The sequence below is a fragment of the Saimiri boliviensis genome, chromosome 10 (assembly GCF_048565385.1).
Source record: "Saimiri boliviensis isolate mSaiBol1 chromosome 10, mSaiBol1.pri, whole genome shotgun sequence".
Classification (NCBI taxonomy): Eukaryota; Metazoa; Chordata; class Mammalia; order Primates; family Cebidae; genus Saimiri; species Saimiri boliviensis.
The window spans coordinates 9,025,492-9,097,580 of record NC_133458.1 but is presented as its reverse complement, the minus strand read 5'-3'; the positions used below and the strand labels follow the sequence as shown (position 1 = coordinate 9,097,580).

Sequence of the window (72,089 nt, the reverse complement as noted above, 5' to 3'; positions counted from 1 at the left end):
CCAGTCTGGTAGTAACAAATTCTGTTAGCAATTGCTTGTCTGAGAAAGACTTTATTTCTCTTTCATTTATGAAGCTTACTTTGGTGGGATATAAAATTCTTGGCTGGCATTACTTTTCTTTAAGAATGCTAAAAATGGGCCCCCAGTCTCTTCTGGCTTGTAAGACTTTTGCTGAGAAGGCCACCATTAGTATGATGGGTTTTCCTTTAGAAATAATATAATCCTCTTTTCTAGTTGCCTTTAAGATTTTTTTTTCTTTTACTTTGACCTTGGATAGTCTTGTGACTGTGTGCCTTAGGGATGATTACCTTGTGTAGTATCTTACAGGAGTTCTCTAGATTTCTTGTATCTGCCTGTCAATCTCTATAGCAAGATTGGGGGAGTTTTCCTGAATTATATCCTCAAATATACTTTCCATGTTGCTTACTTTTTCTTCTTTTCTCTCAGGAATGCCAGTAAGTAATAGATTTGGTTACTTTATACAATCCCGTATTTCTTGAAGGCTTTGTTCATTTAAAAAGAATACTTAAAAAATTTGTGTGGGTTGAGGCAAAAGAGTGGTCTTTGAGCTCTAAATTTCCTTATTCTGCTTGGTCTAGTCTGTTGTTAAGGCTTCCAACTGTATTTTGAAATTCCTGTAGGGAGTCTTTCAATCCAGAAGTTTTGTTGGTTCTTTCTTAATATAGCTATGTCTTCTTTCAAATCTTGGATGGTTTTTCTGGCTTCTTTGTATTGGATTCCAACTTTCTCTTGGATTTCATTGAATTTCCTTGCCATCCATATTTTGAATTCTGTATCTGTCATTTCAGACATTTAATTCTGGTTAGGATCCATTGCTTAGGAGTTGGTGCGATCTTTGGAGGTGATGAAACACCCTGGCTTTTTGTATTGCCAGAGTTCTTGTGCTGGCTTCTTTTCATCTGAGAGAGCTGATGCTTTTTTTTTTTTTTTTTTTTTTTTCCGAATTTGTTCTTTATCATTTGGGGGGTTTCTTGATATTTTATTCTTCTATCCCTTGGGGGTATGACTCTGATGTATATTATGTGTGACTGGTTTGCTATATTTCTGGGTGCTTTCAGGGTACCAAGGCTCTGTATTGTTCCTTGAATGCAGATAGGTAACTTTCTCGGATGTTGTTTGTAGTAGTGATGTAATTTTGCTTGGTGATACAAGTTAGGCTGCAGTCTAGTAGGTGCGCTTAAGAATAAGAGCCAACAAGTAGGGTTGGGAGTACGGGCAATGGAGAAATGAAAAGAGTGCCCTCTCAGGCATGCGGTTCTGAAGAATGCATCTTCAGTGGGGTGGAGCTGCTGGAGAAGCTCTCTCTTTTCCACCCCAACAGGAGGAACCACTGCTGAGTATGCCACAGTGCACCAAGGAGGGGCACCATGAGCAAGAGGTGACTCCCCTCCACGTCTATTCTGAGTTTGGTGTGACCCCCGCGGATGCTAGCATGATGCTTGCATTTCCTTTGACCTAGGGGTGGCTTTGACATTCTGTGCTCTCCATCTTCTTAGAGGGGACCATGCCATGAGTTAGATTTCCATGGAAGTGGAGTGCACTGCCCTCCAGCTTCTCAAATGTGCTGGGGCAGTGTCTCCCAACTGACCAAGAGAGTAGGCTGGAGCACCCAGCAATGACACACGCAGACTGGTTCCGGGTCACAAAACTGTCCCTGGCTGCAAGCCTTGCTTCCCAGGAGAAACCCTGGCTTCTGCAGCTCTCCTCCGGCCGTAGCCCTGCACCAGGAGAGAGCCTAATTCCTGCGCCTACTGCTGGGCACCTCCACCTTTGCTGCTCAGTTCTGGCTGTGGAGGGCTTTTCCCTGTTCCAAAGCAAGTGCTCCATCTCTAGCCTGAGACTAAAATGCCTGTTATGGCCACTGCTGCCCCATTGCCAAATAGTGTCTCTAAACTCTCAACATGGTGCCAGCTGTGAGCTTGTGACTGGGAGAGGGTAGAGCCTCTCTCAGGAAAGCATATAGAAAGCTGCAGGGAGTGTGGTTTGCTTGACTCAGTCTCACAGCGGCCTGTAGCGGGGTGCTGGATGTTGTTCTAGGTATGCATAGGAGCGTCTGGCTTCCTTGTCTCTCAGCTGGACAGTGGCCATGGCTACATAAGTTTAAACTCAGGCTGGGGGGTGGGGACCAACCCAGTGTTAAACCCTCAAAATGGCATCTTGGGCCTAGGACCAGAGAGAATGGGGCACCACCCAGACAAGCAGTGTGAGCAGGAAGCTGTGGGGAGTGCAGTGCGCTCCCCTCCCAGTCTCAACGGCAGCTCATAGCAGCGTGGCCAGTGCCCTCCCGATGCATGGACGTGCCCATTCTCCCTCCTCATCCTGGGAACAGTGCGCCAGCTGCAGCCATGTCTGTAGATCCCAGGAATCTGAGTCCACACATGGCTCCCAACCGAGCTATTCCAGCCTTGAATACCTGTGGGGTTCTTTGTGGGTTCCCTTTGGAGAACAACGTCTCTGGGCAATCTTTAGGCAGCTCTGTACATCAGGCATGAGGGTTTAGTGTGCCGAGGGTTTCTCCCGTAGCCAAGACTGTTTTGTTTCAGCGCTCTGAGGATTTCTCTCTTACTGTTTTCCCTTGTCCAGTAGTCTCTCCTGGCTCTCAGTTGGTCCCCGGATGGGACAAGCTGCCTTGAACTCTCTTCTTATTTCTTCTGGTGCTCCTCCTTACTTCTCTGTGAATCCATTTTCTCCTAGATGACCTGTTGAAAATGTGAATATCGACTTATTATTCCGGCTGTCCTCCAAGGAGGAGACACACACTCCTGTGTCTAAGCTGTCTGGCTATGACCTCTCTTCATCCCATTCTCTTCTCCTTGTGTGACTTCCGTAGTCATTTGCACATTTTCTCCCTTCTCACTAAGGCCCCCACCCACCTCTTCTCCAGGTCCAGTTCCAAGAGGCAGTTCAGGGAAGAACCTGGGCACATGGGGTTTGAGTAGTCTAGTTTATCAGCACCAGTCTCTGGGGAATAAAAGCTTGTAGTAAAACACTGAACTTTTAAGGCAATGCCTGGAATTTTAAATTTGCAGTTCAGCTGCCTGGCCTGAGTGCTGTCCTTTGCTCTGCCCTAAACTCAGGTGAATTTTTTCATTTCTCACTTTGAGGAGTTAGGACACTTAGCACAACTGCTCATATAGGATGTATTTCCCATTCATTCATTCATTCAACAGATATCTATAGAACATTAAGTACCAGAATTGGGATCAGGGCTGGGCATCGATAGAAAAGTAAGTCAGGATCCCTATTCTCAGGGTCCCCTAGACCCTTGAGGTGGTAGGTGGTCCTAAGCTAAGCACTGTGGAATATAAAGTCAGAATCTGAGATGCGCACCTGTGATCATCACTAACGTTGCCACCTTTGAGATCTTCATATAAATATAGTAGCTCACCTTCCACCCTCTCACTTTGTGAAGTTCCCTTTCTGTTGTACATGTCATTTTTCATCACACGTGTCCCATTTCATGATCATTCCTCCTTGCCTGCATGGCTTGGATTCTCCGGCCCAGTGCAGCAACCACTCTCTTACAAATAGTCTTACCTGGTTGGCCCTCTCTTCCTGTACTGGACTCACTTGGCAAAATTACAATCCAGGTATTCACTTATTCCATGCCCATAGCTGAGCATCAGGTCATTGCTGGGGAAAAGCCACCCAACTGTGTTGAGACTCAGCTGTGACGACTACTTGGAATTTAACATTGCCAGGCAAGCCTGTTAGTTTATGTAATATACTTGCCTTATCACTTCCTGAGATGGCTATTTTATCTCTTCTTTCTCTTCTCTTCTCAAATCCTCAACATATCTTTCTCATCTTCTATTGTAGTTGAATATGCAAAAGTTGTCAGAATCAAAATGGAATCACTTGTGTTAAAAAACCCTTACAAATAGAGTTGGTAAAGGCCACGAAGGGAGGGTTCTCTGCACCATTGCCTGATAACCAGGACTATCACAGAAGACTGCAAAACCCACAAGGTTGCACAAAGGTCATCGTAACCTTACACACACAAGAAATACTTTTGTGAGAACATTTGTCCAGAAACTGCTAAGCTTGGACTGGCACCCTCTTATTATTGATCCTTAGTGCCAAGGATAATTGTCTCAAAGCAATTATATAATTCTCCTGACTTTTTTCATTAAACACCTTTGTCTTTTTTTTTACCTCCCTGGATGCACATATAGTTACGGTAACACACATATTCCCACTGCAACGCTCTATTTCCAAATAAGCACAATTTTTAAAGAATCTCTGTCTCTATTTCTTAGTTTGACAAAATGGTGTCGCAGAAATGGGACTGAGGAGAGCTCAGCTGGAATGGGTTGATGGAATCGAGTTGGTAGTACCTCAGCTCTTTGCATTCAGCTTCTATCAGTTACCTTTTCTGCCCTGGTGAATCTACTCTTGGATTTTTGGACTTTCTTTCTTTGGTCTCTTTTATTTTATTCATGTTCTGATTTGGTTATAAGGCCACCTCAATAAAGAAATGTGCATCCCTCCTGGGATGACAGAGACTTTGCTTTTCTGGCAAACCATTTCTAGTATAAGGACAATGCCCATCTAGTTTCAGTACTCTGGTTTCTACAGAATTTACATTCTGTCTGGTTCTCTATGCCTGGTTTAATATTTGGTTTGGTCTGTGTATTAGTCTATTCTTCACTGCTATAAAGAAATACTTGTGACTGGATAATTGATAAAGAAAAGAGGTTCAATTGGCTCACAGTTCTGCAAGCTGTACAGGAAGCATGATACTAGCATCTGCTTGGCTTCTGGGGAGGCCTCAGGGAACTTTCAATCATGGTGGAAGGTGAAGGGGAAGCAGGCACTTCTTATGTGGCTGAAGCAGGAGCAAGAGGAGGCGGAGGTGCTACACACTTTTAAATAACCAGATCTCAAGAGAACCCACTCACTCACTGTCATGAGAACAGCACCCAGGGGATGGTGGTAAACCATTCATGAGAAACCACCCCCATGGTCCAATTGCCTCCCACTAGGCCCCCCTCCAACATTGGAGATTACAATTTGACAAGAGATTTGAGTGGGGACGCAGGTCCAAACTGTAACGGTCTGCATATCTGGCTTAAACTTTTTATGAACACTCTTACTTTCGGTTTCATTTTGGTTGGGTCACGTGTAGCTGTACATGATTTGGCTCTTTTCTCCCTTGCTTGTTTCTAAACATGTTCTAAGAGAGAAAAAAAATCATTCTAAATGGTGGGCACAAGATGGCCAATTAAAAGCTACTAGATGGTCATTACCATCTATCATGCCAGTTCAAATTAATGACATTCTTTGACAGGATTTATTGGACTTTTTTTGCCCTTGAGAGATTAAAAAGAAATGTAATGCAATTATCAAATTCTAAAGGCATACCACAACAACCTTCCTCTGGGATTCCAATGAGAATTGCTTTAACCCATGAGGCAGAGGTTACAGTGAGCTGAGATCATGCCACTGCACTTCAGCCTGAGTGAAAGAACAAAACCCTGCCTCAAAAAAAGAAAAAAAACTAAGAAGTTCAATGAATTCCAAGTAAGATGAACTAAAGAGACCCACACTGAGGAAAACAGACACCCTATTCAACAAATAGCGTGAAAAATTGGCAAGCCACATGTAGAAGAATGAAACTGGATCTTCAGCTCTCACCTTATACAAAAATTCACTCAAGATGGATGAAAGACTTAAATATAAGACCTGAAATCACAAAAATTCTGGAAGGTAACATTGGAAAATCCTTCTAGACATTGGCTTAGGCAAAGACTTCATGACCACGAGCCCAAAAGGAAGCACAACAAAAACACAAAAACAAAGATAAATAGATGGGACTTAATGAAACGAAAAAGCTTCTGCCCAGCAAAAGCAATAATCAGCAGAGTAAACAGGCAGCTCACAGAGTGGAGAAAATCTGACAAACGACTAATATTCAGAATCTCCAAGGAACTCAAACAATCATACAGACAATAAGTAAGGAAATAGAAAACTTAAACAGTACAATAAACTAATTATACGTAGCACACATTTACAGAACACTGCCCAACAAAAACAGCAAACACATTTTTCTCAAGAGCACATGGAATATTTTCCAGGATAGATCATATGCTGGGCCACATATTTAGTCTCAATAGATTTAAAAAGATAGATATCATACAAAATATCTTCTTGAACCACAACAGAATAAATATAATAACAGAAGTAAAACTGGAAAATCCACAAAAATGTGGAAATTAAACAACACACTCTTAACCAATCAATTGAAAAACAAATCACAAAGAAAATCAGAAATTAATTAGAGACAGTGAAAGTCAAAACAAAACATACCAAAACTTATGGAACACAGTGAAAGCAATGCTAAGGGAAAAATTTATAGTTATAAACACTCACATTAAAAAACATGAAAAAATTCAAATCAATAACCTACCTTTCCAACTTAAGGAACTAGAAATTGAAGAACATGTTAACACCCAAACTAGCAGAAGAAAATAATAAAGATTAAAGAAGAAATAAATATAATAGAGAATAAAAAATATGAAACAAAATAGAGAATAGAAAATTAACAAAACCAAAAGTTGGTTCTTTGAAAAGATCAACAAAATGAACAAAATCAACCGTTAGCAGGGTGAACTAACAACAACAACAACAACAAAGGCTCAAATTACTAAAAGAAGAAATGAAAGTGGGGATGTTACTACTAGTTTTACAGAAATAAAAAGGATTGTATCTTACAATCCTATGCATTATGAACAATTGTTTGCCAAGACACTGAATAACCAAGATGAAATGTACAAATTTCTAAAAACACAAAACTTGTTAAGACTAAATCATAAAAAATCAGAAAATTTTTGTAGACCTATGACTAGTAAGGAGATTTAACCAGTGATCAAAAATCTCCCGTAAAAGAAAAGCCTTAAACCTGATGGCTTCACTGATGAATTCTACTAGACATTTGAAGATGAATTAACACCAACCCTTCTCAAACCTTTCCACAAAAATTGAAGATGAGGTCATACTTTCTAAATTATTTTATGATCACAGCATTAGTGCAATATCAAAGCGAAACAAAAATACTACAAGGAAAGAAAGCTACAGGCCAATATATCTTATGCACATTTGTATAACTTTGTTTTCATGCTGCTGATAAAGACATACCTGAGACTAGGTTATTTATAAGGAAAAAGAGGTTTAATGGGCTCACAGTTCCAAATGGCTGGGGAGGGCTCACAATCATGGCAGAAGGCAGAAGTCACATCTTACATGGTGGCAGGTGAGAGAGAATCAGAGCCAAGTGAAAGGGATTTTCCCTTGTAAAACTGCATCAGATCTTGTGAGACTTATTCACTACCACAAGAACATATCAACATTTATGGAAAAATCCTTGACAAAATAGTAACAAAATTAAGTAGCATATTAAAAGGTTTATACACCAAAACCAAATGGAATTTATTCGTGGAGTGCTACAGTGGTTCAACATATGAAAGTTGATCAATATAATACACTGCACTAACAGAATGAAGGGAAGAAAACTACGTGATCATCTAAATTGATGCAGAAAAATATTTGACAAAATTCAAAACACTTTTATGATAAAAACACTTGAAAAACTAGTAGAAAGAAACTACCTCAACATTATAAAAGGCATATGTGAAAAGCCAGATGTGAAGAACCACAGCAAATACCATACTCAATGGTGAAAGACTAAACTATTTTTGTATAAGATTATAAACAAGGCAAGGAGGTTCACTTTTACCACTTCTATTCAACATATTACTGGAAGTTCTAGCCAGAGAAATGAGGCAAGGAAAGAAACAGACATTCAAATTGGAATAGAAGAAGTAAAATGATTTCTGTGCACAGGTGATATAATCTTACACATAGAACACCCGAATTATCCCACAAAACTGTTAAAATAAATGAGTTCAGCAAAGTAGCAGCATACAAAGTCAACAAACAATAATTAGATGCATTTCTAACAGTGAACCATCTGAAAAGGAAATTATGAAAATAATTTACAATAATATCAAAAAGATAAAATAGGAGTTAACTTAGAAAGCAAAAGACCTGTACAATGAAAACAACATTGCTGAAATAAAAAAGAAAAATAAATGAAATCTCATCCCATGTTCATGGATTGGAAGACTTGATATTGTAAAGATGACAATACTACCTGTATTAGCCTGTTCTCACACTGCTATGAAGAAATATACAAGAGTGGGCAATTTATAAAGGAAAAAGGTTTAATTGACTCACAGTTCTGCATGACTGGGGAGGGGTGAGGAAACTTACAATCATGACAGAAGGGAAAGCAAACATATTGTTCTTCACATGGTGGCAGGAGAGAGAAGTATGAGAGCTGAGTGAAAAAGAAAGCTCCTTATAAAACCATCAGATCTCATGAGAACTTGCTCATTATCCTGAGAGCGCAGGAGAAACCACCTCCTTGATTCCAACACAGGATTATAATTTGGATTACAATTTAAGATGAGATTTAGGTGGGGACACAGAGCTAGGATCATATCATTCTGCCCTTGGCCCCTCCCAAATTTCATCTTCATTACATTTCAAAACACAGTTATGCTTTCCCAACAGTTTCTCAAAGTCTTAGCTCATTTCACCATTAAACCAAAAGTCCAAGTCTAGTCTTACCTGAGACAAGGCAAGTTCCTTCTGTCTATGAGCCTGTAGAATCAAAAACAAGTTAATTACGTCATAGAAACAATGGAGGTACAAGCATTAGGTAAATACACCTGTTTCAAATGGGAGAAATCGGTCAAAACAAAGGGGCTACAGGGATGCTGATGAAAGAATTGGGCTCCCATGGCCTTTAGTAGCTCTGCCTTTCTGGCTTTGCAGGGTGCATGGCGCAAGCTGTCAGCAGATCTACCATTCTGGGTTCTGGAGGACAGTGGCCCTCTTCTCGGAGCTCCACTGGACAGTGCCCCACTGGGGACTCTATGTGGGGCCTCTGACCCCCCATTTCCCTTTTGCACTGTTCTAGCAGAGGTTCTCCAAGAGGGCTCCACTCCGGGAGCAAACTTCTGCCTGGACATACAGGAGTTTCCATACATCCTCTGAAATCTAAGTGGAGGTTCTAAAACCTTAATTCTTGACTTCTGTGTACCTGCAGGCCCAACAGCCATATGTCAGCCACCAAGCCTTGAGGCTTGCACCCTCTGAAGCAATGGCCTGAACTGTACATTGGCCCCTTTTAGCCATGGGTAGAGCTGAAGCAGCTGGGACTCAGGGTACCATGTCCTGAGGCTGCATAAAGCAGGGAAACCCTGGGTCTGGCCCATGAAACCATTTTTTCCCTCCTGTGCCACTAAGCCTGTGATGGGAGGGGCTGTTGTGAAGCTTTCTGACATGCCCTGAAGAAATTTTCCCCATTGTTTTGGTGATTGACATTTGGCTTCTCATTACTTCTGCAAATTTCTGCAGCCAGCTTGAATTTCTCCCCAGAAAATGGAGTTTTCTTTTTTATTGCATCATCAGGCTACAAATTTTCCAAACTTTTATGCTCTGCTTCCTCTTGAATGCTTTGCTGCCTAGAAATTTCTCCTGCCAGATACCCTAAATCATCTCTCTCAAGTTCAAACTTCCACACATCTTTGGGGCAGGGTCAAAATGCCACCAGGGTCTTTGCTAAAACATAGCAAAGACTTCAGTTTCCAAAAAGTTTCTCATCTCCGTCTGAGACCATCTCAGCCTGGCCTTCATTATCCATATTATTATGAGCATGTTAGTCAAAGCCATTTGACAAGTCTCTAGGAAGTTTCTGGAAAAGGAAGGAACCGGAAGACATTTTCCTGCCTTCTGAACCCTCAAACTGTTCCAATCTCTGTCTGTTATCCAAAATCACTTCCACATTTTTGGGTATTTTTATAGCAGTACCCCACTCTCTGTGGTACCAATTTACTGTATTTTGTTCTCATGCTGCTATGAAGACTGGACAATAAAGGAAATAGGTTTAATTGACTCACAGTTCCACATGACTGGGGAGGCCTTAGGAAATTTACAGCTATGGTGGAAGGGGAGGCAAACATGTCCTTCTTCACATGGCAGCAGGAGAGAAGTATGAGAGCTGGATGAAGGAGGAAGCCCCTTTATAAAATTATCAGATCTCATGAGAACTTACTCACTGTCACCAGAATAAAATGGGGAAAACTGTCCCCATGATTCAATTACCTCCCATGAGGTCCTTCTCCCAACACATGGGGATTACAATTTGGATTACAATTCAAGATGAGATTTGGGTGGGGACACAGAGCCAGACCATATCACTATCCAAAGCAATCTAGGCTTTTGCTCAATTTAGGAGTTCCAGGCTGCAGAGAGCTAAGAATAGGGATTGCATTGATAGGGATTTAATGCAATCCCTATCAGTAGCCAATAATATTTTTTGACAGAAATGAAAAAAATAAAATTCCTAAAATTCATATGGAGTCTCAAGGGACCCTAAATTGTCAAAACAAATCTTGAAAAAGAACAAAGCTGAAAGACTTATGTTTCCTGATTTCAAAGTTTACTACAACAAAAACAGTGTTTTATTGACATAAAGATAGACATAAATCAATGGAATAGAATAGAGTGCCCCAAAGTAAATCTTTGTGTATACGATCAAGTGATTTTTGACAAGGGTGCCAAGACCATTTAGTGGGGGATAAAACAGTCTTTTCAACAAATGTTGCTGGGAATTAGCTATCCACATGCAAAAGAATAAAGTTGCACTCTGACTTAACACAATATACAAAAATCAACTCAACAAAAACCTAAATTTAAGACCTAAAGTAAAAAGAATTTTATTTATTTATTTTGAGACAGAGTCTCGCTCTGTTGCCCAGGCTGGGGTGCAGTGCTGTGATCTCAGCTCACTACAGCCTCCACCTCCCAGGTTGAAGCAATTCTCCTGCCTACAGGCATGTTGCATCGTGCCCAGCTAATTTTTGTATTTTTAGTAGAGACAGGGTTTCCCCACGTTGGCCAGGCTGGTCTAAACTCCTGACCTCATGTGATCCACCCACCTTTGCCTCCCAAAGTGCAGGGATTACAGGCATGAGCTACTACACCTGGCCAGTAAACTATAAAACTTTTAGGAGAAAATATAAGGGAAAATCTTCACAGCATTAGATTTGACAGTCCTTTCTTGGATATGACATGAAAGTCAAGTGCAGCAAAAGACAAAGTAGACAAATTGAATTTCATTAAAATTAAAAAACTTTGTGCCTCAAAAGATAATATCAACAGAGTGAAAAGGAAACCCAGATAATGGGAGAAAATACTTGCAAATAATATACAGTTAGGCTTCCATATTTGTGGATTCCACATCTATGGATTCAACCAATCACAGGTGGAGAATATTTGGAAAAAAAATTCACAGAGTTTCAAAAAGTGAAACTTGAATTTGTCACTTGCTGAGTACTACATTGAACCCATGCAAATGAAGTGATGTGTAGACATTGTATTAGGTTTTATAAGTAATCTAGAGATGATTTAAAATATGCAGGAGGGCGGCCAGTACCGTGGCTCACACATGTAAATCCCAACACTTTGGGAGGCCAAAGCGGGTGGATTACTTGAGGTCAGGAGTTTGAGACCACCCTGGCCAACATGGTGAAATCCCATTTTCAGTAAAAATATAAAAATTAGCAGGGTGTGGTGGCATGTGCCTGTAATCCTGGCTACTCGGGAGGCTGAGGGAGGGGAATTGCTTGAACCTGGGAGGTGGAGGTTGCAATGAGTTGAGATCGTGCCACTACACTCCAGCCTGGGTGAGAGAGTGAGACTCCATCCCCTGCTCCCCTTAAAATATACAGGAGGATGTGTATAGGTTATATCCAAATACTATGTCATTTTATCTAAGAGACATGAGCAGCCACAGATTTTGGGATTCATGGGAGTTCCTGGAACAAATGCCCTACAGATACAAAGGGACAACTGTATCTGATGATGGATTAATATCCAGAATATACAGAGAACCCTTAAAACTCAACAACGGCAAAAACAAACAACTTGAAAAAATGGGCAAAGGACTTGAAAAATTCTCCAAGGAAGGTATACAAATGGCCAAAAATCATATGAAAAGATGCTCAACATCACTATTCATTAGGGAAATGCAAGTCAAAACTACAATGAGATACCACCTTTTACCCAGTAGGACTGCCACTATCACAAAAACAGAAAATAACAAGTATTGATGAGGATGTGGAGAACTTGGAACACTTGTGCCCTGTTGGTGGGAATGTGAAAGGGTATAGCTGCTGTGGAAACCAGTATGGTATTTCCTCAAAAGATTAAAGATAGAAGTATCATATGATCCAGCCATTCCGCTTCTGGATATATACCCACAAAGAATTGAAAGCAAGATCTTGAAGAGATATCGGCACCCCATGTGTTCATGGCAGCATAGTTCACAATAGTTGAAACACGTGGGCCACCCAAATGTCCACTGAGAATGAATGGATAAGTAAAATGTGATCTATCCATACAATGGAATACTATTAAGCCTTGCAAGAAAGGGAAGTTCTGCCACATGCCACAACATGGATGAACCTAGAGGACATTATGGTGAGTGGAATAAACCAAACACAAAAAGACAAATACTGTGTTATTCTACACAGATGAGATACCTAGCATAGTCAGAATCATGGAGATGGAAAGTAAAATGGTGGTTGCCAGGGGTTGTTATGTAATGGGTGTAGTGCTTCAGTTTTACAAGACTAAAGGAGTTCTGGAGATGGATGGTGGTGATGGTTGCACAATATTATGAATTTGTTTTTTGAGATGGAGTTTTGCTTTTGTTGCCCCAGCTGGAGTGCAATGGCGTGATCTTGGCTCACAGCAATCTCTGCCTTCTGGGTGCATGTGATTCTTCTGCCTTAGCCTCCAGAGTAGCTGAGATTACAGGCGTGTGCCACCATGCCTGGCTAATTTTTTGTATTTTTAGTAGAGATGGGGTTTCACCATGTTAGCCAGGCTGGTCTGGAACTCCTGACCTTAGGTGATCCACCTGCCTCAGCCTCCCAAAGTGCTGGGATTACAGGCATGAGCCACTGTGCCCAGCCATCAATGTTTTTTAATACTACTGAATCATAGACTTAAAAATAGTTAAGTGGGTAAATGATACAGGTTTCTTTTTACCTCAGTAAAATTGAGAACAAACCTCTGAATTATGTTTCTATATTTCAGCCACAGTGAGAAATTTAAACTGTATAAAAGAAAATAGTTATTACAGCATAAAAATGTCAAACATCTAGGAATAATTCAAACAAAATATGGGAAAAGCTCTACTTAGAAAAGTGTAAAACCTTAAGAAGATGCAGGACATTGTAGCTCACATCTGTAATCCCAGCAGTTTTGGAGGCTGAAACAGGAGGATTGGTTGAGGTCGAAAGTGAGAGACCAGCCTGGACAACATAGCAAGACCCCATCTCTTAGAAAAAAAATAATAAATTAGCTGGGTGTGGTGATGCATGCCTGTAGTTCCAACTACTACTGAGGTGGCAGAATCCCTTGAGCCCAGGAATTAGAGGCTGAAGTGAGCTATGGTCACACCACTGCATTCCAGCCTAGATGATAGAGTGAGACTCTTAGTTATAGGCAACATTATGTGTGAATTTTACAAATGTGGTATTCTGAGTTTCTGAGTGGATGTGAATTTTCGAGGCGCACCATTTGTTATGGGTTGAACTGTGTCCCCGCAATGGATGTGCTGAAGTCCTAACTTCTCCTGACATTGCATACTTGTGAATGCCATCTTATTTGGAGAGTCTTTGCAAATGTAATCAAATTAAGATGAGGTCATTAGGGCAGGCCTTAATCCAATATTGCTGGTGTTCTTACAAGAAGAGGAGAGGGGTCAGAAACAGACACAGAGAGGAGCATGCTGAGGGAAGACACAGACACAGGAGCGTCACGTGGGAACAGAGGCAGAGACTGGAGTGATACGTTTCAGCCAAAAAAAGGATTGCCAGCAATACCAGGAGCTGAGAAAAAGACCTGGAACAGATTCTCCCCTGGAAATCTTCAGAGACCGTGGCCTTGCCGACAACTTGATTTCAGATTCCTGGCCTCCAGAACTGTGAGAAAATACAGTTCTGTTGTTTTAAACAACTTGGTGTCTGTGACTTTGTCGCAGCAGCCCCGGAAAACCAATACAGCGTTCGCCCAGTACTGTTACGTCAGGACTTCGTCCATCTGACGGCTTTCCATTTGTCCCGTTTATTCTTTTATTTTTCATTTCCTGCCTTCTTTTGGATTAACTAGAATTTTTTTCCGCTTCATATATTTTCTCTTCAAGCATATGCCCTCCCTCCCCTTACCTCCTTTTGCCTGGCAAAACCACAACTTTACAAAATGGTACACTAGGAATTTCTGCAAGCAAATTTAAAAAGCCTAAAGTTCATCATCTTTGTCCTCCCAACTTACAAGAAGACATTATAATACTTTAACTGGGATCAGCTCTTTCCTTATAGGTTATTGTTGACCAGTGTTTTAGTTTTATAATTAAAAGACCTGTAATTTAGACATTAATGTGATGGTATATGGTCAGTGAAATTTGGATTTACTTACATATCTACTGATTTCCCTGTTTAACATTTCTTTTGTATCTCAGTTTCCCTATCTGGGATTGTTTAAATTTTTTCTAAAGTATGTATTTTGGAATTTTCTTTCTTTCTTTCTTTTTTTTTTTGAGTTTCACTCTTGTTACCCAGGCTGGGGTGCAATGGTGCGATCTCGGCTCACCGCAATCTCCGCCTCTTGGGCTCAGGCAATTCTCCTGCCTCAGCCTCCTGAGTAGCTGGGATTACAGGCACGCTCCACCATGCCCAGCTAATTTTTTGTATTTTTAGTAGAGACGGGGTTTCACCATGTTGACCAGGATGGTCTCATCTCTTGACCTTGTGATCCACCCGCCTCGGCCTCCCAAAGTGCTGGGATTACAGGCGTGAGCCACCGCGCCCGGCCATGGAATTTTCTTTAACAAGGATCTGTTGGTGGTCATCTTTCTCAGCTCTCTTTTTTATTCTTGAAGAATAGTTTTGCAGGTAACTTCTGACCTGGCTGTTATTTCCTCTTATTGAATGTGTTGCTGCACTATCTTCTGGCCAGCAGTGAATGATCTCATATTTCTCTAAAGGACCTAAAGGACCTAGTTCTCACTCACAGCCAGAAGATCAAAGTATATATTGTAAAGCCCAAGGACCAGGTGAGGGGTTGGTGGGACGATCAGAGGAGTAGGAGCTGAGAGAAGCAGAACAACTCAGTGGGGGAAGGCATCCTCTGATTCTTCAGCCTTTGCAGGGAGACTCAGAAACGGGAAAATAAACTAGAACTCCTTTACCAGCTTTCATGTTTAAAATGCCAGGGGGCACCCAGATTTGAACTGGGGACCTCTTGATCTGCAGTCAAATGCTCTACCCCTGAGCTATACCCCCAGCTACACCAGTAAGTTCTAATTAACAACCTTTCCCTGTGTAACCACACCTAGACCTGCAGTCCTAGATTCCACTTCAGGATGATTTGCTGCCAGCTCACCACCCTGTCTTAGAGGAAGCACCTGGTCCCTTCTCCCACAGCTCTGCCACCTCTCCACTCTCAGTTCCTTGGTAAGTGCAGGGATCTGGGGAGCAGTCCCCTGACAGCTGGAAGGCTCTCTAGTGACATCTGTATTGTGGGTTTCGTGCTAAGCACCTGCAAACAGAGACTCAAAATGCCCAATGGTTTGGCCAAGCCCGCAACACTTCAAAGATAGAACCCACATTTTGTGGCTACTGGATTCTAACTCTCTCCACAGAGCTGTGCTCTAGCATGCAGACTGACCCTCTCTCCTGTCGCCCCAAATCTCCACAAAGTCAACCCTTTCATCTGCTAAGATGTGCCCTCGGAAGAAATAATTGAAGAAATGATTTTCTGAGTTCCACGTCCACCCTTCTGTGCTCTGTTTCGTGATGCTGGGTCAGGAACTCTGCAAACCACACTCCCGCTTGGGCAGCCGGCTTCCTGGCCATCCTGCCAGTAGGACTGTAGGGGTACTGGAAGGTCAGAGCAGGGAGAAGCTCCTTGCTCACTGCTTTGGGTTCCTGTCAGTGGTCCCTGGTTGTGGCAGTGACAGTTCATCCCAGGAACAACAATGCCTGTGGCCTGCAGCTTCGTCTCACGAGACCAGCATTACTAGACCTCTGCAGACATGAACACCTCCTGAGAGGTCTGAGTCCCTAAGCTGCAGATATTTCCCAAGCCTCTCAGATTTTAACAACTTCAAACTCTTCTATTTGTTCCCCAGCCCCAGGGTGGCAGCAGCTTCTTGAAGGTACTAACTCTGTGATACTTAGTCTTCACCTCTATCCTGTCGATTCTCTAATTCCTGGTACCCTCCCCGCTCAGAAGAACATGTTGAAGTTCTAACTCCCAGAATGTGACTTTATTTGGAAATAGGGTGAGTACCGATGTAATTAGTTAAGGTGAGGTCATACTGGAGGAGAGAGGACTCTTGGTCTAGAGTCATCACTGTCCTTATAAGAGGAGAAAAGAAGGAAGAGCTTGGGGTGACATATCTACAAGCCATCGAATGCCAGGAATTGCCAATGAGCACCAGAGGCAAGGATGGGGCCAGGGAGGCCTGTCCCCTTGAACTTCCAGGGACAGCACGGCCCTGCCAACACCTTGAATGTGGACTTACAGAAATTCGGAGATAGGACGTTTCTGTTGTTGGAAGACCCTCACTTCGTGGTGCTTTGTTAGGGAAGCCCTAGAAAACTGAAACAGGCCTTGACAGTTATGTTGAATTCTCTCTGCTAAAATAACTGGTAGTTTTGGTCTCAGAACTGGACCCTGAATGATACAGAAATAGCTACCGGTGGGGCACCAGGAAACATGTCTTCAAAGAGGGTACTGGGGATGGACTTGGACTTGGTCTTGGTCTTTAAGGCAGTGCTGAGCACCTGGTTGGACCCTGAATTGCAGGGAAGGCCATCAAGGCGCTGTTTCATAAGCTCGTCAGCTTCCTTCCATGAGTGGAATAGACTGTGGTCTCCACTTAAGGCAAAACTGTATTTTGTCAGTTCAGCTCGAGGAAGAAAATGAATTATTCAAAGGGGCACCCAGCGTTGAACCAGGGACCTCTTGATCTGCAGTCAAATGCTCTGCCACTGAGCTAGAACTGAGGACAGGATGTAATGTGTGCTTTCTTACAGTTCCACACATAGGTACAGGTGCTCATTCTGACTCAACAGAGAGCGGCTGGTCCTGTTCAACTGTAAGTGGATCTCCTTATTCCACAACTGTCTTCTTTTTTCCAGAAAGAAGCCATGATTTCTTGACATCAGCTTGGAAGCCCACTAGAGGGTCTGTATGAGACAACGAAGTCTGTACCTGGCTTGGCACACAGGAGATGAGGCCCAGAGGGGAGGCGCTGCTTACAGAGCAAGGATTCGAACTTTCTTTGCCAGCTTTTCAGTTGAGATCATTTTCTAATAACCCCCAGTGTGGGACCAAGACAACCTCCCTGACTTCTCCTTTGAATTCCACATTTGTTTAAGGCCTTTGAACTTTAAAACAGTATTTTAGCTTTTTGTTTCATATGTCCTGCCCCTTACAAAGCAGTTCACTGTGCGCTGGTTACCACTTCAGCCCACCACGTCTCAGGCTGCGCCCCGACAGAATCCTTGGGGTGTTGCTTTGCCAGCCAGAAATGTCTGTGGCCAGTGGTGCCTTTGCCTGGGTTCTGCTCTGGCCTTCTGGGCTCGTTCCACCCACTCAGCCTGTCAGGCTGCACGTAGCTCACACTGCTGGCCTGGATCCCACGCCTGCCCAGGGCAAGCCAGGCATGAAGTGGCAAGGGGTCTGTGAGTGACCATGGGGTCTGGCCGCTGTGCACAGCCACACATGCTGGCTGTGGTGGGGTGGGCAATTCCAGGTACTGGCATGGATGCTGGATCCCTGCAAGGCTGCAGCTGGACCAGGTATACCATATGCAGCTTTCACAGCTCACACCAGAAAATGCAGTGGTACCTGGAAGCTTGGAGATACCAGGAACCACAGAGCCCTAAAGAGGGTGTCACAGCTCTGGCTCAGGGAGCTCCTAGGCGTGGGGCAACAGCTCTTCTCTTCTCTCTTCTCTCCTTCTTGTCACCCGCAATGTGGTGAGCAAGGGGCATGTTTCAGCCCTGTTTGTGTGACAGCTCTTTCAGCACCCCCATTCGGTGGGTACTGAGTTCTGGTCCTGTGTCCAGGAAAAATGAGGTACACAGACAAGTGGAGAGTGAGCAAGACGAGGGGTGCTTTATTGAATAATAGAACAGCTCAGAGAAGACCCCCAGTCAGTAGCTCCTCTCCATAGCCACGGTGTCCTGATGAGTGTTCAGCTTCCAGCAGAGAGGGTAGCTCCTCTCTACAGCTGGTTGTTCTGTCATTTCTGGCCAAGTCTGGGGCTTTTCATGGGCCTTAGAGGGGAGGAAGTGCATGCTGATTGGTCCATGGGTGGCCATGGGTGGGTCCAGAAAAAGCACCATAAGTACCCACTCTGGTCTGTAGGACGGGCAGCTCAGTCTCCAGGCTTCAGGCCCTCCCCTGCTTGAAGGTGGGGCTTCACTAGGGACCTCCCCCTTTCTGCCCAGGAACCTGTCTGCCTCCTGCCACTGTTTGTGGCATCTGGCTGTTCATGCTGAGGGGCCCCTGCAGGCCAGAGCTGAGTTGCCCTAGGCCCCCCTTCAGCCTCCCCCCTGTGCTTGTTGGTGCCCAAAGTCTGGTGGGGGCCAAGGTGGCAGGGGGCTGGTGTGTCAGCACTGTCCTGAGTGTGTGCATACCTGGGAGGTTGCGGCAGTGCTTAAGCTTGGCTTCAACTTTGCTGTGTGATCGAAGTGGGTGTTGCCAGTGAAGAGAAGCCAGACACTCCCAAGCCTACAGGGCAGTGGGGGAGCGTTCCTGGGTCCCTAAGAGTGCAGAGATGCCTGAGTCTGCAGCTGCGGCTTGGGCAGCTGCAGCTGTACCCAGGAGGGTGGGGCTCTTGCCTGCTTCTGGTCCCCAAGAGCATAGGGATGCCCAGGTCTGCAGCCATGACTTGGTGGCTGCAGTTGCCCCCGGGGAGCTCCCACCAGTTCTGTGGAGTACAGCACTATCCCAGGCCCCACTCCACCTCAGGGAACCTTTCTGCCCACCCCTCTGTTCCCAACTGCACTACTCTCCTGCCGATGGGTGACTCAGCCTGGTCCCATTGTTGCAGGCTCTGGAGGGCTCCCAGGGATGGGCTTTGGGGACGGCTTACCGCCTCTCGGTGTTTTCCCCACAGCGGCAGCGAGTGAGGTGCAGGTGACCAGACGCATTGTCAGTGAGCAGTAATATTTTTAAAGGAATCTATCTGAGCAGTAGGTCTCAACAGTGGGCTTCAAATATTCAATAAGCCATGCTATAAGCAGATGTACTCTTACATAGGCTTTGTTATTCCATTTCTAAAGCACAGGCAGTATATATTTTTAGCCTAATTCTTAACAGCTCTAGGATTTTCAGAATGGTAAATGAGCACTGACTTCAACTTAAATCACCAACTGCGTCAGCCCCTAACAAGAGAGTCAGCTTGTCCTTTGAAGCTTTTAAGCCAGGCATTGACTTCTCTCTAGCTATGAAAGTCTGAGATGGCATCTTCTAATAGAAAAGCATTTCATCTACATTGAAAACCTGTTGTTTATGCAGCCACCTTCATCAGTGATCTCAGCTAGATCTTTTGGATTACTTGGTGCAGCTTCTCCATGAGCACTTGCTGCTTCAACTTATCTTCTTATGCTCCTTAAACCTCATGAACCAACTTGTGCTAGCCTGAAGATTTTCTTCTAAAACTTCTTCACCTCTCTCAGGCTTCATAGAATTGAAGAGAGTTAGGGCCTTGCTCTGGATTAAACTTTGGCTTAAGGGGATCTTACAGCTGGTTTGATCACTAGGTCTGCAACTCCTGTCTTCTCTCTACATCCTCCTGCCTTTTGCCTATGAACAATAAGCTTACGCTTATGTCCATGGGGTTCCAAAGATCCAAGCTTGTCATTTTCCTCCTGAAAGAGTTCAGGTGCACTCAGAAGAATCAATCCCACATTCTAGTTCTTACAGCCATCATCAAAACAACCGCCACTTGGGCTCCCAAGACATTTGCTTCATTTAGCACTTAACACAGTCAACCACAGTGATAGCTGGATTGGTTGTGATGCCAATTTATGTCATGGACTACTGGAATCCCATTATTTCCCTCTGGCAAGGGGCTACACATTGCACTCAAGCCAAGAATACAAACAAACCAATTCCCTAAACCTATGGTGTGAATCTACCTATTGATTGATACCACATCACTTCTGGTACCAATTCTGTACCAATCAGGATCCAATAGGAAGACAGAAACCACATGGCAACTTAAACAAGAAAAGGTTAATGTACAGAAATAGTAACTCTAGCAGGGGATTGGAATGATGAGGGACACCGAGTAGTAAGGGGCAAAGAGAACTCTAAAGAATATAGGAAGAGCAGATATCCGGAGTAAATTTTATCCTAGGGCTGAGAAAGGGAACCCAAGGAAGGAACAGATCTGGAAGAATCCCACCCTCACTGCAGGTGGAGATTCAAATCCTATTGAAAGGGAGGTGGCCATGGCTTCCTCAGTGGAGAAGTCCCTAAGATGCCACAGCAGCTGGGTTCAAGGGGACTCCACTCCTTAGGGTGTTGGGGGCAACGGTCCGCAGGGAGATGTTGCACTTGCAATACTCCCTGGGAAACTGCTTTCTCAAGTTCTTGGGGAAACAAACCATGAGAAAGTGCTGCCCTCAGAACTTGCTGCAAAGCTGCCTGAAAGGTGCTGCGGAAGACAGTCACAAGGAGGTGCCATGCAGCAGCACTCCAGAGAAAGCAGTCAGATGCCGCTGGCTCAGCGTACTGTGGGAGCCCAGAGCTGCAGAGGCGCACACTGCAGGAGCCTCCAAACAGAGTGCACCACAACCAGGGATACAAACCCTTTCCTTCCCCAGCATCCCTCTCGCACCCGCCACTGACAAAGTGTAACGTTGTGCCGCTGACTAGGGAGAAATAGTTAGGGTCCCACTCCATCATCTCAGAGCAAGCAATGAGGGATGCATTTGGAGTTGCGAGACAATACCTTGATACCTGGCACAGGAGACATCCTAACAGGGGTTTTCAGCCCTAATCCTAGAGCAGGGCAACAATTCTACCTGTCCCAGGGCCCCAAACCAGCAGGTTGGCCCAGCTGGAGTTGCTGGTGCTGGACACTAAGTCTAGGTTCCCCAGAAACAGAGCTTGAACCAACAGGGGCTTCTGTGTTGGGACCAGAGATCCCTCCTCTGCAGGTCAACCCCAGGCCCTAATGGGCAGCTTTCCCCGGGGTAGACCCACCTGCAGTGAGTCTCTTTGGCCCTTCTGTGTGCCTATGCTCCCCACCTGGATATACATCAGGCCACCAGGGTTATTCCCCCACCTTTCAAAAATATTTTTTATTTTATAGAAAGCTGCATGGAATAAGAATCACCAATATGCTTAACACCCAGAAGTGGTAACTGCTATCATATTAGAATTGGCTCAAGATTTTAAGGTAGTGAAACATCACCAATACAGCCACGTCCCCTGCAACGTTCTCCTTCCCCAATCCACTCCTATTCCTCCCTTCCCCAAAGACAATGATTATCGTGAATTTAGGCTGCACCCTTCCACTTTCCACTCGGTTTTTTTTTTTTTTAACTTTTTGAAATAACTGAATATTCACATGTAGTTGTAAGAAATGGAGGAATGCTGTGTATTTTTCAGCTAATTTCCTCCAATGGTATAATTTTGAATAAGTAGTGTACAATATCGCTACCAGGAAACTGACGTTGATACAAGCCCCCACCAATCTTATTCAGATGTCATCAGATTTACATGCACCTGTGTGTTTTAGTGCTTTGGAATTTTATAACCTATGTAGACTTGTGTAGCCACCACCACAGTCAACCTATAGAACAATTCTCTCACAAGAGTCCCTCATGCCACCGTTTTACAGCAACAGCTACGTTCCTTCCTAATCCCTGGCAACCACTAATCCATTCCCCACCTCTATAGTTGTATGATTTCAGGATTGTTATATGCATGAAACCATACAATATATAACCTTCTGAGATTGGCATCTTTCACTCAGCATAAATCCCTGGAGATCTATCCAAGTTGTGTGTTGAAATTTGAAAACGTTATGAATTCTGGATTCGAGTCCCATTTTAAAAATACTTTTACATTTATATATGAGACTACATAAACAATATCCAGTATTTTCTGTGTATGTTTAAACAACCCACATGGGATAATGCTGAACATATAGTTCTGTATCTTAAATTCTTTCACACATAACACTGTCTTTTTGAGAGCTATCCGGTCACTTGCAGCTGTTGAACATGGAGCATTCATGAAGTGATGATAAAAGCTACTTCATTTGCTCCTCACTTTCCCTTTAAACTTTCTCAGTGAAATAAACTCTTCTTGTCAGAGACTTTAATGATCACTCTTAGGTAACAGAAAGTCCCATGGTTGCAATATTAATTCAGTCATTAAAATGTTCAGTCCCATTGAATAACTGATACTCAGAAATTGATGGCAGCATCTATCTTCTGCTAGAAGTGGAAAAGTTGAGATATGTTAATTCCTCTCCCTGTCCCCACCAGCATTCATCCCTAGTATCTAGAAAGAAGAGATGGGGGAGTGGGGAGGACAGGAAAAGGAGAATGAGAAAGTTCTTACTTGACTGGCACTGTAATGAGATAGATTTGTTTTTCTGGCCTTGGCAAGTGTTTAAAATGACTCCCTGGGCATTTCCATGGAATTCTTCAGAGGGCTTCACTGGGAACATCTGACTGCCTCTGTGACCTGGCAACACAATTCTCTTGGGCTGACATTTCTACCTGCACCTCTGGCTTTCTGGGTTCCTGTCACACAGACTGTCTGTTGGGGTCCACGACCCATCATCCTCTTGGGCAGAGTTTAACATAGCTTCTGAGTAACTCTCTTGCGTGGCCTGCAGGAAATGCTCCCATGGTGTCGCAGGCCCATTTCGAAGAGCTACATTACACTCTCCATCCGCAGGGCAGCCGCCTCTGCTCAGCTTTGTGCCCTCCCTTGTCTGTGCTGGACTCTGCTCCATCGCAAACCCCGACTCCAGGGCACGTGGACCCAGTTCTGTGAGCCGAGACTCCTTGAAGCTCCTTCACTAGGCTTGAGTTAGGGCAAAACACCCTCTAACTCTTTCCCCTTGAGAAGAGTAGGAAAATGTATTCCTCACCCACACTCCCTAATCTCCAACAAACTGACCCTCTTATACCGTCCTGGTAGGAAGCCATCTGGTTATCGAACACAACTTGGAAATTTCCATATGGTGCTGTCTCATGCCTCCTTTTGGTATCTGATACCTATTTTATCTTGGACCCTCAGCTTAAACTTTTAACTGAATAATTTTAAAAAATTACATTGTAAGAGTCCAGAAAGTGTTACTCATCTATTCCATTCTTAATGGACATAGGATATTTCTTTCTTTTTTTTTTTTAATTAACTGTAGTGCTGCAAGGAACATTTGTGCACATCTCCTGATAAACTTATGCTAGAGTTTCTCAGATGTACCTAGAAGTGAAATTCCTGAATTTTATGCATACTTTTAAGTATACTCTTATAGGTCTATATTTTTTATATATTTATTTGCTGTTTTTATCGCCAAAATTTTCTCCGTAATGTACCAATTTACCAATTTTACACTAAAAGATATATACATCTTTTTTCTTTTCTTTTTTTTGAGACGGAGTTTCGCGCTTGTTACCCAGGCTGGAGTGCAATGGCGTGATCTCGGCTCACCGCAACCTCCGCCTCCTGGGCTCAGGCAATTCTCCTGCCTCAGCCTCCTGAGTAGCTGGGATTACAGGCACGCGCCACCATGCCCAGCTAGTTTTTTGTATTTTTAGTAGAGACGGGGTTTCACCATGTTGACCAGGATGGTCTCGATCTCTCGACCTCGTGATCCACCCGCCTCGGCCTTCCAAAGTGCTGGGATTACAGGCTTGAGCCACCACGCCCGGCAAAGATATATACATCTAAAACACAAGCCCCAAATCTGTGCCCATCTGTACACTTTCATAAATTCCAGTTTTAGCCAAGAGTCCTGCTAAGCCAGTTTAGCAAGAACCCCCACACTCTTGATATTGGAGCACTCTCAATATCTGGTCAAGTTCTTCCTCCTTCACTGTCGTCTAGGTGATGACGTCTGAATTCCCTGGCCTGTCTTCAGCAAGAATTCTGTGAGGCAGGTTTAGCCAGAATTACCCTTATTCCTGATGTTACTTCTTAGTGATTTTCCATCCATTGACCCTTCACCCTGCTCCTTTGCTATAAATACCTACTTCCCCATGCTGTATGTAGAGTTGAGCCCAGTCTGTCTTCTCCACTGCAAGACTCAGCTGCAGTGGTCTCTATACCTATTGCAATGGCTTCCTCACTGTGCTTGAACAAGTATCATTGAATAATTTTTTTCTTTAACAGTGTGTGTGTTTGTGTGTGTGTGTGTGTGTGTGTGTGTGTGTGTGTGTGTATTCTGTATATTCTACCAAAAGTTTGAGTTTATATATTAGGTCTTTAATTCACCAGGTTTTTTTGTTTGTTTTGTTTTTTTGTTTTGAGATGGAGTTTTGCTCTTGTTGCCTGGGCTGGAGTGCAGTGGTGTGATCCTGGCCTACTCCAACCTCCTCCTCCTCCTGGGTTCAAGCACTTCTCCTGCCACAGCCTCCTGAGTAGCTGGGATTGCAGGCACCCACCACCATGCCTGGCTAATTGATTTTTGTATTTTTTGTAGAGCTGGGGTTTCATCATGTTGGCCAGGCTGGTCTCGAACTCCTGATCTCAGGTGATCCACCTGCCTCAGCCTCCCTAAGTGCTGGGATTACAGGCATGAATCACCATGCCTGGCCTCATCTGTGTTTTTTTTTTTTAAATGAAGTGAGGTAGGGATCATATTGTGATTTTGTTTAGGAGACAGTTATTCCAGCACCATTTATTGTATAGTCCACCATTTTCCCACTGATTGGTGACACCGTCCTGGTCTTATATTCTGAGGCTACACTTCATCTAGAGCAACACTGTCCAATAGAAATATAATGCGGCTGGGTGTGGTGGCTCAAGCCTGTAATCCCAGCACTTTGGGAGGCCGAGGCGGTTGGATCACGAGGTCAAGAGATCGAGACCATCCCGGTCAACATGGTGAAACCTTGTCTCTACTAAAAATACAAAAAATTAGCTGGGCATGGCGGCATGTGCCTATAATCCCAGCTACTCAGGAGGCTGAGGCAGGAGAATTGCCTGAACTCAGGAGGCGGAGGTTGCGGTGAGCCAAGATCGTGCCATTGCACTCGAGCCTGGGTAACAAGAGTGAAACTCCGTCTCAAAAAAAAAAAAAAAAAAAAAAAAGAAATATAATGCAAGCTGCAAATGTCAGCCATATATCTAATTTTGTAGTTTCAAGTAGACGCATTAATAAATAAAAACAAATTATTGAAATTAATTTTAATGCTATATTCCATTTAACCCAAGTATCTAAAGTATTATTGTTGCAACATGTAAATAACATAAAAAGTTAACAAGATATTTTACATTCTTTTGTACTGTATTCAAAAATCCGATCTGAGTGTGAAGAACATTTTCATGTTTTCTGACTGTGCAGGATCTTTGAATGCACTCACCGTATATTGGGAACTTCTTCCTTATAAGACCAGCATCCTCAAAATAGAAGCTAGAAAACTCATTCTCCAGGCCCCCCTGAGTTTATGGAATGGGCCTGGGCTTCAGCGATGGGATGTACCCTTTTAAGACCTGGAAAGGGAGGGGCAGGGTCCATTTGGCTTACAAAGATGGTATTGTTTTCCAGTTTTTAAGGCTTGAGTTTCCGGTGCAGAAGTGGTACGAGTTCTGGTCTCTGGAATGTAGACTGTGTCATCTGGTTGTGAGGTGGCACCTGCATTGTTATTTCTTCAGTGAGCCAGTTCTGCAGAGTGGTTTGGGACATTTTTCCTGAAAGGTTAGCCTGGAGACTCATTTTCCACAACTCTACCTTGTGAGAGAGATACTTTTAATAAACTTTTATTGCTTAATCTAGGTTCTGTTGCTGGTCTCCAAAGGCCCTGATGAACACAGTGAGTGAAATCTTGAAGTGCCACCTGGTCCGCACTAAAGAGTATTGAGAAATGAATCTCCAGGAGGTGTGAATTAAAGTCATGCTTTTCAGTCTATCTGTGGTGAGAACCCAGCTTTATTTTTATTTCCTTAAAATCTGTCATGGATCAACACTGGTCCGTCAGACTTGCAGACCTTGCGACCCACCATACCACCAGAGTTGGCCAGTGGCAGATTGTTACAGACTTTCTCAGCATTTATTTTCAATTTATGAATCTCTCCCATCACATACCAGTAACAAAGAGTTCATGGACTGGCTTCAGTTCATGGACCACACTTTGAGTAGGACTAAGCTGAAAGGCATGCTAACCATGAATTCCTCTGGCATCCAGGGATGACTTTATCACTCTGTGATAAAGTTAAGCAAGCCCTTTGTAGAAGTACCTTTTCCAAACCAGTGGAAGAATCATGCACTAGCAGTGAGGAGCTGCATTCAGCTGCTAGTAACCAGCTGTAAATGAGAGTGACTGCTGTGCTAAGGGATACAGGCTCGCTCACTAGAGCACACCTTGCATTTCTAACACAAAGACAAGAAGTTCCTCAGGGAACGTGTAGGCAGAGGAGCAGCAGAAGTGCACGGTCCCCTGAGCTCTTCTTATCCTGTAGAGATGTGGACTTGGGCCAGGCAGAGCTGAGTGCACCACAGGATGTGGAACGGTAGAAGGACTTTCCTCCTGCACCACTCTGCATTGTTACAGGGAAGCTAAGAAGGCTGTGGGAACACCTATTTGACTCTGTAACAATGGAAGTTTCCTGGTCAAGGAAATGGCCTTGGTAGAAAAACCTCTTTTTCATGACTAACTCAGACCTATTGAGCTAGGTTCGTGGTAGGCTGTTGATGGATAAAAGGGATGAGCTTTCAAAATCATCTGGATTTGTTTGTCCTTGGAGGTTTCAACAAGATAGCAATTTATATCTTTCATTCAAAAGGATTTGTGGAGGTGTATTAGTCTGTTCTCACACTGCTATAAAGACATACCTGAGACTGGGTAATTTATGAAGAAAAGAGGTTTAATTGAATTGACTCACAGTTCCACAGGTTGTACAGGAATCATGGCCAGGGAGGCCTCAGGAAACTTACAATTATGGTAGAAGGTGAAGAGGAAGCAGCACATCTTCACAAGGACAGAGTAGGAGGAAGAGAGTAAAGAGGGAAGTGCTACATGCTTGTAAATAACGAGATCTCATGAGATTAGCAAGGGGGAAGGGCACGTCCATGATCCAGTCACTTCCCACCAGGCCCCTCTTCCAACATTGTGGCTTCCAATTTGACATGGAATTTTGGTGGGGATACATAATCAAACACGTAATTCCACCCCTGACCCCTCCCAAACCTCATCCTTCTCACATTTCAAAACACAATCATGCCTTTTTAATAGTCCCCCAAAGTCTTAACTCATTTTAACATTAGCTCAAAAGTCCAGGTTCAAAGTCTCATCTGAGAAAAAGTAAGTTCTTTAAGTTCTTTCCACCTATGAGCCTGTAAAATAAAATTTAAAAAAAGTTATTTCCAAGATACAGTGGGGGCACAGGCAATGGGTAAATGCCTCTATTCTAAAAGGGAGAAATTGGCCAAAATGAAAGACTACAGGCCCCATGCAAGACCAAAATCCATCAGGGCAATCATTAAATTTTAAAGATCCAAAATTATCTTTTGACTCCACGTCTCACATCCAGATCGCATTGATGCAGGGGGTGAGCCAAGGCAGCTCTGCCTCATGACTGTAGGGAAGAGACCCCATGACTGCTTTCACAGACTGGCATTGAGTGCCATGCCTGCGGCTTTTCCAGGTACATGGTGCAAGATGTTGATGGGTCTACCATTCCGGGGCCTGGAAGGATGGTAGCCCTCTTCCCACGGCTTCACCAGGCGGTGCCCCAGTGGGGACTCTGTGTGGGGGATCCAACCTCACATTACCTATTTACCTTCAGCACTGCCCCAGTAGAGGTTCTCTATGAAGGCTCCGCCCTTGCAGCAGACTTCTTCCTGGACATCTAGGAATTTCCATACATCCTCTGAAATCCAGGTGGAGGTTCCAAGCCTCAACTCCTGCCCTCTGCACACCCACAGGCTTAACACCATGTGGAAGCCACCAAAGCTTCTTATGGCTTGCACCAGGCGTCCCCAAACTTTTTACACAGGGGGCCAGTTCACTGTCCTTTAGACCGTTCGAGGGCCGCCACATACTGTGTTCCTCTCACTGACCACCAATGAAAGAGGTGCCCCTTCCTGAAGTGCGGCGGGGGGCTGGCTAAATGGCCTCAGGGGGCTACATGTGGCCCGTGGGCCGTAGTTTGGGGACACCTGGCTTGCACCCTCTGGAGCAGCAACCTGAGATGTTTCTGGGGCCCTTTTAGTTACAGCTGGAGCTGTAGCAATTGGGAAGCAAGTTCCATGTTCCAAGGCTGCACAGAGTATCTGGGCCTGGCCCATTATACCATTTTTCCCTCCTAGGCTTCTGGGCCTGTGATGGGAGGGACTGCAATGAAGTTCTCTGGATTGCCTTGGAGGCATTTTCCTCATTGTCTTGGCTATTAACACTTGACTCTTCTTTACTTATGCAAATTTCTGCAGCTGGCTTGGATCCCTCCCCAGATAATGGGTTTTTCTTTTTTACCACATGGTCAGGTTGCAAATTTTCCAAACTTTCATGCTTCGCTTTCCTTTTGAATACAAGTTCCAATTTCAGACCATCTCTTTGTGAACACATATGATATGCTGTTAGAAACAGCCAGGTTACATCTTGATGCTTTGCTGCTTAGAAATTTCTTCTGCAAGGTACCCTAAATAATCTCTCTCAAGTTCAAAGTTCCACAGAGCCCTAGAGCAGGGGCACAATGCCACGGACTCTTTGCTAAAGCAAAGCAAGAGTGACCTTTACTCCAGTTCTCAATAAGTTCCTCATCTCTATCTGAGACCACCTAAGCCTGGACTTCACTTTTCATATTCCTTTCACCATTTTGGTCACAATCAACAAGTCTATAGGAAGTTCCAAACTTTCCCTCGTCTTTCTCTCTTCTTCTGAGCCCTCCGAGCTGTTCCAACCTCTGCCTGTTACCCCGTTCCGAAGTCGCCTCCACATTTTCGGGTTCTTTACACCAATGCCCCACTTCTCTGGTACCAATTTACTGTATTATTCTGTTTCACACTGCTGTAAAGACATACCTGAGACTGGGTAATTTATGAAGAAAAAAGGTTGAAGTAAAGAGGTTTAGTTGACTCAATTCCACACAGACTGTACAGGAAACATGGCTGGGGAGGCCTCAGAAAACTTACAATCATGGTAGAAATTAAAGGGGAAGCAGGCACATCTTCACATGACCGGAACTGGAGAAAGAGGGTAAAGGAGGAAGCGCTACACCTTTAAACAGCCAGATATAATGAGAACTCACGATCATGAGAATAACGGGGGGATGTCTGGCCCCATGATCTGATCACTTCCCAGCAGGCCCCTTCTCCAACACTGAGGATTACAATATGACATGAGATTTGGGTGGTGGCATAGAGCCAAACCATATCAGGAGGTGAGCAGACCAGGGCTGTCAAGTTACTTGTGGTTTTTTTTTTTTTTGCGATTATTTTTATTTTTCTTTCTTTTTTTATTGTGCTTTGGGTTCTGGGGTACATGTGCAGATCATGCAGGGTTGTCACATAGGTACTTACGTGGCAAGGTGGTTTGCTGCGTCGATCCCCCGTCACCTACATCCAGCATTTCTCCCCATGTGATCCCTCCCCTGCCTCCCCACCCCCCGCTGTCCCTCCCTTAGCACCACCCAACAGACCACAGTGTGGGATGCTCCCCTCCTTGTGTCCATTTGTTCTCATTGTTCAAGACCCGCCTATGAGTGAGAACATGCGGCGTCTTTAGAGACACAGGCTCCTTTTATCTCACTGGTCAGCCTTCCTTAAAATGTGGATCCCATCCTCAAAGTTGACTCATGGTCCAGGGTGATAGCTTGTGCTCCAGCCATCACATCTATGTTATAATTAGGAAGCAGAAGTAAAGGCAAAAGGGGCATCTGACATGTTTGTCCTTCTCTTAAATTTTCCCAGAAGTCTTGACTGTTTCTTATCCCTCATGTGTATGCCACCCCTAGCCAAAGAAAGCCCAGGATTGTGGTCTCTGAGCTGAGAACATAACTGTTCAGTATGAAATCTGGGTTCTATTACTAAGGAGGAGAAGAGAATGAATATTGGGTACATAACTAGTAGCCTCCTCTGAGACACATACACATGCACACACACACATGTGTAGCACAGTTTCTGCATTTTTGGTAAAAGGGATAAAACACAACAAATATTCAGAGTCGCTGTGTTGCATCATTCCAGGGTACTGGAATGTTTGGTAAAGTAATTGGTACTGTTAATTGGTAAGGTTATATAATGTGCAACCGGTGTGGCTGAACACGGTTGCCCTGGCAGTCATCATCTGTCCAGTGTTCCATCTATTAAGACCTATTATATTAATGCCTGCTGTTCTTCAGAGCTAATAAAGTATTTTTATTCATTGGTGAATTGGTCTGTTTTCCCTCTGAAGGAGGAAATGAGATATTTTGAATTCCATGGTAAGAGCTTCTCCTAACCTAGGCTCTTGGGAATAATTATTTACCACCTCTCCTGGACATTTGGCTCTGGCCTTTTCATACTTGTTTTACCAGTTAGAGTTTTATTGTGTCTTTTATTGTAAGTTGGCTTGACTCCTTTTAAGCAAGCTTGGTATAAACAAATAAAATCTGGATGGTAATAATTAGATACAAGGGAAACAGAAGAAACCTAGGGCAGCCTCCCTCTACCCCTCCAGGAAATGATTATGGCTGAGGAGGTAAAAATGAAATGTATGAAAAGTGTCACAAGAGAAACACTTCAGTCTTTGCTACTGGTTGGAAAATTTGGTTCCTTGAGCTGGCCTACCGGATGACAAGGAGCTATACTGTAATTGTCCAGTGTAAAAGGGTAGTGACAAAGGGGGCACCTGGATTTGAACCAGGGACCTCTTGATCTGCAGTCAAATGCTCTACCACTGAGCTATACCCCCCAGGTACTCATCTTCTTTAAATAAAGATACATTAATAATCACAGTCATTCACAAGCTACGCCCTGGCCGTCCTGTCTCCTAGGAGTTACAGGTGTGGAGTTATGTAATGCACAACAGAGCGGCTCCTCTGCACAACGCTCTCCACACCTGGCCAATTAAGCTACAGCCTTAGTTTTTTGGGAAAAAGAGAGTGGTGGGGCTAAATTCAGATGTTGACATAACTCGAGAGCCTGGGTTTGTGCACTGGTTGTTCTGGAATGCAAAGAGCCCCCACTTGACAGTAATAGATGTTCCAATATTGAGCCATCCATGCATTTCTGTTTTAAGTCCTTCTTGGTTATGTGGGATTGTATTATTGGATAAGGTTTTTTATTTTGTCTAGATTTCTCTGAAATGAGATTGGCCTATAGCTTTCTTTGTGGTATATGCTCTTGTAATTTATTTTTTCTATCAGGATTATGTGAATTTCCTAGAATGATTTGGAGAGATTTGTGTAGTGTTCTATACTCTGGAACATTATATATAACACAAGAATTACCTATTCCTAACTAGAGATTAGCAGAAACTTGCCTGTAAGCCTCTGGGTGTGGTAACTTTTGTGAGGAAGAGATCCTTAATATTTTAAATGAATTCTGTCATTATTGGTCTATTTAAGTTCTGCTTCATCTTAGGTCACTTTTAGTAATTCATTTTCACTTAGAAATGTAATAAAGCTGTACATGATATTAAAGTATTCTCTCTCTTTCTTTCTTTCTTTTTTTTTTTTTTTGAGATAGACTTTTGCTTTTGTCATCCAGGTTGGAGTGCAAAGACGCGATCTTGGCTCACTGTAACTTCAAGTGATTCTCCTGCCTCAGGCTCCCTAGTAGCTGGGATTACAGGCACACACCACTATGCCTGGCTAATTTTTGTATTTTTCGTAGTGATGGAATTTTGCCATGTTGGCCAGGCTGGTCTCAAACTCCTGATCTCAGGTGATCCACCTGCTTCAGCCTCCCAAAGTGCTGGGATTACAGGGGTGAACCACCGAACCTGGCCCATAGTAGTCTATTATAATCTGAAATTTTATTTAGGTATGTTCTATTTTTTTTTTCCATTATGTTGTTCATTTGTCCTTTTTGGCTTAGATTACATGAAGATCTGTTTATTTTTGGGGGTAAAAATTCAGATCCAAATTCAGTTACCAGAAGTTGATCTCAGTAGTTGTTGCCTCTTGTGTTTTGAAGCTCTGTTAATAGATGCATACACACTTAAGATCGTTATGTCGTTTTGATAAAATGATCTTTTTAACATTATGAAATATTCCTCTTTAATGTGGTAATTTTCCTTGTTCTGGTCTATTTAGTCTGTTATAAAATAGGCTTTCCATCTTTCTTTTGGTTAGTGTTTGTATGAGATACATATTTTCACTCTCTTAAACTATTCATCTTGTTATCCATAAAGCAGCATTCTTATAGATAGCGTATAGAGTTCTTTGTTCTAGTGATCCTCCCACATTCGCCTCTCAAGTAGCTAGGACCACAGGTGTTAGTCACCATTCCCAGCTAATTTTTTTTAAAATTATTTTTTGTAGAGATAGGATCTAATCTCAAGTTCCTGGCCTCAAGTGATCCTGTGGCCTCGGCCTCCCAAAGGGCTAAGATTACTATTAAGAGCCACTGTGTCCAGTCACTAGTTTGTTGTATTTGTTCCAAATACTAGATTTTGTTCTTTTTTTCTGACTTCATTGGGATTGCATTTTTTCTAATGATTTCATTTCGCCTCCACCATGAGCTATTCCTCTTTGTTTTATATTTTTTAGGATTCCTCTAGAGATTACAGTATCATTAACTTGTCCCATTTTACCTTCAGTTAATGTTTTACTACTTCATGGACAGTGTAAGAACCTTACAACAGATTTTCATTTCCTCCACTTTGTCGTTTGTGTTACTACCGTCATAGATTTTACTTCTACGTATATTATAAACCCAATAGAGTTATATTATTTTTGCAATACTTATCTTTATTTTTTCTTTTTGTTTTTAATTTTTTTTTTTAATTTAAAAAAGGATCTCACCGTGTTGTCCAGGCTGGTCTTGAACTCCTGGCCTCAAGCGATATTCCTACTTTGACCTCCCAAAATCTTGGGATTACAGGTGTGAGCTACTGTGCCCAGCTATATTAATTATATTTTAAAGAGATTCTAAGATGAGACAAAATTATATCAATCTACATATGTATCATTTCTGACCCTTTTTATTACTTCGTGCAGATCCACGTTTTCATCTGATATCGTTTTTCTCTTTCCCTGAAGAAGCCTACTCTACTTCCTGTAAAGTTGGTCTATGGGTAATGAATTCTTTCAGCTTTTGTTGGTCTGAAAAAATGTTTATTTTACCTTCATTGATGAAAGATATTTTCACTGGCTGTAGAACTCATTGAATATAGAATTCGTAGTGTTTTTAAAAAGATATTCCTTTTCCCCATCTCTGGACTGCGTGATTTCTGATAAGAAGTCTGCTTTCATTCCTCTGTGTTGGCTGTCTTTAATATTTTTCTCTTTCTCAATAGCTTTCAGAAACTTTATCACGATGTGCTTTGGTTTAGCTTTCTTTATGATTCTCATGCTTGGGATTTGTTGAGAGGATCTGTGGATTTCTAATTTGCATCCAATTTGGAAACTTTTGAACCATTTGTTAAAATTTTTTTCTGTATTTCTCTCTGTTCTTTTCTTCAGAGATCACACACACCACTTTTTTTTTTAAGAGACTGGCCTTGCTCTGTCACCCACGCTGGAGTACTGTGGCATGATCATAGCTCACTGCACCTCAAACTCCTGGACTCAAGCGATCCTTCCACCTCAGCCTTCTGAGTAACTGGGACTAGAGGCACACACCACCACACCTGGCTAATTTTAATTTTTTTTTTTTTGTAGACATAGGGTTTTGCTTATTGCATAGGCTGGTCTTGAACTCCTGGCTTCGAGCAATCCTCCCATATTGGACTCCCAAGTCTTGCGAGTACAGGAGTGAGCCACCATGCCTGACAAAATATATATGCATTAAACTGCTTGATATTGTCTCACAGCTCAATAAATCTATGCTGCTGTTTTTTTCTGTCATCTTCCTCTGTGTACGTCATTTTGTAGCTTATATTGCTATGTCTTTAAGTTTAATCATCTTTCCTTCTAAAAGACCTAATCCAATTACTTTTCATTTCAGATATTATATTTTTATCTATGGAAGTTATATTTGGGCCTTTTTAACATTTTTAGTTTCTATCCTCATTATGTTCTTGTCTTCCTTTGTATATTTGAGCACATTTATAAAATGATAATAGTTGTTTTAAGGTCATTTTCTGCTAACATCATCATCTCTCTCCATTCTGCATCTGCTTTTCCTCTGATTATGGCTCCTATTTTCCTTTGTTTTTGCATTTTTGTTTGTATATTGGACATTATGAAGTTTATGTTGTGAATGTAAAATTGGATGCTACATTTGGTTGTATTCCTTTAAACAGTGCTGGATACTAGATTTAGTTGTTGTTGTTTTTTTAAAGACTATTGAATTTTGTTCTGGGATGCCGTTAAGTAACTTGGCTTCAATCTACTCCATTTGAGGCTTGCTTTTACATTTTGTTAGGTAGAGTCCAGAGTAGCCTTTATTCTGTACATTAGTCCCCCCTTATCTATAGTTTCACTCTGCAGGGTTTCAGTTACTTGTGGTCAACCTTGGTCTGAAAATAGGTGATATAGTACAAAATGATATCTTGAGAGACAGAGAGAGAGAAGGAGACTACATTTGTATAACTTTTATTATACAGTTATTATTCTATTTTATTATTGATTATTGTTGTTAATCTCTTACTGTGCCACATTTATAAATTAAACTTTATTATAGGCATGTATGTATAAGAAAAAAACAGTATAATTAGGATTTGGTATCATCTGAGGTTTCAGGCATCCACTGGGTATTTTGGGATATATCTCCTGCAGCTAAGAGAAACTACAGTAGCTATTAATAATTTACTTTCACCCCTAAGGCAAGAATCTTCTGAGGACTTTGCTCAATGCCTTAGGTATTATGAGATCTCTCCACTCTGTTTGATTGGAACATGAATTCTTCTGGTCCTGTGTGAACTCTAGGAGTTGTTTGCCCTGTTGCCTACTGGTGTGCTTTTGGTGGTGTGTTCTTTGTTTTGTTTTGTTTTCCTTTTGGACTTAAAGATTTTCCTCTTGTTTAGGCAAAATTTTAAGATACCCCCAGCTCCCAACAAGATTCCTACCCGCTAGCATATATGCACCCCCATATAAGCCTCTTCCTTTCCTTGGGGGTGAAGCTTATGAATATGATGAGATTTCACTCTCGTGATTAGGTTACATTATATTATAAAGGTAAAGGCATTTTACAGATTAAGGTCTGCAAATAAAAAGGGAAATTTTTGGCCTTTAAAAAAAATAAATAAATAATAAAATAAAAGGGAAATTATCCTGGGTAGGTATGACCTAATCAGAGGAGCCCTTTAAATGAAGGTCCTGGTCTTTCTTGAAGAGAGGGATCCTCCTGCTAGCTTCGAAAAGGTGGATTGCCGTTCTCTGGGAGGACCACGAGGCTCGGACCTGGTCCATGCCTAGGTGCCTGGCCAATAGTCAGCAGGCAACAGTGATGTCAATCATATGGCCACAGGGAAATGAATTGTGCCAAAACAGTGAGCTTGGAAAAGAGCCCTCAGCCTGAGCCTGGCTGCGCCTAGATTTCAGCCTTATGAGGCCATAAGATGACCGGCTAATATATTTCTGAACTCCTGACTTGGGTCTCACTTGTACCCATGAGATTTTAATTTATGGAGGTGACTGAGAGACAACACAGAGTCCAATGCCATTGAAAGGTGTTTATGACTTATGTTATCCAACAGAAGGGGACATGCCCCACCATGCAGAGCCACATGGGTGAAGCACCAGTTTTGGTCAGAAAACAGAAGTGACAGGAAAGCGTGGGCAGAACGTTTCCCTGGGAAAGGCAAGGCAAAGCAGGACCATCCGTTTAGGACTGGCTGGTATGAATAACCCCAGAGAGTCTTAGGGGCATAGAGGCCGTTCCTAGTTGTCTTGATACCTGGCCCTGGAGTGATTTAGAGTAGGGGAATATTGCCATGGCATGTTGGAGTTTGTTAAGGAAGTGGTTTGGAGCATGGGCTCTGGGTTGGCTAGTCTGCATACAGACGGTGTGCTCCCAGGTGAGCCCTTTGCTGTCTCTAAGAACTGGCTAACCTTGAGATGGGCTGTCTCTGCCAAGTCATTGAAGCTGCAGATACAGAGCATCAAGAATACAGAACATAAGAAAATACAGTTGACATAATTGGCCCTGTAACGAATGGAGGCCAAAGAGACAAAGAATCTAAGAAAGCACAGAACACCAACCCACAGAAGCTGCGAGATAATAAGTTTGTGCCATTGAGGCCTCTAAGGCGGTTCATCATGAACCAATAGAAAATGAGAACAGCCCTCCAGGCACACGCATCCTCCGCACGGGACCTCTCTGCAGGTTCCCAGAACTCTTCCTGCCACTTCCTCCTCTCTGGTACTTTCACCTACAAATTCTAGCTTCCCTGGCCTCCTTGAAGTCTTATTTTTGCCTCTTCAACTCGGTGAGACCCCTGGGTCTGTGTCGATTCCCTGTCCTTTCGCTGCAGACCACAGGCAGCAAGCCGGGCCATTTGCCTTCTCCCTGCTCTCCTCTGCTTATTGTTCAGTGTCTGAAAACCTTTGTTTTATGTATTTTGTCCAGTTATCTCATTGTTTATGGCAGGGAGGCAATTCCCACACTAGTTAGTTTTTCTCATGGGGGATGCAGAAATTTATGATCCCAATAACCATTTAACAGTCAAGATTGCTACTCCTGAGCCACGGGGACAAAGGGTGACAATGGATTGTTACTTCCCACAGGCACGTTTTCTCTTGCATATGAGTTTGTATTCTTTGGTTGCAGCCCACAGAAATGAACTCTGGATAATTCAAGCAAAAAGACATTTATAGTGCAGCTATTAGGTAACTCACAGAGTGACTGGTGGGCCGGAGAGCTAGCCGACAGGAAGCAGGGCGGCTTGTCATCCCGACAGCAGAGAGCTTGGCACTCTAGCAGCTGCCACCACTGAACACTCCACTTTGCTGGCTTTTCATCCATCCCTGGGTTGCCCTGCTCAAGGCTGTGGGTCCCCAAGGAAAGTGTTTGGCCTGTCATGGGACAACGGTCTGACCTGTGCCGGGATAAAGGGGTGTACCTTGCTTTACTATCCCACCAAAAAGACACCCAAAGGGAAAGAGGAGGGTCCCCCAAAAGAGACGTAGGTCCTGCTAGGAAGAGGGAAAGGATGTTGGATGGCCATGAAGAGACAAATGCCACCAGAGCCTTGAGGATGCACAGCACTGGTGATGTCTGATATTCTGCACATCCCAGGAGCTGGCAAACTTCCTCCCTGCAAACTGCTTCCCTTCCTGCTGGGATCCCCTCCTCACCCTCTGGCCCCTGGATGCCCCACAGCCATCTGGCTGCCCTTTCCAAGTCTGTGGCTAAAAATGCTGACTCTTACAAGCAGAAAGGACTTCAAGATGATCTTTTCTGTGTCCTTCTGAGTTGGAGACAGCTAATCAACAACACAGCCAGGTAGCACCATGGGGGGTCTAGAGGCTGCATGTATTGTCCTGAGTCACGGCCAGTCATGCCCAGTGTGGAGCGGGCACTGATGACAGGCTGGGCTCTGTGCTGGACACTATCCATGCACACCCCTCCCGGCCATGCTGGGTGGTAATTTCTCTTTTTGGTGCTTACAGATGAAGATGCTGGAGCTTGGAGAGGTTAGGGAACTTGTTCAAGGCCACCCACTAATAAATGGAGAGTCTGCCTTGGAGCCTTGGGCCCTGCAAGGTCAAGGCCAGTGATCTTAAGTACCAAGTCACATTGCACTGAATACAGAGGACATTTTCCCCTCTTTGCTTGGTACAAATAAGGAGACAGAAGGGGTGGCCCCGGGGGAAATGGTGACTACCCTCCCAGAGAGGAAGCGGTGAAGATCCACCACCATCTGTCTAGCACATGCTTTTGTAAAGGTGTTCATCCTGGGAGAACATTTGTGTGTGTGCTGCTGAGAGGAGAGGTGGATGTGGTTGAAAGATCCCTGCTGCAGGGAGCGGGCCTGCCTCTGCCCCTCCATGGTTTGTGCCTCAACTAAGCTTCACAATATTCCCAAGTCATGGCTTTCTCATCTGGAAAATGAGAGAAGGAAAGACCCACTTTTCCCCTGTATGAGTTTCCTTCCACGTGTTACAGGGAGTCTGTCCTACTTGTGAAAATTGTCTCCATACGTGGGGAGGGGTGAAAGTGGGGCCAGGTGTAAGCTTGTGTGTGTGTGAGTGGGTGAAGATGAGGCCAGGGGCTAGGCAGTAAACTTCTGTGTGAAGGAGTGACGGACACATGGTGGGATGAGGTAAAAACCTCTAGCTACACTTCCCAGCACTGACCAGGGCACGTGTGCACATCTGGGGCCCCTTGTGTTGTAATGTCCAGAGAGGCAGACTCCAGAAGGAGGCTTGGAGCTCGCCAGACCACCCCCACAGTCCCATAAATGACCCCCAAGTCCATCCAGCTCCTTTGGTCCAATCCTGAATTTGGCTTTGCTAAGCCACTCCTGGATTCTCTCAACACAGACCCTGCTCCCTGCCTCATAGTTCAGAGACGCTAGAAGCTCTGTCTTTGACTTGCCCAACTTCCTACTCTTCCCAGCTTCACTCTGTCCTCACCTATCCAAACCCTAAGCTCTCCATGGCCCATTGTGTCAATGATCCTCTTCTTGGAGTGTGTCCAGTCAACGGTGAAAATATGCTCAAGCAGCCCTTCTGCAATGACTGACAGATACAATGTCTTGGATCTTTTAATTCTCCCAAATCTAGGCAGACATACATGACTTTTCTCTGTCTTCCAAGTTTTAAATAATATACACACAAAAATTCTTAAAAATTTTTTTGTATCAAAACAAAGTGTGTGGCTTAAAAAGTTAGCATAGTATATGCATACAGCCTTGAAAAAGAAGGACATTCCGACACATGCTACAACATGGATGAACTTTGAGGACATTATCTTAAGTGGAATAAGCCAAATACTGGATGATTGCACTCATATGAGGTGCCCAGTCAAATTCACAGAGACCAAAAGTAGAATGGAGGTTGCCGGGGCGTGGGGGGAGGTTAAGATGAGGAGTTAGTGTTTAATACAGACAGTTTCTGTTTGGGAAAATGAAAAAGTTCTGGAGATGGATGGTCAGTGTTGGTTGCATGATGATGTGAATGTACTTAATACAAGTGAACAATACACTTAAAAATAGCTAAAATAACCAATTTTATGTTGTGGATATTTCACCACAATAACAAAAGAAAAAAGCTTATAAAGCTTATAACAAAAACCCAAAACCTGGCAGCCCCATCTCACCCGTCTGCATACAATCCCTGCTCCCCAAAGGCAGCCACTTTAAACTCTTAGCATTTCCCCATGGGTTCTTCCATTGGTCTGAAGAACAGGCTTATAGTGTTATTTCTTCATTTTTTCAGTTTTAAATATTATCTAACTTCCTATGATGGAAGACAAGAATTTAGCACTTGTATAAGCCTCTTTCTTCCCCATAACCTACACACACACACACACACACACACACACACACACGTGCGTACACACACATTTTCTCTCCCTCTAGTCTCTCAACTCAATAGTTAGCATTTACATTATGATCAGACAAGTTTTTTCTTTCTTTCTTTCTTTTTTTAACAGCTGGGCTTTATAGTGTCCTCTGATTAGATTTTCTCTTTCATACACCTCTTTTTTTTCCTGGGAATTTATGGTGACCTCTTTGGTAAGTTTCATGCGAACTTCATTAATCCTCCCGATATCTCTGAAAGAGGAGTGAATCTCTACTTACCGGTGTGGTTTTTTTCTTTTTCTCAGAGACATACCTCCCTAATCGCTCTGAACTGTCTCAGGCACTCTGGGCCTGCTGTCAGCCACCACTTGGGGACCTCTCTTCCCCACCAGCCTGGGAAGTCACCAGCCCTCCCTGCCTTTGATGGTCTACTGCATTTATTTGTTGAAGCGCATCCTCCAGCGGCTTCCTGGGACCTTAGGTCTCTGAAAGTATCTTCTTCTAACATCATACTCAGTTGGTCATTAGTCTGGAAATTTCATACCCAGAGTTGGTAATCATTTTTCTGTACAATATTCGAAAACGTTGCCTTCTTGTTTCCTAACTTTCAATGTTACTGTTGAGAATTCCAATGCGATTTTAATTTGCTATGCTTTGAATCTGTCCTTTTCCCCCTGACTCTCCACAGAAAGTCGTTAAAAGCCGGCAATTTCACAATGTAGTCCCTTGGTGCGAGTCTTGGTGTTGGTTGCTCGCTGCCCTCTCTATCTATAAACTCTGGGAAATTTTCTCCTCTCTGTCTTCTGAATTCCTCCTTCTTGGACACTGAAAGTTGGACTCTCTAAATCCTCTGATAGATTTTTGAAAGTTGGATTTTCTAAATCAATCACTGTCTTTTCATTCTACTGTCTGGATGAGTTTTCTTTCAATCCTTCTGTTGGATTTTTAATTTCTGTGTCATATTTTAAATGTTCAGGCCCTTTTTCTTATTCTTTGAAGTTCTTTCTGGTTCTACACTGTGTTCCCTTTTCATGCATGCAAAATCTGTCCTTATCTCTCTGAGGATAGCAATGACACTCATATATAGTTTTAAGTTTTCCTCTGCTCCTAGTATTGTCTCTTTTTCTTTTTCTGATTGCTTTCCTCTATGCTTTTCATGTTAGAGATGTTGCCTCCAAAGTCTGTGGATCTCTAATGACATATTTGGAAATTGAGAGTGAGATGTCTGACGCTGATTAGGTTCTCTCTGAGTGTGGGTGGCACTTGTTGGCTGATAGCTTGGTAGTTGGGAAATCCAGAAAAGCTTGATTTTGCAGATCACATGCAAAGCGTAAAAACTCCAAATGATATTGCTCGTCTCCAGCCAGAAAGAATATGGCTACCAGTAAGCTGGAGTCACAGAATAGGGGAAGGGGAAGGAGAACGTCTCACAGTTCAGCCTGTAGGCTTCCCCTTAGTCCTCTCTAGAATGGGCAGGGACTTTGTCTTGTCTGGTGCTGTAGCTGTGTTACTGTGCCATGCACACTGTATCCATTCAACAAATTGGTGAATGGGTGACTGAATTCCACTATTTCTCATTGAGCAACCATCACAGATACTCCTGAGTCTGGACTTCTCTGGATCAGCCTCTCAAGGGGTAAACGTCTCTCTCACCTGGATTACTCCATGGCAGAAAGGATCTGGAGTCTTTCCGCTTTGGAAATAGAATTTCAAATGGGGTTTCTGTTTCCAGCTCCATGACAAAGGTCCACCTGCTGGGCTCTACGCCCTCCAATTCTTGAGCCTTCTGGGGTTAGGGTCACCTTGGGAGGCAGTTTGCTTCTCTGGATTCTGTCACTGAGGACATTTAGCTTTCAGCATCCTCAGGTCTGTGAAATCACTCATCACTCCTGAACTGGGATGATATTTTCTGCTATTTTAATTCCGATTCTCTTTGTCCTTTCAGTAAATATCTCCTCGAGCAAAACACATAAGTTAATCTGATTTTGTTTTTCAGGAGATATACCTTTTAGTATAGCCTGTATCCCTGCTCTGAAAATGACATAAAGATTTTTTTGAGCAAAGAAAAACACAGTATTTATCAGCTAACTTCCCTAAGGAAATAGTATTCTTCAGAAAAAGTATTCTTCAGAAAAGAGTATTCTTCAGAGTAGATGAATGGAATGTTGGGTATGCAAGGGAAACAAAATAATACCAAGAGTAAATAGATGTGTTGGCCAGGCACAGCAGCTTACGCCTGTAATCCCAGCACTTTGGGAGGCCAAGATGGGTGGATCACTTGAGGCTAGGAGTTCAAGATCAGCCTAGCATGAAATTCTGTCTCTACTAAAAATAAAAAAATTAGTCAGGCATGGTGGCAGGCACTTGTAATCCCAACTACTCGGGAGGCTGAGGCATGAGAATCACTTGAACCCAGGAGATAGAGGTTGCAGGGAGCCAAGATTATGCCACTGTCCTCCAGCCTGAGATTCCTTCTAAAAAATAAAAAATAAATAGGCGTGTAATGTAAATAAATATTGATAGTATAAAACAATAATTATGTCTAACATAGTCTAAAATCTATAGATAATTACAACATACAACATTACATAAGTCAAGATAAGAATACAAGAACTTAAAGTGTTTTAGGGTTCTTGCAATGTCATGGAGAGAGGGTAAATGTATTATCAGTATTAAATTTTGACATGCTCAGCATGCATGCTATGCCCTCTAGGATAACTATTTAAAAAGAAGAGTAGGCCGGGCGCGGTGGCTCAAGCCTGTAATCCCAGCACTTTGGGAGGTCGAGACGGGTGGATCACAAGGTCAAGAGATCGAGACCATCCTGGTCAACATGGTGAAACCCCGTCTCTACTAAAAATACAAAAAATTAGCTGGGCATGGTGGCGCGTGCCTGTAATCCCACCTACTCAGAAGGCTGAGGCAGGAGAATTGCCTGAGCCCAGGAGGCGGAGGTTGCGGTGAGCCGAGATTGCGCCATTGCACTCCAGCCTGGGTAACGAGAGCGAAACTCAGTCTCAAAAAAAAAAAAAAAAAAAAAAATAGTAACAAAAATAAACCAGGAAGCAAAGTACAATAGAGATCTATGAAACCAAAAGTTGGTTCTCTGAAAAGATCTGTAAAGGCCAGAAATCTCTGGCAAGACTTTTTAAGACAAAGAAAATAGAATGTAAACATACCTACTACTAGGAATTTAAAAGGGAACATTACTTAGAGGTAACAGAGATCATATGGAAATTCAAAGTTAAAATTCAAAGTTAAAAGCCTTGATAATATTAAACATCTATTTATGATTTTAAAAACCATCCACTGTAATAAAATAATAAAAATCTTAATATAAAAATAGAAAGGGGCTGGGCTTAGTGGCTCATGCCTGTAATCCCAGCACTTTGGGAGGTCGAGACTGGCAGATCATCTGAGGTCAGGAGTTTGAGACCAGCCTGGCCAACATTGTAAAACCCCATCTCTACTAAACATAAAAAAAAAATTAGCTAGGTGTGTTGGTGCACACCTGTAATCCCAGTGACTTGGGAGGCTGAAGGAGGAGAATCACTAGAACCCAGGAGACAGAGGTTGCAGTGAGCCGAGATTGTGCCACTGCTCTCCAGCCTGGGTGATAGAGCGAGACCCCGTCCCCCAATCCCCCCAAAAAGGAATTTTTTAAAATAAAGGATGTCCAATAGATATCAACTAATTGATAAAATATAAAAATGTTTCTCAACTGGACATGGTGGCTCAATGAACCTGTAAACTGAGCACTTTGCAGGCTGAGGTGGGAGACCAGCCTAGGCAATAAAGCGAGATTTTAATTTTTAACAACAAAAAGTTAGCCAGGTGAGGTGGTGCATGACTGTAGTTTCAGTTTCTCAGGAGGCTGAGGTGGGAGAATCACTTGAGCCCAGGCTGCTGAGCTGCAGTAAGCTATGATGGTACCACTGTACTCCAGCCTGGGCGGTAGCAAGATCCTGTCAAAAAAAAAAAAAAAAAAAATCTTTCTCTCTGATTGGGAATAGGCAAGCATGACACCTATCAATACTTCTATTCATGTTTTTATGAAGTTCATAGTAACTGAAATAAGACAAGTAAAATAAGTAGGCATATATGTATTGTAAAGTAAAAAATTAATCTTATTCACAGAAGAGTGCCAGAGTTCCTAGACAACCCAAAAGGATATATAGATAAATCATTAGAATTTATATATGAGTTTAGCAAGTTTGTGACTTATATGTAGTGGGAAAATGACTCTTAAAAATAAAAATATAACAGAATCAAAAATAGCAAATATCTAGGGGTAAATCTAATGAATATATTTATAATAATCTCTCTACACAGAAAGTGATAAAATTTGACAGTGATAAAGAAATTTCTGAGAGAAATACATAAATGAAGGGATATATCATCTTCATGGACTGGAACACACACAGCATAAATATACTAATTTCTATATAGATTCAACTCAATCTAAATCAAAATGACTGCAGTTTTTCATGGTGGATGGAGGGAAGAAATTAGCACGAACTGATTCTAAAATTTACATTGAAAATGCAAAAAGCCAAGAATATCCAAGCTAATGTTCAAGAACAAAATAAGAGGAATTGCTCTTACATATAAAAATATTGTTAAAAATATTGTTAGCAAGTTGTGATGATTAAGATGATATATTTGCACAAGGAAGAACAAGCAAACCAAAGGAACAGAAATCCAAAGGAATCCAGAAATTGACTCACACACTTATAGATTCTTGATTTATGATGAAAGTAGCAGTGGCATTCCTGAGCAGTTCAGAAAGGATAGCTTTGTCAATAAAGCTTCTGAGTCCATTAGACATCAACATAGAAAAAATGAAACTTGGACCCCTCTCTTGCACCAAACACAAAATCAATTCTGGGTGAATTATCGACCCAAATCGGAAGGGTGAAACAATTAACTTTCTAGTGGGCAACAGAAGAGACTCTCTTCTGCTCTCAAAGGAAGAAAAGATTTCTTAAACAGACCTTAAGAAGAGCCATAAAGTAAAAAGACTAATAAGATATTAAAATTAGCAATGCTTATTTATGAAAAGTTGCCATTAAAAAGTTGAAAGGAGCCAGGTGTGGTAGTTCATACCTATAATCCTAGCATTTTGAGAGGTTGAGGCATGAGGATTGCTTTAATCCAGGCATTGGAGACTAGCTTGGGCAATGTAGCAAGATCTCATCTCTACAAAAAATTTTAAAAATTAGCCTGGCATGGTGGCACATGCCTGTGTTCCCAGGTACTTGAGGTGCTGAGGTGGAAGGTTTGCTTGAGCCCAGGAGGTAGAGGCTGCAGTGAGCCATGATCACACCACTGCATTCCAGCATGGGTGACACAGTGAGATGGTCTCTCTCAAGAAATAAATAAAAAAGTTGAAAGGCAAGTTATAGAGAAGGAGAAGTTATTTGCATACATATAATTAACAAGAAATTTTATTCAGAATATATAAAGAAATCCTATGAATCAATTAAAAAAAAAAAAGTACAAAAATGAGCAATAGATCAGAACAAGGTTATCTAAAGAAAGGTTATCAGTATAACCAACAAACACAGGACAAGTGGTCCTATCTCAGTCGTAGTTAGTGAAATGCAAAATAACATCACAAGAAACACTACACACCCACTGGAATACCTAAATTAAAAAAGAAAAAAACTAACAATAATTGTGTTGGTAATGAGACGATGTAATGGAAAAACCTATATTGCTGATGTGAGCATAAACTTGCACAAGTTTACCCACTAAAGTTGACATTATCCACTAGAGTTGAAGATATAGACACCCTATGAACTAGAAAATCCTCTCCTAGGATTAGGCTCAGAATAAATGTGCACTGGCTTTGCAGACGCTGCCATCACCGGGAGCCTTGTATCAGCTGTGGTCAACCCCACCGTGTACTTTCACATTGCCATTAACAGCAAGCCCTTGGTCCACATCTCCTTCGAGGTAATGGGTCTGGAAACCAAGAAATGACTGCTCATCTAATCCATAAACATAATCTATGTTAACATATTGGAGCTGTTTGCAGACAAGTTTCCAAAGACAGCAGAAAACTTTCATGCTCTGAGCCCTGGAGAGAAAGGCTTTGTTGATAAGAGTTTTTGCTTTCACAGAATTATTCCAGGGTTTATGTGTCAGGGTGGTGACTTTGCACTCCATAATGGCACTGGCGGCAAGTCCATCTACAGGGAGAAATTTGATGATGAGAACTTCATCCTAAACCATACAGGTCCTGGCATCTTGTCCATGGCAAATGCCAGACCCAACACAAACGGTTCCCTGTTTTTCATGTGCACTGCCAAGACTGAGTGGTTTGATGGCGAGCATGCGGTCTTTGGCAAGCTGAAAGAAGGCATGAATATTGTGGAGGTCATGAAGCGCTTTGGGTCCAGGAATGGCAAGACCAGCAAGAAGATCACCACTGCTGACTGTGGACACCTCTAATAAGTTTGACTTGTGTTTTATCTTATCCACCAGACTATTCGTTCTGTAGCTCAGGAGAGCTCCCCTCCACCCCATTTGCTCACAGAATCCTAGAATCTTTGTGCTCTCACTGCAGTTCTCTTTGGGTTCCATGTTTTCCTTGTTCCCTTCCATACCTAGCTGGATTGCAGAGTTGAGTAAAGTTTATGATTATGAAATAAAAACTAAATCACACAAAAAAAGAAATTTGTACCTAAAGACACATACATGAATATTCACAGCAGCTTCATTCATAATAGATTCAAATTGAAAATAACCCAAATGTTTATAAAGAATAGAATGATAAATACATTGTACTATTAGCCCAATATAATCTTATACAACATTAAAATGAATGTGCTATAGCTTCATGCAATAACATGAATGAATCTCACTCTCTTAGTCCATTCCAGCCCCTATAACAAAATACCACATACTGGAGAGCTTATATACAATAGAAATTTATTTCTCACAGCCCTGGAGGCTGGGAAGTCCCAGATCCAGGCAGATGCAGTAACTGGTAGGAGCTCCATTTCTGGCTCACAGATGGTGCATTCTTGTATGCTTACATGGTGGAAGGGGTGAGGGGTCTCTCTCTCCAGCCACTTTTGTAAGGTCACCAATTCCATTCATGAGGGCTCCACCCTCACAACCTAATCACTTTCCAAAGACCTCACCTTCTAATACCATCACCTTGGGGATTAGAATTTTGCGGGAACACGGACATTTGCACCATAGCGCTCACAAATAGAATATTGAGAGAAAAAAGCTAGACAAAAAGGAATATATGTTTTACGGTTCCATTTAAATAAAGTTCATGAACAGATAAAATTAATGCGTGATGAGAGAAGCCAGAACAGCTTGATTCTTTCGGGGAGGAGAGGCCAGTGCCTAGGTGGGTCCTGCAGGAGGTTTCTGAGTTTCTGCTGTGTTATTTTCTCAGCTGGTGGAGTGGTTACCAAGCATGTCCACTTTGTTTTCATTCATTGAGCTGTACATGAGGTTTTGTGCAGTCTTCTCTGTATTATGCTTTAATTTTCCAAAGGAAAAGGAAAAAACTAGCCATGAAAAGAAACCACCAGGGTCAGAGACTGTAGCAATGACTGTGACCTCATCAGCTGAATTGACCCACTCTGGGCTTGTATTGGTAGCAGATACTGCCCAGGTTCTGCCCGGGTCCTGCCTGGGTGCTGCCAGGTCCTGCCCAGGTGCTTCCCAGGTTCTGCCCAGGTGCTGACAGATCTTGTCCAGGCACTTCCAGGTCTTGCTCAGGCACTGCAACAGCAGCACAGGAGCTTGGGGACCAGAGCATCCTTGAGGCTGCGGCTAGGACCCCACCTCTCTAGAAGGCAGTATTCCCAGGGCCACATCTTACACTTTCAGTTAAAATGAATAAAACAGTTCCTAAGGAAAAAAATTAAAACCCCATTCCCAACCTCACAACAGCATCAGCAGCAGCCTCAACAATACAACAAATATTAGTAAGTCGCCCTTGTCTCCCTTTTCCTCCCACATAGCCTCTGCCTGCTGACACCATCTGCCTGCAAAACAAATATGAACCTGTGGTTCCTTTGCTTCAAATCCTCAGCAAACTCCAAGATGTCTAAAACGTCAAAGCTTCAAAGCACAGTCAATGTACAAGGCTCCCCACAACCTGTGTCAATCTACTTTTCCATTGTGGTCACCTCTCTCTCCCACCCCTCCCTGTTCCTCTTGCTCCCCCCCATACCACCCCCCCCCCACAGACCCTCACAGGCACACATGTGCCCTCCAGCCACCGTGTGCTCTCCACGGTCCAGCACGTCTTTTAATGTGCCATCCAACACACCTCCCAACCCCACTGTCTGGACAGACATTCATCCCTCACAGTAGAGGTGACCTCTCAGCTAGTTTTTTTGTTTTGTTTTGTTTTTTTGAGATGAAGCCTTGCTCGGTCACCCAGGTTGGAGTGCAGTGGCATGATCTCGGCTCACTTCAACTTCCACCTCCTGGGTTTAAGTGATTCCCATGCCTCAGCCTCCTGAGTAGCTGGGATTACTGGCACATATCACCATGCCCGGCTAATCTGTGTATTTTTAGTAGAGATGAGATTTTACCATGTTGGCTAGGCTGGTCTTGAAGTCCTGGCCTCAAGTGATCCACCTGCCTCAGTTTCCCAAACTGCTGGGATTACAGGCATGAGCCACTGCACTGGGCATGTTTTTGAAGACTTTTCTCCCTTTCCCTGGCCCCAGGTTGAGTTACTTTTTCTCTCTTACCTGTTTTTTTTTTTTCCCTTAGTTTAAGATTTTGTTTGGAACTGTAGCACATATTATTATGTTGTCATTATTTCCATCTGGCTCTGAGCATGTCTTAGGCAGGAGATATGTTCAAATATGTCTGGAGCATTGGTACTCAGTAGATACTCATAAAAAATGTCAGTTGAGTTTAACCAAGGAGGGTTCATTGGCCTTTCTGTTCTTAAATTTCAGCAAGGCTATTGATGCATGTTTTGCCTTGGAACTGAGGAAGAGTAGGCTGAAAGGTTGTGAAGACAAGAAAGGGGTGGTTCATGGCAGTAAAAAAGACCACTATTTAGAATTGGTGCTGCTAGCTCCTGACAGCAAGCTTGAAGTCCTGGGCATGTCCTCACAAGTAAAAAGGTGGCAGTTGTGAAGTCACAGCAGGTCAAGAAGATGGCCCAGAGGTAGAGAATTTGACTGAAGGTCAGACAGTGCTTGGGACAAAGAGAGAAACAAAATACCATGGAAGTGACACTGTGTGACTTTTGAAACTAGACAATAAAAGCATGGCAGCTTCCACCTTGGTCTTTCAGATTTATCACTCTGGGGGAAGCCAGCCTCCATGCTGTGAGGATGCTCAAGCAACTCTGTGGAGGCTGATGTGGAAAGGGACTGAAGCCCTCAGCTCATGGTCTGCATCAGCTTGCCAGCCGTGGGAGAGAGCCATGTTGAAAGTAGGCCCTCCAGCCTCAGTCAAGCCTTCAGATGACACAACCCCAGCTGACAAACAACTACAACTGCAGGAGAGATCTCTAAATGAGAACTGCTTATCTGAGCCCATCCTGAATTCCTGGCCAATAGAAACCATGGAAGTAAGACATGATTAGTGTTTGAGGCTCTAAGATCTGCTGTGATTTGTTTTGCAGCATTAGCTAAACAAAATTCCAAGTGAAGAAGGTGAGTAGAAAAGGGCATTTTGGGTAGAGGATGCAGTACAAACAAAGGCTGGGCAAGGAATCATGTGCGTCAGGGGAGCAGTGGGAAGTGTAGTGTGGGCTATGGGAGGGCATTGAGGGCACAAGGGCTAGAGAAGGCAGGAAAGTCTAAATTGCCATGGGCCATGAGTTCCATGGGATGAAGTTTATGTTTTGTCCTGTGAACACTGAGGATCCACAAAGGGTTTTATTCAGGAGATGAAAATAATCTGCTTAGATTGTTCAGGAATCTCACGGTGGTGACCACATTGGATAGGATAGTCCAGTGGAAGGGGTTACAGGGCTCTAACTTAAGAGTTACAATGATTCAAGCAAGAGAACATGAAGCTGTGGCAGTTGGGGTAGAGACGGTGGATGAAAATTTGGAATCTTTAAGATTTTGGCTAGGTGCAGTGGCTCATACCTGCAATCCCAGCACTTTGGGAGGCCGAAGTGGAAGAATAACTTGAGCCCAGGAGCTCAAGACCAGCCTGGGCATTGTAGTGAGACCCCCTCTCCACAGAAAATTTAAAAATCAGCCTGGCGTGGTGGCACACGCCTGTAGTCCCAGCTACTCAGGAGGCTGAGTTGGATGTATTTCTTGAGCCCAAGAGTTTGAGGCTGCAATGGGCTATAATCAGGCCTCTGCACTCCAGTCTGGGCAACAGAGTGGATCTGGTAACTTTTTGGACTGAAAGATGAGGTGAGATGGAAGCAGGGGAGGTGAGATACAGAGGACCCCAGCTTGGATGCCTTGAGGGCTTGCAATGTTCTTACTATTAATATTTTTATTTTGAAAATTTATTTTTAGAAATAAATTATTTTATTATTATTATTCTATGTGGTTAGTTTTCTCCCCATCAAAGGCAAAAAGTTAGGTATGCCTGGAAGTTAGAAGTTTAAATAGATCCCAGCTGCAGATGAAATTGCGATCAGAAAATAAGGGGAGTGGGAGGAAAAGTAATAGGACTTTGCACCGGAGATGACTTTGTTCCAGTGATTGCCCTCGGCAGTTTGAACTGATATGTGGAGGAAGGCTTTTGCTCGTGCAGTGGGACCATCCCTCCAGACGCACCCATTTGCCTCCACCCATGTACATGTGGAAAGAAAGTTCCAGGCTCCCCTCCTTTCTCCTCCCCTCCCTCTTGAGGATGCTGGATGAGGGATGGTGGGGGTGGGCTGCACAGAGCGTGGGAAGGATACTCAAGGAGTCTCTGGGCAGTCACTGCGGGGAGCCCGGAGTCCGGGTTGGGTAATTGTTCCGCCTAGGTTATTGTGTTCAGGGGGAAGAGAGGCTCTCTGGAAAGAATGCGTTTCATTTGTGTCGGGTGGTGAGAACCGCATCTCCGCATTGGGACATTTCCTGGATGCACTGCCCTCTGTCCACAAGTAGAAATGGAAGCAGCCAAGGCAGGCGGGTAGGGCCCAGGCAGCAACCAGAACGACAAGTGAGAGGCCAGAGGGAGCAGATGCAAGTCCTGCGTATGAGGTGGGCGGAGGCCTTGGCCATGTCGCAACTGCAAAGCGGCGGAAGTTGAGCTCCCGGGTCTCATAACATACAGGTTTGTCCGCACGTGGCCACCTTGCGAGAACCCCAGTTCCCCAGTTGTCCTGGTTGTGAGGATCCTGAGACTCAGTGACTTGCTAACAATGACACAGGTGGCAGGAGGCAGAATCAGGATTCAAACCTACTTAAACGCCCCACAGGGTTTCTGCAGAAAACCTTCTAGAAAAGTCATTGAGAGGCTAGCAAAGCTTGTCTGCTGCATCCTATTTCTCTGTCACAGACAAATAACATTACAGTCCTAGAGGCTGGCTTTTGAGGGGTGGGAGAGGAAGGAAGCAAGATACTCTTGCTGGATAAAAACCAGTAAACTGTAGGTGACACCTGGATTTGAAGCAGGGACCTCTTGATTCTCTTCAACTGCTCTTCAAATGCTCTTCCACTGAGCTAAACCCTCTACAGTGTCAGGCTTCTCTCCTTAGTGCCTTTTAAGGCCGCAGTCCCACGCTTCTTCTGATCTCTGGCTATTCCTGGGCTCTCACCTTCAGGGAACTGGTACTGGCAACATGGCTCCTTGCCGCCGCCACGACGCACTCACAGATTCCCTCCTACGCGTTACCAGCATCACCCACCTGCCCAAGTGCTGCTCCCTTTATGGAGTCTCTCTCTGGGTCCACCTCCCTCTAACTCCTGCTTTGTTGTCCCGGGGGCGAGGGCTGTCAGAGCGAGGCCTGGAGAGCTCTGCATCAGCGTAGCTCTCACCTTGCCTCAGGCCTGGGACGCTGGGCCCTGGGAACTCAAGGCCTCGCCCTGCCTCTACTGGGATCATGACTAGGACTCCAGGAGAACCTGTCCTGGACACCCCTTCTCCTCCCTTCCCTCATCAGCCTGACCCTCTTCTCTCTGCGGTTGCTACTGTCCTGGTGTTAGCACTCCCTGCCCCTCCTCTACGCGGATTCTTATTCCCTGATTCCCATACCGAAGACAGTGGGACTTGCCAGACTCCGTAAGTTCATGAATCACCTCCTTAAAATTGATCTCTAGATAGACAGACAGATGATAGATACAGAGATAGATAGATAGATAGATAGATAGACAGACAGATCTACCTATCTGTGTCTGTCTGTCTGTATCTGTATCTAAATCTATATTTATCTATCCACCCACATCCTGTTCATTCTGTTTCTCTGAAGAACCCTAACTATGATACCAGCTAAACCACTGTTCAATAATAATGAAAAGATAAGAAACTTTCATTGATAAAAATTGAGAGAATTTGCCATCAGCGAACTCTCAGTAAATTTTATTTTATTTTGAGACAGGATCTCACTCTGTTACTCAGGCTAGAGTGCAGTGGCATGATTGTGGCTCACTGCAGCCTTGACCTCCCAGTGAGCCTACCGCCTCAGCCTCTTGAGTAGCTGGGACTATAAGGGTGTGCCACCATGCCCAGCTAATTTTTTTCTTTTTTCTTTTTTTGTATTTTTTTGTAGAGACAGTTTCACTATGTCGTCCAGGCTTGTCTCAAACTCCTGGGCTCAAGTGAGCCTCCTGCCTCAGTCTACCAAAGTGCTAAGATTATAGGTGTGAGCCACTGTGCCCAATCTAAAGTAAGTTTTAAAGGATGTTTTTTCAGGAAGAAGACAACTGTATGCAGAAGGAATTAATGATAGGAAATAAGAAAGTGAGTAAAGAAATTTTAAAATCTAGCTAATCTAACAAACATTAATGGAACAGAAGACTAATAGTACAATAATTATTCATTTATTTTAAAATTAATAATCATGCAGAAATTTGGGCATTAACAAAACAAGGTGAAGCCAAATACTTGCTTTAACACTAAATTGGCTGGGTGCAGTGGCTCATGCCTGTAATTCCAGCACTTTGGGAGACCAAGGTGGGAGGATCATTTGAGCCCAGCAGTTCCAGACCAGCCTGGGCAACATGACAAGACCCCATCTCTACAAAAAAATGTAAAAATTAGCTGGGCATGGTGACGCATCCCTGTAGTCCTGGCTGCTTGGGAGGCTGAGGCATGAGAATCGCTTGAGCCCAGGAGGTTGAGGCTGCAGTGAGCCAGGATTGTGCCACTGCACTCCAGCCTGGGAGACAGAGTAAGACCTTGTCTAAAAAGAAATAAATCATACAGAGAGGTTTTAATATAACTTTCTCATTAATTGTTAATTTAAGCAGACAAAAATGAGAATTTTAAAGATTTAAATAATGTAAATTATGACCTTAATTTAATAGACACATCTATAACATAATATATACATAAAATGTTGCACTCAGCAATAATGACATTGGGTGCGGTGGCTTACGCCTGTAATCCCAGCAGTTAGGGAGGCCGAGACAGGCAGATCACCCAAGGTCAGGAGTTTGAGACCAGCCTGGCCACTATGGTGAAACCCTGTCTCTACTAAAAATGTAAAATTAGCCAGGCATGGTGACAGGTGCCTGTAATCTCAGCTACTTGGGAGGCTGAGGCATGAGAGTCATTTGAACCCAGGACTTCTCCTGAGGCAGAAGTTGCAGTGAGCCGAGATTGTGCCATTGCATTCCAGCCTGGACAAAAACAGCAAAACTCCATCTTCAACAAAAACAAAAACAGAAACAATAATAAATGTACGTTTTCAAGCACAAATAGAACATTTATAGAAATTGACCATATTACAAGTCTAATTTTAACACATTATAAAGAATTAACATAATACAAACCTCACTCTCTGACAAAATGTAGTAAACGCAGAAATTTGTAACAAATAGCTTGTAAATAATCCTGTCTGCTTTGATAAAAATTGAACCACTTCTAAATTCCTCGTGGGTCAAAGAAAAAATAACAGTAAAAATTAGAAATACCTAGAAGCAAATAATAATAAATATTATCATCAAAACTTGTGAGATGTCTCCAAAGAGGGGCGTCCCCAGGATTCACTCCTCAAAGTGAAAGTCTCAGAATCCAGGAGCTCAGTGGAGTGGCTCACAACAGTGAATCCCAACAGTAACTCCACCTCCAGTGGCTCTGACAGGCTCTCTCCCTATCCTTCCCCGCCGTGGTACTTGCTGAGTTACAGCAGTCAATCTGCTCCTTACTGGGGTGCTAATGATTGGCTTCAGAAAGGCATCCAGAAATCCTAGACTGGCAGAACCTCAGTGTGGTCGTCAGTATGGAGCTTGGGCCTCAGGTTCGCAGCACCAGACCCCTGAACTTGTAGTTGCAACCTAATTTGACCAGGCTCTCAAGGCAGACCTAATTAGACTCTTGAAGACTGATAGATAATAAGCCAAAATGCCCTTCAGGTTACCTGGGAAACTAACAGCCATCAGAAGGTTGCTTAGTGAAGCTACAATCACAGCAGATGGAATTGAAGGCTCTTGAGGTGATTGTCTCAGGTCATAGAAAATTATTATGAGTGATTCTTGTTCCAAAGTATCATCCCCACTCTAGAGGACAAAATCTCGCATCCACCATACTGAGACCCTCAGTGACTCCTGTCGTGGACCGTCCGGACGGGTAGGCACGTCTGCCCGGGGGTCTCTCGACCTGCAAGAGGGTCCCAATACCTGGAAGAGGGAGTGCGCCTGGGAAAATAATAAAGACAGAGAGAGAGAAAGCAAGGCATCTGGAGGGCTGATAGGCTGTGCCTAAACAGCAAATTTTATTTTTCAAATGCTAGGAATAAATACACTTTCTTGGCTTTGGTCTACGTCATAGTAAGAGGAATGTAAATGTATGCCTCACATGGCCTATACAATAGAGAAGTCAGATATGCGATCAATGGTTGTAAAAAGTAACAAAATTTTCTACAATCACAAAGTTTGTTTATATCCAAACATCATTCAGGAGACTTGTTTATATCCAAACATTGTTCAGGAGACTTGTTTATATCAAAACATTATTCAGGAATCTCTGAGTCAGGAATCCAAGCCATCCCTTATGGTGGCATTTTGCTTTGCAAATATCGACAGTTAAACCATTATCTAGGGTACAAGGCAGTTAGGTAAGTAAAGGTTAAAACTTATTCTTAAAGTCATAAAAAGGTTAAAAGCAGGAACTGTTTGCTGGTAGGGGGTTACTCGGTCTAGCAGCAACGCATAATTTTAGGCCCAAACGATATTGTGGTTGATACTAGAAACTGATCATTCATCTTTCAGTTCCTATATTTCCGGATAGCTTGACTGCCTCCAGTAGGAAACTGTGTTTGGGATCAAACTCACCGTATAGTGAGACTCACGCCTTTTAGGGGTCTCACACGGGAGTGTTCCCCACAACTCCTTGCTCATCCCTAGCAGGTCACTGAGTCCTGTCACTCAGTCTCCTGGACCTATGCACCTGTTGTCACTACCAGTGTCCTGGCTCTGTGATCCGCTATGTGTGTCCATATCTCAGTCCACAAATTGAGGAGTAGAGGATCTGTGGCTTTATTTTTTTAGATACAACTTGATTTCTATTTTGTGTCCTGTCCTGCTGGGCAACAGAAAGGTAATGACTCAACTATAAATCCCCCCAATATTTCCCCTGTGTTGTCCCTAAATTCTGCAGTGGCTTTCAAAGTGCCACAGCATTGGAGATGGGGATAGGTTTTAGGCTCTCCATATCATCTTGACTACATGTGAGTATGGAACATTCTGGTTTCCTTCTGCCTCGGAGTCCCCTATAGCGTCAAACACATCCGTTCCCCTCTCTGACACAGACGAAGCATGCCACCGCAGGTGCCTGGACACGGGATGCACCAGAGCAGCCATCAGGTGGGCACTGCTCCCACTGCCTGGTGCTTTCCAATGGTCTCAATTCAGGCCATGGAGAAAATCCTTTACCATCAAACGCAAGCTGTCACTGAACTTAAGTCATGAAGGATGTATCGGGGGAAATTCTTGTTTGAAGAAGAATTTCTTCTTCAGTTTGGTGAAGTCGCTTTGGTTGTTCCTTTGCATAAACACATCTCTCTGGGTCACTTCTGCTGACTCAAATCCCACCCAGTGCCTGCTGATTCTAGTTTCATTTTCATGGGCTGATGTTATATTCAAGTGACTTTATCTTCAGGTTCCAGGAGTATCACCATCCCAGAACAAAAGTCGGGGAGCCCTTGGAGAAACCGGAGGCAAGCACTTTTCTGTTTTAACAATCTCTGGGCAAGATGAACCATAAAGCCCATCCCTCAGGCAGGAACCTACCTGCAGAGCAGCTAAGGTATCTAAGGACATTTGTCACCTAGCCCTGTGTTGCTAGTGACGGTAGTGAACTAGAAACCATGGTGACTGGTTCTGAGTGTGCCTTCTTTCTTTGCTTCTCCTTGTTTTTCAGCAGAGTTCCCATTGGAAACATCAGCTTGTCTCCATGGTGCTAAGAAAAGTAAGGAAAGAAAGTTTTCTCCACATGCACCAATGGGAACTCTATTAATATAAGATAGAAAACTTAATCAGAACCTCAAAATCAGACCCTCATTATGGAAAATTTCAAATATAAACAAAAACAGTAGTGTGTTCTATCTAGATCCAGCAGTCCTGGTGGGTGAGACCTAATTTAATTCGATTTATTTTAAAATTTAAAATGCATATTTTAGGCTGCGCACAGTGGCTCATGCCTGTAATCTCAGAACTTTGGGAGGCCAAGGTGGGAGGATTGCTTGAAGCCAGGGGTTTCAAAACAAGACCCCAGTCTGTACAAAAAATTAATTAAAAAAAATTTAGCTGGGCATAGTGGCAGTAGCTGTAGTCCCAGATACTGGGCAAGCTAAGGCAGAAGGTCCCTTGAGCCCAGGATTTTGAGGTGGCAGAGAGCCCTGATTGTGCTGTCACAGGATCCTTCACAGTGAGTCCCGATCCCCCGTCACAGGATCCTTCGCAGTGAGTCCCGATCCCACTGTCACAGGATCCTTCACAGTGAGTCCGATCCCGCTGTCACAGGATCCTTCACAGTGAGTCCGATCCCGCTGTCTCAGGATCCTTCGAAGTGAGCCCCGATCCTGCTGTCACAGGATCCTTCGCAGTGAGCCCCGATCCCGCGGTCACAGGATCCTTCACAGTGAGTCCCCATCCCACTGTCACAGGATCCTTCACAGTGAGCCCCGATCCCGCTGTCACAGGATCCTTCGCAGTGAGCCCCGATCCCGCTGTCATAGGATCCTTCGCAGTGAGTCCCGATCCTGCTGTCACAGGATCCTTCGCAGTGAGCCCCAATCATGCTGTCTGTCACAGGACCCTTCAAAGTGAGCCCTGATGGCACTGTCACTGGATCTTTCGTAGTGAGCCCTCATCACACTGTCACAGGATCTTTCAGAGTTGACTTTGGTATCGCTTCACCAATCACAAACTTCTGGGGCCAGCAGCACCTCTGTTTGAGTTTTGCTCCTGCCTGCTGAGCTCATTCCACGCACTCAGCTCATGCTACCAGCCCAGATCCCCTGCCTCGCACTAGCGCAGGTGAGGGCTCTGTGTGAGGCTGTAGCTGGACTAGAGGTACTGCAAGCAGCTTCCACCGCAGGCATCTGCAATGGGAGGAGGGAAACGCATTGGTGCCCAAAAGCTGAGAGATGCCAGGAACCACAGAGTCCCAAAGGGTGTTACAGTATGTCATAGTCCTGGCTTGGAGAGGCCCAAAGCTCTTCTCTCCTTCTCGTCACCTGCAGCATGGCAAATGGAGTGGGGGTGTTTTGGGGGAGCATTTCAGCCTGTTTGTATCATAGCTCTTTTGGTCCCATTGCCCAGCTCTGGCCTGCAGCTCCTGTGCTGGCCTGGCCCTGCCTCCTGTCGCTGCTGACAGAGGATGGGAGGGCTATAGTGTTACAGCCCTGGCTTAGGGAATCCCAAGGTCTGGGCCTCAGAAGGGTTGCCACTCTTCCCTCCCACAGTCTGGAAGTGTATCACTGCCCACAGCTTGGTGAGCTGGCCAGGAAAGTGTTACAGCTCCTTTTGCTCCCACTGTGTGGTGGGTCTCAAGTTCTTGTCCTGTGTCCAGGAAGAATAAGCCTAGTTGGACAACTGGAGGGTGGACAAGAAAGAGAGAAGATTTGTTGGGCAACTAAACAGCTCTCAGCAGAGAGGAAACCCAAAGTAGGTAGCTCCTCTCCACAGGCAGGTAATCCCAGAGTGTGTGAGTCTGGCTGAGTCCAGGGATGTTTATGGGCTCCCAATGGAAGAAGTGCGTGCTGATTGGTCCATGGGTAGGCTTGGAAAAAGCACCACTTGACTGGCCAAAAGGCATCAAGGAAATTTTTTCACTCCGAGTAGCAGACTTCACTGGGAACTGGCAGCCTGGCCCCCAGGCTTCAGTCCATCTTGGCTCGAAGGTGGGGTTTCATCTGGGACCCATCCCTTCCTGTCTAGAAACCTGCCTGCTTCCTGCCACCATCAGTGCATTGCACTCCAGCCTGGGCAACAGAGTGGAAGCCACATCTCTTAAAAATAAAAAATAAAAAAATAAAAACAAATAAAAAATGTATATTTTAAAAATAAATGCCGAATTCACAGAATTCACACAATACAATATTCTATAGGAATGAAAAAGTAAGCAGTGAAAATTCTCCCTCTTGTTTATCTACCAAAACTCCACTCACCAGGGGGAAGCCCATGTTTGGTGTTTCTTACATATTCTTCCATAGATCATTTGCATGTGTGACTAGTGCATATTTTCTCCTGCCTTTTTTGTAAACACACATGATAGCATAGCATATGCATCTTGTTTTTTTTTCTACCTAATTTAATTTTATAGTCTCCAGATTCCTTTAATGGTGTCATAGGGGTAAGTTTTCCAGCTGAAATTTGTAGTGACATTAATGGGAAGGGGAACATTACCACAAAACCTGATAGGAAAAAGGGGAGAAAACATGGGAATAGAGGGCACCCAGATTTGAACCAGGGACCACATGGTCTGCAGCCAAATGATCTACCCCTCAGCTATGCCTAGTTGCCTAAGGGACACTCCTCCTTAGCATATTTCACCTGTGTAGCCACACCCAAGACACTACATTTACTATAATACCTAATGTTTTTGAGCACTTATAATGTTCTAAATAAATTGTAAGAACTTCACATATATAATTTAAAAAATTATTTGTGGTAGTACTATCACCACTACCACCATCATCATCAATGACAATGACATATGGAATTGAAGTAACTTGCCCCAAATCAGTGTGAAGTGACAGAATCAAAACCACAATGAGACACCATCTCACACCAATCAGAATGGTTATTATTAAAAAGTCAAAGAATAACACATGCTGGCGAGGTTGCAGAGAAAAGGAACCCTTATACACTGTTAGTGGAAGTGTAAATTAGTTCAACCATTGTGGAATGAAGTAAGGTGATTCCACAAAGAGCCAAAAGCAGAACTACCGCTGGATCCCATTATTGAGAGTAAAGCATTCTACCATAAAGACACATGCACACAAATGATTATTGTAGCACTGCTCACAATAGCAAAGACTTGGAAACAACCTAAATGCCCATCAGTGATAGAGTGGGTAAAGAAAATGTGGTACATACACACCATGGAATATTATGCAGCCATAAAAAGAATGATATCATGTCTTTTGCAGGAACATGGATGGAGCTGGAGGCCATCATCCTTAGCAAGCTAAGGCAGGAACATTAAACCAAATACTGCATGTTCTCACTTATAAGTAGGGGCTAAATGATAAGAACTTATGAACACAAAGAAGAAATAACAACAGACACTGTAGTCTACCTGAGGCGGGGAGGGTGGGAGGAGGGAGAGGAGCAGAAAAGATCACTATTGGGTACTGAGCTTAATACGTGGGTGATGTAATAATATGTACAACAAACCCCTGTGAAGTGTGTTCATGTATGTAACAAACCTTCACATGTACACCCAAACCTAAAATTTTAAAAAGTCCTTGAAAAATAAAAAGAAATCACCTGTAGTCTCAGGTCCTCTGGAGACTGAGGTGGGAGGACTGCTTGAGTCCAGGTGGTCGAGGCTGCAGCGAGCCATGATGGTGCTGTGACACTCCTGCCTAGGCAACAGAGCAAGACCTGTCTGAAAAAAAAAAAAAAAAAAAAAAAAAAAAAAGACCGTGACTCCAAAGTTTTGATTTCTGCTCCAGAATCTCAATCTCACACCTCAGGAGGAGCATGGAATACCCTCCTTTGACTTTCTTCTCCTTCCTGTGCACCCTCACCACCAGCCAGTGGAGATAAAGCTTTCTGAGGAAAACATCCTGCAGAATAATGAGTCGATAAGCTGGTGATTCATGAAGTTGAAGAACTATAAGGCCATCATTAAAAAGGTGAACATAAGTCTGTTATTGAGGACAATCCCCTTTCAGGTCTGTAGTCCCAGCATCTAATTAATGAAACTAAAGCTTTTGGAAGTTCATTCTTTTTTCTTTTCTTTCTTACTTTTTTTTTGAGATAGAGTTTCACTCCTGTTTCCCACACTGGAGTGCAATGGTGAGGCTCACTGTAACCTCTGCCTCCCGGATTCGAGCAATTCTCCTGTCTCAGCCTCCTGAGTAGCTAGGATTACTGGCATACACCACCACACCTGGCTAATTTGGTATTTTTAGTAGAGATGGGGTTTCTCCATATTGGCCAGGCTGGTCTCGAACTCCCAACCTCAGATGATCCACTAACCTCAGCCTCCCAAAGTGCTGGGACTACAGGCATGAGACCTGTGCCTGGCCGGAAGCTCATTTTGTAAAAGGCGAATCTGCTGCCATTACTGTGAATGCTGGTGTACTCGGTTTAAAAGTGCAGTATTGAAGGTAGAACTCTTTGTGCAGCAACAATACAAGGGTGCAATTTAGGGAGCACAGCACTGTGATAAAAAACAATGTTATTGGCAAGGAAGTCTTTAGTAAATGCTAAGAAAATTCAGCAGGATGTAGTTGGAACCAGATGTGGTGTACACACAAGTCACAAATCCATCCAGACAGGCCGGGATAGTCTACCAATTCAGATAAAGCGTGAGGGTTTTTTTTTTTTTACGTCACATATATGAAAACAAACTAAATTATTTTGTGACAGAGCTGATTTAGTATAACAAAATATTTCGTTATGGTAGTATGCACTTTCTACAAGCGTTTTTGAAAATTGCGAGTGAATAGAATAGCTATTCAGTATTTTGTCTACAAAAATACTAAAACTAAATACTGTAACAAATTTGTTAGTCAAAAAATAAAAATTTCCAAAAAGCATATAACTTAGCATCCCAGTGTCGTCTCCAAATCATCCTTGCCTGAACAATGCAGGTGGCTGGGAACCTGACTCTGGCTCCAGGGGTGCAGGTGTGTGAGATGCGAGGTACTACCAAAGCCAGGAAACCCGCGGGGCTTTCCTACACCTTCTGGGGGTGGGGGGCGGAGGGGGTGGAGCCAAGAGCCCCCGTGTGGGTCGCAAGAAATTTAGGATGGGAAACTCCACCAACCACTCTCTGGGAGTGTGAGGGTAAAGGAGGGCTCATAATATTACAGCTCCAGAAGGCCTGCAGGGTTACCTCTAAAAGTCACCGCACAGGGGGCACCCGGATTTGAACCGGGGACCTCTTGATCTGCAGTCAAATGCTCTACCCCTGAGCTATACCCCCTCCCGCTGGAAGAAAGCGTGATTCACACCTTTGTAGTCACCACACGCAGGCTGGGTAGGCGCTGCAGCTGCAGCCTCCGCGCTTTGGGCGGTGCTTTCCACCGGCGCCCAGTTCCGGCCTTTGCGTTCTTCCCATCACACGCCAACGCACTTTCTTCCCCGAGTTTGGGGGATCAATTGCCTCGGTCACTGTCTTTGCCCACAGCAGAAGTTCAGGAACCCTCTCATTACCTAAACAAGAAAGCGCAGGCCACCCGGAGCCCCGCCGAGTTCGGGGGGTGCCAGCCCCAGCCCACCGCGTTTACTCCGTCGGCTGTCCTCACCTCGAACCTTTTCTTTATCCGTCCCTTTCGGGCGCTTTCCCTCTTTGCTTTCCTCATCTTTATTCTCCCTCTCTGTCCTCTTCCCACGATCTTCTGACGTCACTCGGGGCCCTCCCCTACACCCATTCTCCTATCGACAAACCACGAAGACCTTCCTAGGCCTTTATGTGATCATGGTACATGGTCTTTTTCAACTTTATCTGCGATGAAAACAGAGGGAGGGCCTGGGGCAGTGAAGAAGAGGTAGAACACTTATTTCCTAAAATAAAATAGGCGACGGGGGCCAAGAGAACCAAATAGCGACAGCAGCGGGAGAGCGCCTGCCCCACTAAACATCGGCGTCTGCCAGGACACAAGCATGGGCTCGGCGCGGGGACCGAACACCTGGAACGCGGACCTGGGGGCACCCCACAGTGCACGCACGAATTGAACGAAAGAGAAGCTCACGTTTACAGAGCAGCGATGTTCACAACGACTCCATAAGGCAGGCGCTATGATTGCGGTCCTAACTTTACAGATGAGAAAGCTGCCCAACGTCAAGTGCTCGGTGAAGTGGAAATGCACAGTGAAGCGGTCTGGCGCCAAAGTCCGAACACTCAACCCCCACATCACAGATTCACAGGGGAAAGGAAGAGTTATTTACAGACGTTTTACTAGGAGACCTAGTTGGCCATTTGGGAAAAATAATTAAAGTGGCAATTAAACTTCATGTTATAGACCAAAATAAAGTCCAAGTGGATTAAATTACTACACATAAAATATCAAACATAAACAAAAGCATAAGGAAGTATAAATTACATCTAACTGATTTCTGGACTTTCTAATACACACTGGAACACATCCCAACAGAAAATACCAGTAGATTCGGCTACATACCCATTAAAGGTCAGGTTCAGGTATGTAAACAAAATGTAGAAAGTAAAAAGTTCCTCTTCAAAGTTTCCCTTCTTGTTAAAGAATAATAATAATAAATGTTAAAAATAATAGTCTCTTTTAAAGACAGTTTCTTCAAGGCCTTCTTGCTTTTTACTAGTAAGTCTTTGTTAAGCCCTATCCTATGTAACTGTTAGATATAAAAGAACAAGTACATTCTATGTCCTTGTACTTTAACCAAGATATTTATATTATTACTTTTCTAAGTCCTTTCAAAAGCAGCTTCCTCTCCTTCCTTATTTAAACTTCCTCTTTTCCTTTATTCTCCATTGCCTTTATCTATTTAGAAAAGTTTTAAGGTGTTAGCCAATCAAGTTTAGATTAGGTTATGAGGTCCAGCTCCAACCAACAGAGATCAGACACAGCTGTAGACCCAATTCATAAAGAATAAATATGTCAGCCTAGGGGGGCAGATCACCCGAGGTCAGGAGTTCAAGACCAGCCTGACCAGCATAATGAAACCCCATCTTTACTAAAAATACAAAAAATTTTTTGGGTGTGGTAATGCATGCCTGTAATCCCAACTACTCAGGAGGCTGAGGCAGGAGAATCACTTGAACCTGTGAGGCGGAGGCTGCAGCAAGCCGAGATTTCGCCACTGCACTCCAGCCTGGGCAAGAAGAGCAAAACTCTGTCTCAAAATAAATAAATAAATAAATAAAATAAATATACCTGTCTTTCTTTTGTTCATTGTGCCTTTGTGGCAAGATTACTGACAGACAGCACCCTTTCTGCAGAAAGTAAAATTGCCTTGCTGAGAAACTTTTTGTCTGAATGCAAATTTTTCCTTGCAGTACCTAGGAACAAGCATCCTATCTCTAACACAAAACCAAAAGGTTAACACCAAGTTGGGAAAATATTTATATCATGTATGAGTCAAAATATTACAAATTAATATCCTTCCCACATATATTAGCAAAGGCCATCAAAAGACAATTCACAAAAGGAAGTATTAGTTGGTAGACAAGGATAAATATTATCTCAGTAAGTCAAAATAAATCTTAGTAAAACCAAAGACGTGCAAATGAAAACAAAGCCATTTAACATTTTTTCCTGTATTGAAATGGACAAAAATTAAAATAGAATCCTCATACTGGCAAGGGTATGGTAAGACCAGTACTATTTTAGGCCTGCAAACTGGTACAATTTTTTATTTTTATTTATTTATTTTTTTGAGATGGAGTCTTGCTCTGTTGCCCACGCTGGAGTACAGCAATCTTGGCTCACTGCAACCTCCACTAACTGGGTTGCAGTGAGCCAAAATCCTCAGCCTCAGCCTCCCAAAGTAGCTAGGATTACAGGTGCTCGCCACCACATCTCGTGATTTTTTTTGTATTTTAATAGAGAAAGGATTTCACCATGTTGGCCAGGCTGGTCTCCAACTCCTGACCTCAAGCAATCCACCCATCTCAGCCTCCCAAAGCCCTGGGATTACAAGCCTGAGCCACCACACCTGGCGTTGGTACAGTCTTTCTCGAGAGGAAAGGCAGTATAAAATAAGAGATAAGTTAAAACAATTCCCTTTGGCCTCGTAGTAATTTTTTTTTATGAATCCAGCCCAAAAAAGCCTGAAATACGAACAATGTTGGCTCAAAGATATTTAAGTGCTCATAAGTGTTATTTAAAAATTTAAGCAAATAGATAGTAGGGTGCAGTGGCTCACACCTGTAATCCCAGCACTTTGGGAGGCTGAGGTGGGTAGATCACCTAAGGTCGGGAATTTGAGACCAGCCTGACCAATATGTTGAATCCCTGTCTCTAATATAAATACAAAAATTAGCTGGCCTGTGGTGGTGTGTTCCTGTAATCCCAGCTACTGAGGAGGCTGAGGCAGGAGAATCGCTTGAACCTGGGAGGCAGAGGTTGCAGTGGGCCAAGATCACACCACAGCACTCTAGCCTGGGCCACAGAGTGAGACTCTGTCTAAAAAAAGAAAAAGAAAAGAAAAAAAATGAAACGCCTAATATTAGAGTGGCATATCTTCATGATAGAAAACTATGCAGCTATTTAAAATGTTTCATATAATTCACAAGAAAATGTGAATTACATGTTAAGTCAGTGATTCTCAATTCTGACGCTACCTAAGAATTGCCTAGGGAGGTTGTCAAACTACTAACGCAGGTAGGAGGGGGCAGATCAGTTGAATCAGAATATCTAGGGTGATATCAGATACTGATAGTTTGCACTGTCAGGGGATTCCTGTGTGCAGCCATGGTTGGGAATCACGATGTTAAATGAGAGGGGGAATTATCTCAAAGGTAAAAATAAATAGAATCAACCAAACAAAGAGTCAAACGGAAATATTTTGAACTAATAAGAGTTCTATGATGAGATTGTTAATGACTATTTCTTCTTTATACTTTTTGGTATTTTCAGTAATTGTTTTATTTTCCTAAACCACTACAAAATTATTATTGTTATTATTATTTGAGACAGATTCTTGCTCTGTTGCCAGGCTGGAGTGCAGTGGCGAAATCTCAGCTCACTGCAAGCTCCCCCTCTTGGGTTCAAGCAATTCTCCTGCCTCAGCCTCCCGAGTAGCTGGGATTACAGGCGTGTGCCACCATGCCCAGCTAATTTCTTTAAAATTTTAGTAGAGATGGGGTTTCTCCATGTTGGCCAGGATGGTCTCAATCACCTGACCTCGTGATCCACCTGTCTTGGTGTCCCAAAGTGCTGGGCCATTGTGTGAGCCACCGCACCCGGCTGAAATTATTTAAGTTTAAGGGCTCCCAGAAGAACCTCAATTCAAACTGGAAGCTCTTAATCGATAGTTAAATGTCATATATAGGTCCACAGCCCCTTCTTGTGCCCTCCCTCCCATCCAAGCCACTCCCAGGACTCAGTCAAACAAGCATCAGCGCAAGGAACAGGTGCAGGACCTTTCCATGGTCTTCCAGGAAGCCACTCACCTGTCAGTTTCCTGGATCATCCAAGCGCATCTCAGTTCCATGAGGATGCCCTTCACTTGCGCTGTTTGCTCCAGGGCACACATGTGAGGACTAAAACATCGATACGGGGGTTATGGGTGATTTTAGAACGTTTTTCTTTATATTCCTCTATATTCACATTTTCTGCAATAAAATGTATCACTTTGAAAATCAGAAAAACTCATAAATATTACAAATTTAAGCATATCTCTTCTAGTAATTAGAAGCAATATCATTTCCTTTTGACATAATTAATACATAATTGTTTAATTAAGACAAAAAAAGAATCCAAGGAATGCTAACTTGGGAAATAAGTGCTTTATAATTTACACACAATGTACTCAGTCAAGTTTTTTTTTTTTTTTAACCAAGGCTTGCTCTGCTGCTCAGGAGTGCAGTGGCACAATCATGGCTCACTGTAACCTCAAACTCCTGCCCTTAAGCGATCCTCCCATCTCAGCCTCCCAAGTAGCTAGGACTAATTTTTTTTTTTTTTTTTTTTTTTTTTTTTTTTTTTTTTTTTTGGTAGAGACAAGGTCTCACTCTGTAGACCAGGCTGGTCTTGAACTCCTGGGCTCAAGCAGTCCTCATGCCTCAGTATCCTAAAGTGCTAGGATTACAAGTATGAACCACCATGCCTGGCCTCGTTTACGCTTTTACAGGAATATTTCCATTTTGCATAGGAGGACGCAGCCTCAGAACATTTCCAAGGAATTCAATTACAAGACCTCTCTGTCCAGGTCCAGGGCTTTTCCCACAATACTGCACTTCTTCCATCTTTTCTAGTAACAGTTGGATAACTGGAGGAACAGAGAGTTGATCACTGGGATCTGACAGAGTTACCACCTCATTCCCAGTCCTGCCCTCTCCATGTGAGGATGGGTGAATCTGAGCTAGGGAACAGTGGCTCACGTGTGCTGAGTGTTTATGTTGAGGCTCATATACACTATCCCACAGAATCCTCATAGCTCTCTGAGGCAGGTGCAATTGTTATATCCTAGGAAGTAATTAAGATTGGCTCCATTTTGTAGCTGAAGAAACAGATTCAGGGGGACTAAGTGACTCATTCATTCAACAAATACACTATGTTCCAGGGTCTAGTCTACACACTGAGGACTCAGCAGTGAATGAGGCAAAGTAACAAGGCCCTGCCCCCATGGGGCTACATTCCCAGAGGTGCAGGGTGACAGACAAGCAAAATAATGAATGAATGAAATCATCACAGATATTAAAAACACTACAGGAAAATAAAGCAGGGTATTCTGATGGAAGACAGGAGGGATGGTCAGGAAACAATGATTGGAGTGGAAATCTGAATGATAAGAAGCCAGTGAATAAAAATCCGGATGCCTGTGGGGGCTCACACCTGCAATCCCAGCACTGTGGGAGGCTGAGCTGGGCAGATCACTTGAGCACAGGAGTTTGAGACCAGACTGGGTAACATGGCGAAACCTCATCTGTACAAAAGATTTTTTTTAAAAAAATTAGCCAGGCATGGTGTCACACACCTATAGTCTCAGCTGCGCTGGAGGCTGAGGCTGGAGGATCAGTTGAGCCTGGGGAGTTGAGGGTACAGTAAGCTACGATCGTGCCACTGCACTCCATTCTAGGTGACGGAATCAGATCCTGTTTCAAAAAATAACTAGATAAAAATAACTAAAATTCTGGATGCAGAGGATCTCAGGCCTTGGATAGAATGACCCACTTGGAGTGGCTGAGCAGGATGAGGCATGAACAAGGCCAGTAGAGGGGGCAGAGCAGGACAGTGATTCCACTTGGAGGTGAGGGAGGTGGGGTGAGGTCAGGCCATGGAGGGCCCTATGAGCTGGGTCAGGAGGTGGCATTTGTTTCCTGTGCCATCTCAGGGAGAGTGGAGTCTGGATTTGGATCTCCCTCCCATGGGCAGGGGCACATCTCTGAGTGCTTCATGAGAGACTGTAGTGGGCTTGGCACAAGTCTTCATCATCACAGGTCTGTCCTGTGGAGACGGGCTTCCCGGGTCAGTCTGTAAGCCCCTTTGGCCATGCATTTAAGGTTATTGTTCATCCAGTCGACCTGGTTTCTGACCTTGAGGAGCAGAGATGAGTGGAGGAGGCACACATGAACATCCATTGCCACTCGGTGTCACTTCCATGGTAACTGCCTTAAGTGCTGTGAGCCCAGAAAGGGAAGTGGAGAGTAGGCACCACAGTTATCCTAAGCTGGGGTGTTCCAGAGGCCTTAGTTACCCTAAGCTGGGGTGTTCCAGAGGCCTTAGTTACCCTAAGTTGGGAAGACCCAGAGGGCTTAGTTACCCTAAGCTGGGGTGTTCCAGAGGCCTTAGTTACCCTAAGCTGGGGTGTTCCAGAGGCCTTAGTTACCCTAAGTTGGGGAGACCCAGAGGCCTTAGTTACCCTAAGCTGGGGTGTTCCAGAGGCCTTAGTTACCCTAAGTTGGGGAGACCCAGAGGCCTTAGTTACCCTAAGCTGGGGTGTTCCAGAGGCCTTAGTTACCCTAAGTTGGGGAGACCCAGAGGCCTTAGTTACCCTAAGCTGGGGTGTTCCACAGGCCTTAGTTACCCTAAGTTGGGGAGACCCAGAGGCCTTAGTTACCCTAAGCTGGGGTGTTCCAGAGGCCTTAGTTACCCTAAGTTGGGGAGACCCAGAGGCCTTAGTTACCCTAAGTTGGGGAGACCCAGAGGCCTTAGTTACCCTAAGTTGGGGAGACCCAGAGGCCTTAGTTACCCTAAGCTGGGGTGTTCCAGAGGCCTCTGAGGGAGTAATGTTTCCACAGCACCGCGCAGGAGGAAGGAACGTTAGCTGGAAGATGAGTGGCCTGGGAAGCTGGGCACCATGGGTGAAGCCTGAGGCAGTGGGTGCCAAGAGCAGAGAGAAGTTCAGGGTGTTGGAGTCTGGGCGGCAGCCTGTGTGGACTGAGCAGGGTCTCCCCAACGTTCACGTCCTTCCGAGAACCTCAGAAGGTGATCTTATTTGGAAATAGGGTCATCGCATTAAAACGAGGTCATCCTGGAGCAGACTGGGCCGTCGGTCCAATATGACTGCTAACCCTCATCAGAAGAGACACAGGGAGCAGGCCAGGTGACGAAGCCAGGAGAAGGGCATGGGACAGTGGCTTGGGACGGGTGTCCCTCAGAGCCTCCGGTAAGAACCGAGCCAGACCACACCTTGATCTTGGACCTCTGGCCTCCAGAACTGTGAGAATCCATTTCTGTTGTTTAAAGCCACCCAGTCTGTGGCACTTTGTTACAGGACCCAGGACAGGGCCAAGGAGGCAGGCAGGGCCTCGTGGGCCCTGAGGAGATTTTGGACTTTAAGAGCAGTGGGGAACCGCCCAAGCAAGAGCAGACGATGATCAAATTTACTTTTTCAAAAGATCCCCAGGCTGCCCAGTGCTCCCACAGCCTTCCAACCTGTTAAGAGTGAGGCCCCACAATAGGGCAGAGCCTGCGCGTCACTCACACGGAGGCCCGCGACCCTCCAATGCACCCGAGCTTGCAGCCTTCCTGCCGGCCCACGGAGCGGGGCTTCCCGGCCTGCCCCCCGCAGAACCAGGGGAGACGGCTCAGCTGCGGGAGAATCGTCTGGCCCCGTTGCCCGCAACGCCTTAGAAAACGCCCGTGCCCTTGAGCCAGGCAGTTCCGCTCCAGGAGGTGAGTCTTTACATGGCATTTGTTTTCTTTATTCGGGGGCCACCGCAGGCTGGGCTAAAGAATTTAGTCTTCGGAAATATCTAGGCAGACATCTGAAAAGGTATCAAGGAAGTGCGTGCAGCCTATCATCAGAGGGCGCCCCCAGGGCCACCTCCGCAAGGGACGAACCGCGAGCGGCCAGGAGCGGGGCCTGGGCCTCGGCTTCATCCGCGCAGCGAGAAAAGCGGGTGGAATGCGTGCTGCCCGGGAAGGAGCTTCATCGACCCCGAAGCTCGGGGTCAATTCTCCGAGTCCCCTCTCCTTCTGCGACCCCACGGCCCTCCGGGCCTTCTGCGCTCGCCCGTGCCGTGGGCTGAGCCTTCGGGGTGGGGCGGGTCTCATTTTTCCTGTGCTCTCAGATACCTGCGGCCGCACCTTTGTTTGCACCAACTGTGTTTGCACGGGGTTTGCCGGGGCCTCGAGCCGGCTGGCCTGAGAGGGCAAGAAACCAACCTGAGAGCGGCTCCCGCTAACCAGGGCTGGCTCGGCGGAGGAAGGGCCCGCGCCGGCAGGCGGGGCTGGGGCGAGCGGGTCCATGGCGCTAGGCAGCCCCCGCGCCACCACCGAGAAGCCCGCGCGCGTTCCTAGAGCGGCCGCCGGCGGCCAGGTGCGGGCGCCGCGGCCTCCGGGGCCTCCCCGGCTCTGGCCGGCAGGGGGCAGCGCGCGGTGTAGCGCGGCCCGACGTGGCCCCGGAGCCAGCCGGTGGGTCGCCGGCGCGCCCTGCTGGGCACCCAGCCGCGCACTCCCGGTCTCCTCAGACGGGGAGAAAACGCCCAGGCGGAGCAACGTCTAAAGGTCAAGCCATCAGAATTAATTTAATCGACAAATGTGTATATTTAAAATACGGATAGAGACCCATAAATACATCTTTGAAATAAATATGTAATAGTTGGTGTTAAGTCCTTGCCCCACTCGCTCGCAGCGGCACTCACAGCACCGGTGAGACCGACGCGGCTGTTCCCCACCCCACAGGCGCCGAACGGGGGGCGCAGGATTTCAGGGGCTCGCGTGGGGCCTCTCGGGCGGCAGCGACGGAGCCGCGAGGCCGGCGGCGAGACCGAGGACGGGACCCGCTGCGCTCTGGGCGAGCCGGGGGGACTCGAGGGGACCTGGGCGGGGCTGAAGGCCTGGCTCGGGGAGGCGAGGGCCCCTTCCCGGGTCCCCTAGGCACCGGCGCGCAGGCCGCTGAACGCGAGGAAGCCCGGGGTCGCCGCGCGCGGGCGCGTCTGGCGTTCACACGCCACCTGCAACGGATCTGGCAGTGACCCGGGGACTCCACCGAACACTGGGGCTGAAATATCCGAAGGAATGATAAAACCCATTTCTAAGCGATAGCTGTTAAAGGTGGTGGATCCGTTTTAACGAGGAAAAATCATCTCCATCCCAGCTGGGCAGAGATTTGGGATTGTGCCCGTGCTTCTTCCCGCACATCGTCACCTGTGGCTTGTTCATCCGTTCATTTCGCTTTCACTGAGAACCTCTTGTGCGCCAGACTCTGGAGCCAGCGCGGCAAGAACAAAAGTCGGCCCTGCCCTTGGGGAAAATCAAACACACAATGGCCGCTGAGTGCACGCTCAGAGCACGCGCCAAGCTCGGGAAAGCCCGGCGGAGGGGACCCTCCAGGTTCTCGCCGTGATGCGTGTGTGGCCAGGGGCCTTGCGAGGCTGCACCTTGCACCTGTATCTTCACCGTGGAAGCGTTTGCTGTAAAAATAACATGGGGGTTGGGGTGCGGGGGACATCCTTGTAGCTTTCTCGCAGGGCTTAAGACATCTGTCCTGCTGTCTTCCTCGGCCTTCCAGTGATTCTCGGTGGGTGTTAGCTCTCTGGATCTCACTGGCGAGATTATAGCGATTTTCTGATAAAAAATCTGCCAAGTAATGTAGCGGTTATGGAGAATACAAAAGCATGCATATCCCACAAGGGAAAAAATAAACCTAAGAAACTGTTCTATCGAAGAATTAAATAAGTATGGAGTGTGTCACTGGATAAATTAAACATACAGAGTTTGGATTGAGGCTAGAAAAAGTTGAAGCAAGAAAAAATGAACCCTGACTTGCCCAGGGCAGAGAGGTTTTGGAAGTGAGCTTCCTCCTTGGAGACCCCTCAGTACAGAGGGAGTTTGGGAAGATGGGGCTGGGGCGGGGGGGGGGGGAGTGGGGGGGCGCGGTGCACCAGAGTGGGTTGGCTTCGCTCCTATCCAGCATCTAAGGCACGAGTTATTTTACATATTTCTGAAAAATGTTTTATTTAAACAAGGGATTCTGGGGGCTACAAACAAAAGCTTGAAAACACTGACAGATGAAGTGCAAAAAATTTGGCTCATCATTATAAATTTGATAAAGATTTCATGTCCTGAATCTGAAAGAGATTCTAAAATATATTACAGATTTAGTGCTACAGAAGGGATGAACTCTTCCAAGTAATTTCATAGGGGTAGAGATGGTTAAACGTCCTCATACTGGGTGGTAAATAAAATTGATTTCTTCTGTAGCTATGGAAGAGACGGGATACCTTCTCTTGGAGAAATAAGGGACTGATTCAAGTTTTTATTATTTAGAACATAGAAATTCC

The 72,089-nt window shown here is 44.3% G+C and overlaps 1 long non-coding RNA gene, 3 other non-coding genes and 1 pseudogene across 6 annotated transcripts; 1 reads left to right on the top strand and 4 right to left on the bottom strand.

Annotated features, from left to right (window-relative positions):
* Positions 1-15,368: 15,368 nt before the first annotated feature.
* On the bottom strand, positions 15,369-15,440 carry TRNAC-GCA (transfer RNA cysteine (anticodon GCA)). Its single transcript has one exon. It is a non-coding gene; the product is annotated as a tRNA-Cys (tRNA).
* A 15,744-nt stretch (positions 15,441-31,184) lies between these two features.
* On the bottom strand, positions 31,185-31,256 carry TRNAC-GCA (transfer RNA cysteine (anticodon GCA)). Its single transcript has one exon. It is a non-coding gene; the product is annotated as a tRNA-Cys (tRNA).
* Positions 31,257-46,011: 14,755 nt separating this feature from the next.
* LOC101043766 (peptidyl-prolyl cis-trans isomerase A pseudogene) lies at positions 46,012-46,449 on the top strand (annotated as a pseudogene).
* A 6,408-nt stretch (positions 46,450-52,857) lies between these two features.
* On the bottom strand, positions 52,858-70,078 carry LOC141580010 (uncharacterized). Of its 3 annotated transcripts, none has more exons than XR_012511999.1 (3): positions 61,672-70,078; positions 59,975-60,095; positions 52,858-57,582 (listed from the first exon to the last, which is right to left on the bottom strand). It is a non-coding gene; the product is annotated as an uncharacterized LOC141580010 (long non-coding RNA). The 3 variants fall into 3 exon arrangements; XR_012511998.1 differs by having other exon boundaries at positions 65,811-70,078; XR_012512000.1 differs by having other exon boundaries at positions 59,975-60,091; positions 65,811-70,078.
* TRNAC-GCA (transfer RNA cysteine (anticodon GCA)) lies at positions 61,572-61,643 on the bottom strand. Its single transcript has one exon. It is a non-coding gene; the product is annotated as a tRNA-Cys (tRNA).
* Positions 70,079-72,089: the final 2,011 nt, after the last annotated feature.